Source organism: Ipomoea nil, unplaced genomic scaffold (assembly GCF_001879475.1).
Source record: "Ipomoea nil cultivar Tokyo-kokei standard unplaced genomic scaffold, Asagao_1.1 scaffold3399, whole genome shotgun sequence".
Taxonomy (NCBI): domain Eukaryota; kingdom Viridiplantae; phylum Streptophyta; class Magnoliopsida; order Solanales; family Convolvulaceae; genus Ipomoea; species Ipomoea nil.
The window spans coordinates 179998-252086 of record NW_017619827.1 but is presented as its reverse complement, the minus strand read 5'-3'; the positions used below and the strand labels follow the sequence as shown (position 1 = coordinate 252086).

General features: G+C 36.6%; 1 long non-coding RNA gene across 1 annotated transcript; it reads right to left on the bottom strand.

Annotated features, from left to right (window-relative positions):
- Positions 1-15931: 15931 nt before the first annotated feature.
- Positions 15932-28562, bottom strand: LOC109171170. Its single transcript, XR_002052547.1, has 3 exons — positions 28552-28562; positions 24417-24421; positions 15932-15978 (listed from the first exon to the last, which is right to left on the bottom strand). It is a non-coding gene; the product is annotated as an uncharacterized LOC109171170 (long non-coding RNA).
- Positions 28563-72089: the final 43527 nt, after the last annotated feature.

The following is a 72089-nucleotide window of genomic DNA, read 5'->3' as shown; positions in this document are numbered from 1 at the left end:
TGCCTTGCCGAGGTCCCGACTTCGTACACAGGTCCTGGATGCTACTTACACTTAGACCATTGTTGCATCCACTTCAAGACTTTTTTGACCTGGGTCCCACGCTACTAACTGGTTTTGAGCTTGCTGAAGTCCTCTTCTTAGACCTGCACTCAAAAGACCGGTGGCCCTTCTTACCACAAGCAAAGCACTCAACTGGTTTCCTAAGACAGTCTACGTCGAGGTGATCACTTCCACACTTCAAACGGAGCGCCTTCCCTTAGCCTTGATCTTCCGGATTGGCTGGGGAGCTTTACCCTCTCCTTGAACCATCTCTTTGAAAACTTTTTGATGATTCGGCATCGGTAGCCATCAAACTACTAACCACCGGTGAAACACTTCCTTCAAGCTTCCTCTTATGATTCTCTCCGGATTCCTTTCTGAACTTGCTAAACTCGGTAGGGGTCAGCAGCATAAAGGTAGGCTTCCTTGGCTTGAGCAGGATAGAACCGCTCGCGGTAACTTAACCTTTAGGTCTTCCCAACTGAACTCCGGATCTTGTCTACAAGCCGGCCTTTCAAGCATCCACCACGAGTCCGCTTCTTGCCTAAGGTAGAACGTAGCTAACTCCACCTGGCGATCCTCCGGGCAAACCACAGCTTCGAAGATCTTGTCAAACATCCGGATCCACTCGTCCAGCACAGCAGGATCTTCTTCACCGGCGAAGGTCGGGGGACGGAGACATGCGACATGGCGTACTATGTCTCGATTCTCATTCTGAAGAGGGGTGGTTGATGTTGAGGGTGGGTGATCTGTGTTAGTTGATGAAGGCTTTGGGCTAACTGTTCACTGGTGACTGCTTCTAAAGACCTTGCACGACGTCTCGATGATGCCATCCTCGGACTTCTATAGCAACGGGCACCGATAACGGAGGAAACTTAGGACCCGCACCCTTACCTGGTGCCTTAACTAAAGAGAACCCAAAGCTAAAAAGAAAACAAGCACATAAACACAACAGAAAACAACACAAGAACTCACAACCTAATCGCGCGTCCTAAAGTCCTAAGCTTAAAAACTTAGATTCTTATGGTCACCTTAAGGTCTCAAACCACACTTATCCACTTAGATGTCTAGACTCTATCACCCTAAGGCTCAAACCTATGCTCTGATACCAACTGTAACACCCCCTAATTTTCCAAGCTAATTAAAGCCTTAAATATGCAGATATCTAAACAAAACATCAGACACAGCGGAAGACTAAAAGAGGAATATATATAAACTGGAAGTAAAAGGGGTGCTATGCCAGGCTCATCCAGAGATGAATGCAGAGGCTAACATCTGCATAATTCAACATCTAAAAACCGTACATGTTCAAGTACTAAGTCTAAACTGGGCTCACAGGCCACAAAACACATGAAATGACGTACACTAGCTGGCACTAAACCGCGCCCTCGTCTAAAACATCACCTGAAAGAAACACATAAAAGATGGGACGACGCCCGGTCAGCGAATAATGCTGGTAACCCACCAATACATGTGAAATATCACACATAGATAAAGATAAATGTTTGTAAAGTCATTTGCGAAACGGAATACATATATATAAGTTCAAAACCAAGAGCAAAGGTCAACATAAGACTCAAAGCACTCACAACAAGATAAGGGAACACATCCTAAGACCACAAAGGACAACAACAACTCACAAGGATGGCTCAAGGTATAATCTATCATCACATAATAGATTAAGACCCGACATGCACAACTCAAGAGAATAAGGACACAACCAATGGCAACATATGCCAAGGCAACACATGCCTTTGGTGACAATACCAAGTCCAACCTTTTCCCTCCGAGACCGTCGTCCCCATCCGCCAACGGCCGCCAACAAAACCACCAATTTCATAGTACACGAGGGTACCGATCAGACATGGCAACACATGCCCTGGATAACACATGTTATCCCAGAAATAAACACGTGAACCTTACACAAAGGCCACAAACTCCATAATCACGTCATGGCCACCACGAGGACCACTGCAATACCTTGGTGACTAGTGTCCCATACCACTAATCGTGGCAATCCAGGTAAAGCCACACACACCACACCTCAACAGGAATCAATCAACGGATCAAACCGAAGATATGAAATCATACTCCAATCGAGGAATAGATCACAGTCCAACAACAACGATGATTGACAAAAGTTATCATCAACGATAGAAAAGTACAAACAACACACACGCTAGCACTTAAACACCGAACTGACATGCTTATCAAACGGTAAACCAAACGTAGTTCCGAGGAACACACAAGACTCATCACGGTTCAACGAAACACAATGTTGAACACTTAGCATGATTCAAGACACCAAAACCTACATGGATTCCGACCATATAGTTCTAGGCATACGAAACACCAAGAAGACACTCAAATAGTTCCACAAAAGAACAACGGGAATTCAACAAGACCAAATACCGAGTCAAAAGAATCACGGGGAACAAATCCCCACCAAACCACATTACATACCCCGCGGGTGGGCCCACGGGTAGACCCCTAACCGTGGTTCCCCCCGCTGGTACATACCCACGTCCAACTTGTACCCCGCGGGTGGGCGGCGGATGGACGCCTACCCGCTGTTCCGCCTGCGGGTACGTACCTGTACACCAAATAATCCCTTCGGGGATTTTGAACACCAAGCTCAAATTCAAGTCCAAAACATGCCAAATCTTACCAAATACAACAAAATGACTTGAATCAAAGGAATAGACAAGCAATGGCATACAAGAACCTTAAACACAAGCTCTAGATATGCATTTGCACAAGACAATGCATAAACACTCACATTCCATAGCAAAACACATGTAGAATCCAAGAAATCATCATATAGGTAGGCAAAATAGATTTTTAGAGCATGGTTACCTCTTGTAGACAAAAACCTTCACTTAACACTTCACCAAGCTCCTAATAAGGCTCAACTTCCAAACCCACTTCAAGAACACACCAAAAGATCATAAAGATTCTATCTTTAAGAAAAGACACCTAAGAAAACATTAAAAACACAAGATGAACATAGATCTTACCCTCCTAGATGCCCAAATGTATGAAAGGTAGAATCTTGGAGACAACTCTTGAATATTTGACAAAGCATCAACTTGGCTTGGAAGAAAAGCTATCTACCATTTTATAGAGAAGGTAGAGCTAAAGTTTGGAAAGTGTAAGGAGAGAAATGAGGATTGTCAACTAGGTTAGCTTGCATTACTAACACAAGGTGAAAAGTCATGAATACCCTTACTAACCTAAAGAGGTGTAAAGGAACAAGGGAACTCCCTTGAAAGCTTAAGGTACAACCTTGACTTTGGGGTGAGACTAGTCAATTACTAGTTCCCGACTATTGAATTTTCAGGAATTTAAGGAATTAATTTACCAATTGGTTTAGGATTAATTAGTTAATTAATCCCTTAATTGAATTTGGATTATGAGGTGTCACAGGGAGGGTTGAGATTCTTGTGAGTACCATGTACCTTCTTTTTGGTCATACTTTTGTAAAGATGAGGTAGATAGGATATGCATTTGAAAGTGTGAATATGTTGTTGTTCCTTTTACTTTGCAGTTGTGAAAGTGGTGTTATAGGCTCAATTGGTTGAAAATGTTTGGAAATCACCTCTTACACCGTGTGAGATTTGCATAGGACCCAATTAGGATTTATATCTATTTTTCATGCGTGTTTGAGATTCAATCCCCCAATTCCATAGACCTAGGTAATTGATCTCTCGAAATGGAGTGTATACGGGACTGTTTTGTGAAATGTAAAGTGGTATGACTTGGAATGAATTTTCTCGGTGTGGCTCAAGGCAAAAGGAGAGATTTTTCTTTAGGTGAGATGTGTGATTCCCTACTCCCAATGAAAAAGGCAAGAGGTGTTGAAAAAAAAAAAAAAGAAAGAGTCAATGGAAAAAGCTAAGAAAGACTTTAAACTATCCTTACTTGAGAGGTAAAAACATGAGGTCAGCAATCTCGTAGGATTCGGGTAACCATTGCACAGACTTCAAAAAAAGCGTAGAGCTCTACGTGAAGGCGGTTGACTCGACGAGGTCTCCTAGAGGTGATTAGAAAAAAGAGAGAAACTCACGCTAAGCGAAAACGCGTGGAGCGGCTTGTGTCACACCATCACATTGACTAAATGGGTTTTTGGGGCCAAATGAGGCAAAGTTGGAGAGCCCGTTGATGTTATCACATCTTTGCTTGTTTTTATAGTTATTTTGAATCATCTCAGTATTTAAGTTCTTTAATTTTGCTTATTTAATACATATTTTCCTTGCTATTATCATTTAATTATGGTTCACACTTGTTTTGAATGTTTTACGGTGTTTGTTAGTGTTTTTGAACCATTGTAGGTCAATTCTATGAGCATGGAAAGTTCAAGGATGAGTTTGGAGCAATTTTGGACAAGTTCGGGGACTAGAAGGCTCGACGCGTCGAAAATTTCTAGAATGTTTTGTGATCGAGCGACGCACGAAATTGTGCCAGCTTAATACAGTGAGGGCGCTGATTCAATTCAATTCTCACACCTTCTCTCCATCCAAACCCTTTAGAACAAAAAATCCATTGTATTCCATCATCTTTTCGAGAAAATTTAGAGGGATATTACCGTATGTAATTGCAACTTTCACTTTCAATTTCAGATTTACATTCTACAAATTCAATAAAGTAAGGATTTCTATCTATTTCTTATTTTTGTACATTAGAAATTACTTTTGAAGTCAAATTCATTGTGCATTACTTTAATTGCTTTTAGTTTATCAATTAAATTATGAGTAGTTAAACTAGTTAGGGATTTAGATTGAATTGCTTTGTATAAATGTTAACATGAATTAAATTGGACAACCTAGGGTTTGCAATATCTTTAGAATGAATTTGATTGTGAATTTGGTAAAATGTTTTGACTCTTGCTTGGTTAGGCCCCAACTTTGTAAGGGGATTTTGGATTTGGGGTTTCAGCTATGAGAATGGGGATTCGTCATAGTCAAACCTATCACAGTTATAACTCACTCTTGAGAAAGGAGAGTTGGAAGGGATAGAGCTCACAATGTATTTGATTAATTTCCTCATCTAGTCTATTTTTGCCATGAGATTGGAATTAAAACTTAAGTGATAGCCCATGACCATGAGAATGGCATTGACACTTGCTAAATGCCTTCACTTTCATTATTGATCATTGCTTGGCTTAGAAACATAGAACATTATTCGCATTTATGCAAAGTGATTTTGTCTAAATCCTTTCTTTCAATATTGCCTTTTACTTGATTCATTGCTTTATCATAAACTTGTTCACTATGCAAATAAATATTTCCCTTTGGTTAGCTTTCAAACACTTAATGATCTTGTGTTTAACCCCTCTCTACTCAATTCCCTTATGGCCATTCCTAGAGGACGACACTCACTGAAAAATCACCACTAAAACCAACTTTCAATTCCTCAAATTACTAGTGGATCCAATGTAGAGTATGCACTACTGAAATGGAATACATAACTGGACTCTCATCAAAATCTCTTCTGGATAGTGCATTAGCAGCTCTGTTGTCTACCCCCTTTTTGTATTGGATGGAATAATCCAAGCCCAAAAGTTTAGACAACCCCTTTTGTTGTAGGGCAGTAGTGATCTTCTGTTCTAGGAAGAACTGGAGACTATGAGGGTCAGTTTTGATACTTAAGTGCCTTCCTAACAAGTAGGGTCTCCATCTTTCCACAACATTTATAATTGAAAGGTATTCCTTTTCATAGATAGAAAATCCCAAGTGCTTCTCACCAAAGGCCTTACGAAAAAGGCTATAGGTTTTCCCTCCTTAAGTAGAACAGCCCCCATCCCCATATTGCTTGCATCAGCCTCCACTGTGAAATCTTTCTGAAAATTGGGCAGTGCTAGGACTAGGGATTTACATAATGCCTTTTTCAATTGTTCAAAAGCTTGATCTGCTTCTGTACCCCACTCAAATCCATCCTTCTTTAACATCTCTGCCAAAGGTTTACTCAGCACCCCATAAGCTTTTATAAACCTTCTGTAATACCCTGTAAGGCCTAAGAAACCCCTCAAAGCTTTGACAGTCTTGGGTTTAGGCCAAGCTGCCACAACTTCCAGTTTGGCAGGATCAGTTTGCAACCCCTCACAAGAAATGATATGTCCCAAGTACTCAACTTGAGTTTTTGCAAATGAGCACTTACTTAACTTGGAACGCACTTGGAAATAAACTAGAGATTTTAGGGCTAGGGGTGAGAAATTAGGGTATGGGAAGAGGAAGACAAAGGAAAAGAGGGGAAAATAGACTGGTATTCATTGCATAAAAACTCTTTAACTGTCTACAATACCTTATAGGGCTAAGCAAATGCAAAAGCAAAGCAAAAACTGAATTGAAATTAGCTGGCAAACTGCTTCCTTCATTTTAGGAGCTTGTTCAGCAAAAAGGGGGAAGTAGACGCACAAAACAGTGTCGTCTGATAGCTGCTTCTAACCATATCGAACGGCTACTGCAACGACGTCGTATGGTTTAAGTGCCACGGCTCTCAATGATCTTTCTTCCTACGGCGTCGTTTTGGTCCTTCGACTTTGAGCCTTTGACATCATCACCCTTCATCACTTCATCTATTGATTTCCTTTCTTCCCACCCTTTCTCATCACCATTAATAATACTTTGCAGGGACGTTACAAAAACAAGATCGAACCTCGATTGTCAATGGGTGCTAGTTGTATTCATATATTTATAGTAAAAAGGGGCTAGTTGTATTTATTTATATAATTTTTTTGTTTTTTGAAAACGTGCTAGTTGTATTGTTTATACCTAAATTCAATAGATTATTTTATGCTTTTCAATTTTAATGTTGCAAACTCTTTAAAAAATGTGGAAATAGCGATGGAAAATTCTGTCGCAAGAAAGGAAAAAATCCATTGCTAAAGTGAATAGTGATGGATTCTGTCCGTCTCCAAAAGTGGCTTCCCTAAAGTGTTGCGACAAATTCTAATTCCGTCGCTAAATTTAGCGATGAATTTTTATAACTAAACTTAAAAAATTCGACGCTATTTTCCTCCTCTCGACGATTTGAATGACAAAATTCGCAAGGGACTAGGAACGGAAAATTCCATTGCTAGTTTTCTTCTGTTGTATGCAATGGATACCATTCACCTACAGTTTAGAAACAGAAATACATGTCGGTAAATTTAGCTACGATTTTTGTCGGTCACTAAATTTTAAAAAAAATTCGGCCCACTAATTTTAGAATCCAAGATATCATCATATAGGTAGGCAAAATAGATTTTGTAGAGCATGGGTTACCTCTTGTAGACAAAAACCTTCACTTAACACTTCACCAAGCTCCTAATAAGGCTCAACTTCCAAACCCACTTCAAGAACACACCAAAAGATCATAAAGATTCTATCTTTAAGAAAAGACACCTAAGAAAACACTAAAAACACAAGATGAACATAGATCTTACCCTCCTAGATGCCCAAATGTATGAAAGGTAGAATCTTGGAGACAACTCTTGAATATTTGACAAAGCTTCAACTTGGCTTGGAAGAAAAGCTATCTACCATTTTAGAGAGAAGGTAGAGCTAAAGTTTGGAAAGTGTAAGGAGAGAAATGAGGATTGTCAACTAGGTTAGCTTGCATTACTAACACAAGGTGAAAAGTCATGAATACCCTTACTAACATAAAGAGGTGTAAAGGAACAAGGGAACTCCCTAGAAAGCTTAAGGTACAACCTTGACTTTGGGGTTGACTAGTCAATTACTAGTTCCCGACTATTGAATTTTCAGGAATTTAAGGAATTAATTTACCAATTGGTTTAGGATTAATTAGTTAATTAATCCCTTAATTGAATTTGGATTATGAGGTGTCACAGGGAGGGTTGAGATTCTTGTGAGTACCATGTACCTTCTTTTTGGTCATACTTTTGTAAAGATGAGGTAGATAGGATATGCTTTGAAAGTGTGAATATGTTGTTGTTCCTTTTACTTTGCAGTTGTGAAAGTGGTGTTATAGGCTCAATTTGTTGAAAATGTTTGGAAATCACCTCTTACACCGTGTGAGATTTGCATAGGACCCAATTAGGATTTATATCTATTTTTCATGTGTGTTTGAGATTCAATCCCCCAATTCCATAGACCTAGGTAATTGATCTCTCGAAATGGGAGTGTATACGGGATTGTTTTGTGAAATGTAAGGTGGTATGACTTGGAATGAATTTTCTCGGTGTGGCTCAAGGCAAAAGGAGAGATTTTTCTTTAAGTGAGATGTGTGATTCCCTACTCCCAATGAAAAAGGCAAGAGGTGTTGAAAAAAAAAAAAAAAAGAATGAGTCAATGGAAAAAGCTAAGAAAGACTTTAAACTATCCTTACTTGAGAGGTAAAAACATGAGGTGAGCCATCTCGTAGGATTCGGGTAACCATTGCACAGACTTCATAAAAAGCGTAGAGCTCTACGTGAAGGCGGTTGACTCGACGAGGTCTCCTAGAGGTGATTAGAAAAAAGAGAGAAACTCACGCTAAGCGAAAACGCGTGGAGCGGCTTGTGTCACACCATCACATTGACTAAATGGGTCTTTGGGGCCAAATGAGGCAAAGTTGGAGAGCCCGTTGATGTTATCACATCTTTGCTTGTTTTTATAGTTATTTTGAATCATCTCAGTATTTAAGTTCTTTAATTTTGCTTATTTAATACATATTTTCCTTGCTATTATCATTTAATTATGGTTCACACTTGTTTTGAATGTTTTACGGTGTTTGTTAGTGTTTTTGAACCATTGTAGGTCAATTCTATGAGCAAGGAAAGTTCAAGGATGAGTTTGGAGCAATTTTGGACAAGTTCGGGGACCAGAAGGCTCGACGCGTCGAAAATTTCCAGAATGTTTTGTGATCGAGACCTGCTGGTCTCGACGCGTCGAGCGAGGCACGAAATTGTGCCAGCTTAATACAGTGAGGGCGCTGATTCAATTCAATTCTCACACCCCAATTCCAACTTCAATTTCAAAATTCCAAATTCCAATCCAACTTCAATTTAAAATTAATTAAGGCAATTTCTTTATTTAAATATAGGAATTATAATTTGAGTCCAATTTTGTACAAGATTCCTATTTCATCTCAACTTTGTACCCACTATAAAATCCCTCCTTCCTCAACCCTAACGAAGACCGGGAGATTTTTAGAGTTCTTTGTAGACAAGAAAGAGGGGAATCAAGAGGCTCAAGTTGTCTTTGGAAGCAAGGAGGAAGCCAAGGAGATTTGGGAGAATCGCTTGGTTAATTCTTGTTCTCTTTTGATGATTTGTAATCCTTTATTCATATTTGCTATGTGTAATTTAGCCATGCTCGGCTAAATTCTTTAAGGATTTTTGGGTGAATTTGTTTATAAACCTATGTCCCTAGTTCGTTAATTTCTTAATATATTTATGTTTGGTTTTATGATTTGTGTTGCAATCTTGTTTTAATCTGTTGTTGTTGGTAGTTAAAGGCCTAAATTACTAGCTTCACAGTCATGTTTGTGTCACCAATGGGAGTTGGGGCATAAATTAGGGCACACACGATTGCACCTAATGGTTGGTCCTTGGGAAAGGGGAACTTATTAGGGGAAGTTTATTCTAGATTATTGCTCATCGGGAGATGGTAGTAATTAGGAATAATTGAATGCTGATCTTTGATCTTATTGGGTGTTTAAGCCATGGGAGTGGAAATTCACTAGGAATAGAGATTACGGGAGTAATTCGATTCCACTTTGCATTCCCATACAAATCTTAATTCCAAACCAAATATTACAAACGTTAATTGGCACTAGGTGATTAAACATTGTGACCCCAAGAATCCTATTTTGCTCTATTGTCTACAAAACCTTGCTACTTATTTTATTCTGCTTGTTATTTTATGCAATCAATCCCCCTTCAAGTTTTGTTCGGACTAGTTTCATATGAGTAACCTAGTAGCTAGTGATTAGTACCCCACCTCTCTGTGGTTCGACAACCCGAATACTCCGGGTATTATTTGTTTGCCCCAAATTACAGCAATCAAATTGGCGCCGTTGCCGGGGAGGTGGCGTTACGTACTGACATTAGTGAAAGTCTTACTTTAGGAGTCTAGTTCATTTTATTTATTTATTTATTTATTTATTTTATTTATTTGCTAATCCATAACAAGTTCCTTGTTCTTGAGTGTGATTTTGCTTTGAATCTAAGAACTTGGCTTTTTATGCATACACGATCTCGTGGGAAAGAAGGATTATTACCTTTGAATCTTGAGATTGAGAAAAGAGCCAAGTTTCTTAGGAAACAAACTAGGATGGCACAGGTACAAGAAAACCAAGCTGGAGGGAGATCAATGTCTGACTACCTTGCTCCGGATGTTGAGGAGCATGGTAGCATCAATATTCCAAATGTGGAGGTCAATAACTTTGCGATCAATCCGGCGATACTTAGCATGGCTGCGGCAGATCGATTTGGAGGGATGCCCACGGAAGATCCCAATGCTCACGCCACCAAGTTCATACGACTTTGTGGCACTTTCAAGATAAATGGAGTCACTCAAGATGCCGTCAGACTTAGGCTTTTTCCCTTTACACTGAAGGACAGGGCTGAAGATTGGTTATCCTCACATCCAGATAACCATTTTGACACTTGAGACAAATTACATGGAGAATTTTTGAAGAAGTTCTATCCTATCTCCAAAACTCAAAGGATGAGAAGGGCAATTCAAAAACTTTAAGCAATTGGCAACTGAGTCTTGGGAGAGATTTAAGGAATTGAAGAGGCAATGTCCACACCATGGATTTCAAAGTTGGGATTTGATGATGTCTTTCTATGAAGGATTGCTTGATAATTCTAGGATTTTGGTGGATGCTTCTTCGGGTGGTTCGTTCACGATTCTAGAGCCAACACAAGCCGAGGAACTATTGGAGAAAATTGCTATGAATGGATCTACTTGGTACACGGAGAGGTCTCCACAAAAGCTTGTAGGAGGAATTCATGATGCGGGGCAATTGGCCGATTTGTCAACAAAGTTGGATAATGTGGTCTCGTTGGTTCAAAAACTTGCCCAAATCACCACCCAAAATCACAATGTGAGTCATGTTTCTAACCCTCCTACTCTTGGACGAGTTTTGATGTGTGAACTTTGTGGCGGTGGACACAAGTCAGGGGATTGTATCGACGAGTTAAATTCCCAAACCTCTATGGAGCAAGTTAATATGTTGGGATATAATAGGCCTCATCAACAATTTTTCCAACCTCAAGGGACCTATCATCCCAATAATTCAAGGAACCATCCCGGCTTTACATGGAGCAACCCAGTGGGAGCTGCCAACCCTCAACACTTTGTTAATAGAGGTCCTCTGGGTTATCAAGGTACTCAAGTTCAATCTAAATTTCCCGTTTCAGAGGCCCCACCACAATCGAATACGGAAGTTTTGTTGGAAAAATTGATTAAAGGTCAGTTAGAGATTAGAGAAAGGATGGATAAAATGGAAGCTCGCCAAAATATGGTTAAAAAGCAATTAGCAAATCAACCTTCTATATCAAGTACTAAAGTCACAGGGAAGTTGCCAGCTATGCCTGAAAATCCAAGGGAGCATGTAAATGCAATTGTTACAAGGAGTGGCAAAGTACTTGAAGAGCAACCTCTTCTAATCAAAGCATCAATTCCTAAAAAGACAGTTGAGGAGAAGATTGAAGAGATACTTGATGGTATAGAAGATGAGCCAATTGCTGTGCAAAATAATCCACAAGTTCAAAAGGAAGTAGAGAAACCTGTGAGAACGTATGTACCCCCATTGCCTTTTCCTCAAAATCTTGAAACAACAAAGGAAAGTAGGTGGAAAAAGTTTTTGGAGATTGTTGAGAGTTTGAAAGTTTCAGTTCCCTTACTTGATTTGCTTTCACAAGTTCCCTCTTATGGAAAATTTTTGAAAGAGATTCTAGCTAAGAAAAAGAAATATGGGGAACGAGAGATGGTAGCTGTGGCACAAGAGTATCAAGCGTTGACCCCGGGAATTGGGAGGAATATACCAAAGCATAGAGATCCGGGAAAGTTCACAATTCCTTGTGTGATTGGAGGCCGACCGTTAAAGGGATCCCTTTGTGATTTAGGAGCCAGTGTGAGTGTTATGCCTCTTACTCTTTGTCAAGGGTTAGGGTTGGGAGAGCCAAAACCAATCCAATTCACCCTAGAAATGGCAGATAGATCCATCGTAAAGCCTATTGGAATTCTTGAAGATGTCCCAGTTCGTGTGGACAAGTATTTTGTGCCTTGTGATTTTATTGTGATAGATGTCCGAAGGAACCTAGACGTTCCACTCATTTTGGGGAGACCCTTCCTAGCCACTATTGGAGCAATGATTGATGCAAGGAAAGGGTCCATGATTTTTGACTTTGGGGAGGAAAAGGTGGAATTTAATGTTCTTGATGAGCCAAAAATCATTGAATGCAAGTCAATTTTGCACATCGACCCTACTCTCAAGGTGACCCATGATGAGTATTTGCATTTGAAGACTCTATAGGGTGATGAGATCAAACTCGCGGATCAACCAGGATGAGCACTCCATAACCAGGTTAGGTCAAGCTAGCGACGTTAAACTTAGCGCTTCATGGGAGGCACCCCATGTTATCTTTTATTTCTTTCATATTTATTGATTTCTAGATTCGTTTTATTTAGTTTTATAGTTTTCTAGTTCGTGATTATTTTTGTTTTATAGTTTTTCTCTTTTCTCTTGCACCAGGGACGATGCAAAGGTGTGGGGGGAGGAATCATTAATTTGGGGATATTTATGGGGATATTTCTAAAATTTTAAAAATTTTTGCCTTTGCTTGGATGACTCATATGCTATTTTTGGTGAATAAGTTACTTGTCTTAGCATGCAGTTACAATTACTCTCTCTTATTGGTTTGTGGTTTGTTTTAGTGGTGCTTGCTGCATCTCAATTTGTGATGGATGATTTGAGGTGTAACACATATTTGATCTATTCCCTTGCCAATAGCTTTGTTAACCACTTAATAATTGGATTAATCCTTGATCTTGTGTTTTGCATTGCTAGTGAAGGCTTATGTGAGATTCCGGTCATGGGTGTTTTTGCTAGAACTTGCCTCATTACTCCCTAAGTGATGTCTAAGTTTTGCATGTTTTGAAGTGATTTAGGCCATTATTGTTTAGCCATAGCCTTTAAACCTGTCCCTATATATATATTTTTATCCTTCGTTTCCCCATTGTGCCTTTTGTTTGTTCAAATAAGTGCTAAGCACTTATCCCCTCTTTGTGATTGTTTTTCTTTGATTTACCCCATTATTATAACCCTTAGCCCGTGGCCAAATATTTCCCTTCCACCCTTGAGAGAATGAAACTTTTATCTTCATCTTTTCCGTAAGAAGAGTTTTATGGAGTTGTGCTACGAAAAAAAGCAGCTAGTGTTACAAATGTTCAAGTGTGGAGGTCGTGAAAGTTTGGATTAAAATTATCTTGCTATATCCAAAAGAAGTCCAAAGACAAAGAAAAGAATGAGAAAAAAAAAAAGATTGAAAGTTTTTGAGTTTGGATCCCCACTTTACCAAAGAGTTGCTAAGTTCTTAAAAGAAATTTGCTCCTTGGAATTATGATTATCTCATCTCTTCCAAATTTTGAAAAGTTTAGATAAATTGTGACATTCTCTCTTTTTGATTAATTTTTCCATACCACTTTTTTGTTAGCCATCACCCGTAGCCCCATTACAAGCTAAATAAAGTCCTATTTGATCTTAGCATGAATTCTTAGATTTGATCTAGGGGAGTATGAAGGGCAAGCCTATGGGATCTCATTCATGAGCCGTGTCTTGCATAATCTCAACTGAGTATTTGTCCACACTTGATCCTCACATACTTTAAATTCTTGGTGCTCGGTTATTGGCTTGAAAATGGGTCTCTTATGTGCCAAACTAATTTGATTCTTGAAGCTTGTTGTTTTGTAGCAAGTTGGTCGGTGGTTTGAAAGGTTGTGCAAGAGAGAGCATGAGTAATTTGTATGTTTTGACTTGTGATTTTATTCCTTGGTTTTGCTTGAGGACAAGCAAAAGATCTTTAATTTTGAGGGGGTGATGTTATCACATCTTTGCTTGTTTTTATAGTTATTTTGAATCATCTCAGTATTTAAGTTATTTAATTTTGCTTATTTAATACATATTTTCCTTGCTATTATCATTTAATTATGGTTCACACTTGTTTTGAATGTTTTACGGTGTTTGTTAGTGTTTTTGAACCATTGTAGGTCAATTCTATGAGCAAGGAAAGTTCAAGGATGAGTTTGGAGCAATTTTGGACAAGTTCGGGGACCAGAAAGCTCGACGCGTCGAAAATTTCCAGAATGTTTTGTGATCGAGACCTGCTGGTCTCGACGCGTCGAGCGTCGCACGAAATTGTGCCAGCTTAATACAGTGAGGGCACTGATTCAATTCAATTCTCACACCTCAATTCCAACTTCAATTTCAAAATTCCAAATTCCAATCCAACTTCAATTTTAAATTAATTAAGGCAATTTCTTTATTTAAATATAGGAATTATAATTTGAGTCCAATTTTGTACAAGATTCCTATTTCATCTCAACTTTGTACCCACTATAAAATCCCTCCTTCCTCAACCCTAACGAAGACCGGGAGATTTTTAGAGTTCTTTGTAAACAAGAAAGAGAGGAATCAAGAGGCTCAAGTTGTCTTTGGAAGCAAGGAGGAAGCCAAGGAGATTTGGGAGAATCGCTTGGTTAATTCTTGTTCTCTTTTGATGATTTGTAATCCTTTATTCATATTTGCTATGTGTAATTTAGCCATGCTCGGCTAAATTCTTTAAGGATTTTTGGGTGAATTTGTTTATAAACCTATGTGTCTAGTTCGTTAATTTCTTAATATATTTATGTTTGGTTTTATGATTTGTGTTGCAATCCTGTTTTAATCTGTTGTTGTTGGTAGTTAAAGGCCTAAATTACTAGCTTCACAGTCATTTTTGTGTCACCAATGGGAGTTGGGGCATAAATTAGGGCACACATGATTGCACCTAATGGTTGGTCCTTGGGAAAGGGGAACTTATTAGGGGAAGTTTATTCTAGATTATTGCTCATCGGGAGATGGTAGTAATTAGGAATAATTAAATGCTGATCTTTGATCTTATTGGGTGTTTAAGCCATGGGAGTGGAAATTCACTAGGAATAGAGATTACGGGAGTAATTCGATTCCACTTTGCATTCCCATACAAATCTTAATTCCAAACCAAATATTACAAACGTTAATTGGCACTAGGTGATTAAACATTGTGACCCCAAGAATCCTATTTTGCTCTATTGTCTACAAAACCTTGCTACTTATTTTATTCTGCTTGTTATTTTATGCAATCAATCCACCTTCAAGTTTTGTTCGGACTAGTTTCATATGAGTAACCTAGTAGCTAGTGATTTGTACCCCACCTCTCTGTGGTTCGACAACCCGAATACTCCGGGCATTATTTGTTTGCCCCAAATTACAGCAATCACCCGTGTGCATCGTTCCATTAATGGGCTCGGCTTTTTAGGCCTGTGGAAGTTGAGGGTTGAATCATTTCTGTGCTGGTGAATATGTGTGTTTGAGAGAAATTCCATGTAAAACAATGAGTGAACTTGGGGTTCTGGGGTCCTTACATTTTGATTCAATTGAGAGTATCACATTCACTTCACCACTGTTGCAAAGTAGGAAGAGGAAAAACATATGTATGATTTCTTGGGCATAGCTCATTTACTTATCTTTAGAATTGTGTGATTGCTTTTGATGATGGCTGGTAATTCAATCTGCTTAATTTGGTTGTTTCTTGCTTGAGGGCAAGCAAGGTCTAAATGTGGGGAGATTTGATAAGTGCTGAATCTTAGTACTTTTTTTTGTGCATAATTGATATCAAACTCATATAATTTCATGTTAATTGGAAGCTAAGTATGTTCCTATTTGATTCCTTTGTGTCATTTAGGTATTTGGAGGCATTGGTTGTAACTTCATGTAAATTGGAGCTCAATTGGTTGTGCTTTGAAGTCATCTTGACAGAAAGGCAAGTTCCGGGTGCCATTTGAGGTCAAGAAAATGAAATAAAGCAAGTGGAAATATCATGACATGAACCGAGGACCCAAAGGAACAAAGGAGATGAAGAAATATGCATTTTGAAGTGAAAAACATGGGTCACGCTGGTGGTCACGCCGTGATTGCCAGCGTGACACCATTCTACTTTGTACTTTTTTTTTCTGTCAGGCGAAGTCTCGGTAATTTGAGCAAATCTCGAGCTTGGAGTATCCAAATAGCATGATTAAAGTGGAATTAGAAAGGGAACTCAGAGAGCTACAACTTTCATGCAAACCACAAAGAATAGTTCGGACGTTTACAACATGAAAAATGGTCTAGAAACTAGAGATACTGTGCAGAGTGAGTGGTCATAGTCAACGTCACACCGTGACAGCCACCGTGACCGGCAGAGACCTGCGAGGCTTAGGCCTGGTCACGATGAAGGTCACGCTTTAACCTCCATCATGACCAGGCATTCGGAAAGCAGTTAAAAGTACGCGATTCCAAAAGTATAAAGAGTCTTTAGGCGTTATTTTCATATTATCTTTCAATTTCCAATCTCCCTCTACACCTTCTCTCCATCCAAACCCTTTAGAACAAAAAATCCATTGTATTCCATCATCTTTTCGAGAAAATTTAGAGGGATATTACCGTATGTAATTGCAACTTTCACTTTCAATTTCAGATTTACATTCTACAAATTCAATAAAGTAAGGATTTCTATCTATTTCTTATTTTTGTACATTAGAAATTACTTTTGAAGTCAAATTCATTGTGCATTACTTTAATTGCTTTTAGTTTATCAATTAAATTATGAGTAGTTAAACTAGTTAGGGATTTAGATTGAATTGCTTTGTATAAATGTTAACATGAATTAAATTGGACAACCTAGGGTTTGCAATATCTTTAGAATGAATTTGATTGTGAATTTGGTAAAATGTTTTTACTCTTGCTTGGTTATGGCCCAACTTTGTATGGGGATTTTGGATTTGGTATTTCACCTATGAGAATGGGGATTCATCATAGTCAAACCTATCATAGTTCTAACTCACTCTTGAGAAAGGAGAGTTGGAAGGGATAGAGCACACAATGTATTTGATTAATTTCCTCATCTAGTCTATTTGCCATGAGATTGGAATTAAAACTTAAGTGATAGCCCAATGACCATGAGAATGGCATTGACACTTGCTAAATGCCTTCACTTTCATTATTGATCATTGCTTGGCTTAGAAACATAGAACATTATTCGCATTTATGCAAAGTGATTTTGTCTAAATCCTTTCTTTCAATATTGCCTTTTACTTGATTCATTGCTTTATCATAAACTTGTTCACTATGCAAATAAATATTTCCCTTTGGTTAGCTTTCAAACACTTAATGATCTTGTGTTTAACCCCTCTCTACTCAATTCCCTTATGGCCATTCCTAGAGGATGACACTCACTGAAAAATCACCACTAAAACCAACTTTCAATTCCTCAAATTACTAGTGGATCCAATGTAGAGTATGCACTACTGAAATGGAATACATAACTGGACTCTCATCAAAATCTCTTCTGGATAGTGCATCAGCAGCTCTGTTGTCTACCCCCTTTTTGTATTGGATGGAATAATCCAAGCCCAAAAGTTTAGACACAACCCTTTTGTTGTAGGGCAGTAGTCATCTTCTGTTCTAGGATGAACTAGAGACTATGAGGGTCAGTTTTGATACTTAAGTGCCTTCCTAACAAGCAGCATTTATAATTGAAAGGTATTCCTTTTCATAGATAGAAAATCCCAAGTGCTTCTCACCAAAGGCCTTACGAAAAAGGCTATAGGTTTTCCCTCCTGAAGTAGAACAGCCCCCATCCCCATATTGCTTGCATCAGCCTCCACTGTGAAATCTTTCTGAAAATTGGGCAGTGCTAGGACTAGGGATTTACATAATGCCTTTTTCAATTGTTCAAAAGCTTGATCTGCTTCTGGACCCCACTCAAATCCATCCTTCTTTAACATCTCTGCCAAAGGTTTACTCAGCACCCCATAAGCTTTTATAAACCTTCTGTAATACCCTGTAAGGCCTAAGAAACCCCTCAAAGCTTTGACAGTCTAGGGTTTAGGCCAAGCTGCCACAACTTCCAGTTTGGCAGGATCAGTTTGCAACCCCTCACAAGAAATGATATGTCCCAAGTACTCAACTTCAGTTTTTGCAAATGAGCACTTACTTAACTTGGAACGCACTTGGAAATAAACCAGAGATTTTAGGGCTAGGGGTGAGAAATTAGGGTATGGGAAGAGGAAGACAAAGGAAAAGAGGGGAAAATAGACTGGTATTCATTGCATAAAAACTCTTTAACTGTCTACAATGCCTTATAGGGCTAAGCAAATGCAAAAGCAAAGCAAAAACTGAATTGAAATTAGCTGGCAAACTGCTTCCTTCATTTTAGGAGCTTGTTCAGCAAAAAGGGGGACGTAGACGCACAAAACAGTGTCGTCTGATAGCTGCTTCTAACCATATCGAACGGCTACTGCAACGATGTCGTATGGTTTAAGTGCAACGGCTCTCAATGATCTTTCTTCCTACGGCGTCGTTTTGGTCCTTCGACTTTGAGCCTTTGACATCATCACCCTTCATCACTTCATCTATTGATTTCCTTTCTTCCCACCCTTTCTCATCACCATTAATAATACTTTGCAGGGACGTTACAAAAACAAGATCGAACCTCGATTGTCAATGGGTGCTAGTTGTATTCATTTATTTATAGTAAAAAGGGGCTAGTTGTATTTATTTATATAATTGTTTTCTTTTTTGAAAACGTGCTAGTTGTATTGTTTATCCCTAAATTCAATAGATTATTTTATGCTTTTCAATTTTAATGTTGCAAACTCTTTAAAAAATGTGGAAATAGCGATGGAAAATTCTGTCGCAAGAAAGGAAAAAATCCATTGCTAAAGTGAATAGCGATGGATTCTGTCCGTCTCCAAAAGTGGCTTCGCTAAAGTGTTGCGACAAATTCTAATTCCGTCGCTAAATTTAGCGATGAATTTTTATGACTAAACTTAAAAAATTCGACGCTATTTTCCTCCTCTCGACGATTTGAATGACAAAATTTGCAAGGGACTAGGAACGGAAAATTCCGTTGCTAGTTTTCTTCTGTTGTATGCAATGGATGCCATTCACCTACAGTTTAGAAACAGAAATACATGTCGGTAATTTTAGCTACGAATTTGCTACGATTTTTGTCGGTCACTAAATTTTAAAAAAAATTCTGCCCACTAATTAATATTCGGCAAATCATATCGTGCACCAGGGCGCACAATGCATTGTGCGTCCTGGCCCAAAACGACGACGTTTTTATCTGTTTTTTTGTATAGAAATTTTGTTTCCTGTTTCTGTCGTTAACTACTAAAACAAATCCATGTTTCTTATGTACATAATTTTATAGTAGAATACACATAAAGTCTTAACATAATACATACACATAATCTAAAATTTAACATAATACACATAAACTCTTAACATAATACACAAAAACTCTTAACGTAACACACATAAACTCTTAACATAATACATATAAACTCTTAACAGAATACACATAAACACAAGTGTTAAAAAAAAAAAAAAAAAAGAATGGACGGAACGGTGTCCGTCACGTCAACTCCCCACCAACTTATAAAAACGACCTAGTGCACGATATAACGATCCTTAATATCCCATACCTTTATTTAACCTATAATATAATACTTCAATAATATAATTGCAAAATATATTATATTAAGAAATTCAAACTCAATAACAATAATAACAAAAGTATATAGAATTGTAAAAGTTTGAATATCAAGTGTAAAAATGAAAGTGGTCATTATATCTTCAAATTACAACAAAATATAAGTTATGATTGCTTTATCGTATTGCAGTGTGGCAGTAATTGATATTTACATATCTGTGAAATGCAGATTGATAAAGAGAATCAAACCCACTACATTTGCAACCAAATTTGCATGGGTAAACACAACTCCCTACAATATTGCAGAAAAAAAGACAGAATTGGTTGGTATGTTTAGGCAATCAATTCAATTACGATATAAGACTAAGTAATATGTTATACCTTCGGTGTTCTAGTAGTACTACTTGTGTAGCATATAGTAGCAACATCATTAGGGTTCGGGGAGTCATCGAAGCCGCCCTGGAGTTCTCAAAAAGCCATTTGAGGGTTAAGCTTGGCCTTTGGTGCCAAACGTACTTGATTGTCTGTCTTTTGGATTTCTTGCAGGCATGTTTGTTACTCTTTTTTACTCAATTTTTGATTCTTATTATTTCTCATTACAGTTTCCCAGGCACCATTAGCCTCCAAATATTTTTCCAACCACCATCCTGAAAGTCAAGGCCGTCTGCATTACTATGATTATAGACAGAGCTAACTTTGAACTTACCTGAGGTTGTCATGCTCCAGAAGCTTTCATCCTTCACATTGGGGTCGTCCTCGAGAGTAAAAAGCTCTAACTTGTCATGGATATCCCGGCTCAGGAGGTCATCTAGTTTGAACAATGAGGATTGAGTATGGTAGATCCATTGATTGCCCAGCTGAATGCTGCTGGTGATCTTCGTGATTGGATACGATGGCTTACCCTTACTCATCTGAGTGTTTTTGCCCTATTGTTCTTTGGATTCTTTCATCAACTGGGAAATATTGTAGAAGATAGGTGTCATCATCATGGGAGAAAGACGAAAAGCAGCGGCCATTATAAGAGATAAAGCTAAATTGACGCAATTGCCCTCCTTTTAGATGAGCATTTAACAGAATTACTTACGGAGGACCAAAAATGTCCTCGTCACAATAAGTCTGTCCATAAAATGACAAAAATTTTTATAGAGGACCAAAATTGTGCGTGTCACTATAATTCTAAAACAAAAGAATGTCTTTTACTCTAATTTGTTAAAATATACATACATGGGCCAAATAATTTGTTCAATTTGGCACTCATATAGCACGTGTGATGCACAAAATTTTCTACTCACTTTTTGTTTATGTTGTTCCTCACTACTGGCTCAGATTCGTGAGAGATCTTTCTTTCATAAATTTTGTAAAACTACAATTTTTCTTCTAATTTTTTTTTTTTCCAAAATATATACATTTATGTTCTACCTGCCACCTACCACCTTGAAAAACATCATCATTTAATTAATGGAATTTCTAAATTTGCAATTTATTTGAATTTAAGACATTTAATATTTAACCTTTATTAGAGATAATATTATATGAACAATTTGAATTCAATTAAGAATCTAGGGCCACATGATCTCTGTTCAAATTAACTAAATTTTGTTCAAAGTATTGTCATAACATAATACCTCTAGTATTGTTCACATATATTTATTCACAACAATCTCCCATGGATATTACTTTCTCATGCTCACGCCTCGTTAAAAAGCACACTAGAAAACCCCGGTGAGAAAAATCTTGTTGGGGAGAAGAGAACTTGAAATATGTGTGTTAAATTGTTAATGAGTTGTCTCGTTAAAGTCTTTAATTTAAAAAATTATATCAAACCTCAATCAAAGGAAAAACATTTCATCGGTTCGTCCCACTTCATGATTGATCTAAGCAAATGTCCTTCCCACTGGAGATGAAGATAAATCTTCAAACGTACATGCTTTAGTCTACATACCACGAACATGAAGCAGTAACATAGTTTGAAGCCATTGATGTAAGTTATCGATCTAAACTCACATGAAGAAGAAGAAGAACAAAGGACCATCATATCATTCCAAGGTATAATGTTTTTGATGAAGTATATAATGCAATGGTGCAGCGCAGCAACAGAATGGAGACAAGAAGACGTGTTTGGTAGACGTCTTTGGTAGACGCCTTCGCCTTTGGCAGTAGACACTTTTGGCAGTTATAACTGCTTCTTTCTTATCTCTGTATATAAGCTCATGTTGAGTTTCCCTTTTCAATGTTAATCAATTCCCTTTATTCTCTGCTTAGACTCTAATATACTTTGCTCAACAATATGGTTGATTCTCATGCATGACCTAAGATAATTCATCATGGTATCAGCGCACCGCAGTTACGCAGCGGTGGTGATGTCAGAAAATCAGAACAATAACGACGGAGGCTCGACAGAACAAGCCGGAGCCGGAGCTTCTTCAAGTCAGATTCCGATGAACGTCGATCATGCACAGGAATTCGACGATCCTTGGTATCTCCATATCACGGAGAATCCTAAATTGATTCTCGTCTCTCCGCCTCTGTCCGAAGTAAACTATGCGTCATGGAGTCGATAAATAAAAATTTCTCTTGAGGTGAAGAACAAATATGGATTTGTTAATGGATCCATCACTAGGCCTGAGGAAACTGATCGGAGATTCTCTGTTTGGAGGAGGTGCAACAACATTGTTTGCTCGTGGATCCTCAAGTCTCTTAGCTCCACGATTGTAGAAGGAGTCTTGTACTTGAGACTGGATCATATGCGTGGAACACTCTAAAGAAGAGATATTCTCAGATAGATTCACACAGGATTGCTGAACTGCGAAATGAGATCTATCGACGCTCACAAGGTAATCTCTCAATCAACGAGTATTTTACTAAAAGCAATGGTTTATGGATGCAAATGAATGCTGTGAGGCCAATTCCTGCTTGTGAATGTGTTCCTAAGTGTACCTGCTCCCTAGTAAGCAAAATCCAAAAGGAAAAGGAAGAGGATCAAATCATTAGGTTTTTGGAAGGCTTAAGTGAAGAGTATGAGAGTATTAAATCTGCAATTCTTGTTATGGAACATATTCCTGCCATTGAGAAAGTGTTGTGTATGGATTTAAAAATGGAAAGGAAAATTAAAAACTCTTTCAATCAAAGGAACAATGATACAATTCAAGCAAATGTTCTACAAAACAATCAAGATCAGTATGAAGAAAAACAGCCTCTAGTGACCGTCTCAGCCCTAAACAGTAAGAAAAGAATACAATAATGGCAGTGGAAATGCGAATGGATCAGGAAAGAGTATGCCTAAGTGTACTTTCTGTGGGAGACTTGGTCACACCATTAACAAATGCTACAAGAAACATGGTTTTCCCCCTGGCTGGATCCCAGGATATAAGTCTAAAACTAGACAAACTCAGGACTCACAACAAGCTCCTAATTCCCTTGTGAATCAGGTTGGTGATGTAGGTCTCACATCTGAACAATTTCAGAAATTGCTGTCTCTATTACAGAATTAGAACCTGGGGAATCAAGCATCAACTAGTGCAGCTGTGACTGTTAGTAAAAATGGTCTTAAGCCAGATTTCAAAAACTCTACTGAAGGCAGGTTCATCTCTAATCTCCATATTAACAATGCCTTATTTTCATCAAGTGTATGGATTCTTGATTCTGGTGCCACAGATCACATTACATGTTCTTTGGATTTTTTTGAGACATGCCATGTCATTCATGAAGTTTCTGTTAAGTTGCCTAATGGGGTAATGATGAGTGTCTCACACATAGGACAAGTCAGGCTAGACATGAACATATTGTTGCAAAATGTTTTGTACACACAATCCTTCAATTTGAACATTATATCTGCAACAAAATTGATAAGGTGACTCTTGTAAACTTCAGGGACCTCTTGGGATAGTGGATGGTTTTGCTAAAGAAAGAAATGGGTTATATCTGATAAACAACCCTCCTGTCAAGAAGAAGACTGGTAGTTCAGATGAAGTTTCTAGATCATGTAACAGTTTCTCTTTATAGCTGTGGCATGACAGATTAGGCCATTTTCCTGTAAATAAGATACAATTGTTAAAAGGAATAAAACTTGCATCTTCTCTGAAATGTCCTAATTTTGTTTGTGATGTTTGTCACTTTGCAAGACACAAGAAATCAAGATTTCCTGTCACTGTTAATAGAGCTCAAGCATGTTTTGATTTATTGCATATGGATGTTTGGGGCCCCTTTACTGTTGCATCCCTCAAAGGGAAACATTTCTTCTTGACTATGGTAGATGATCATAGCAGGTTTACCTGGTCACATCTAATGAGGCACAAATCAGAAGTGAAGCCTATTTTCCAGAATTTTTATAATATGGTTTGCACTCAATTCCTAGCCAAGATCAAGGTTGTTAGAACAAATAATGGTGGTGAATTTATGATGAATGATTTTTTTGGTGAGAAGGGAATTCTACATCACAAATCTTGTGCATACACGCCCCAACAGAATGGGGTGGCAGAGAGGAAACATCAGCATATTTTGAACATGGCAAGGGCTCTAAAATTTCAATCTGGACTGCCTCACAAATTCTGGGGTCATTGTGTTCTACACTCTTCTTACCTGCTCACCAGGCTACCTACTGATGTTCTAGATGGATCCACTCCCTACCAAGTTTTATTTGGCCCAGACATAGACTATGGTCAGCTCAGACCTTTTCTTTGTTTATGCTTTGCTGCCATAATTGCACAAGGCAGAAACAAAATGGAATCAAGAGCTAAGAAATGTGTTTTTTCTGAGATTTGCTGCCAATGTAAAGTGCTATTTACCGTATGATATTGCTAACAAAGTTACCTTTATCTCTATGGAATTTAGGTTCTATGAGCAGACCTATCCCTTTAAACAAGGCAATCTACAGAATACTACATCAGAATTATTCAATCCCACTTTACCTCTTATTTCCATCTCAGTTGAAGTTGATGCTACTGCCTTGGATTCAACACAAGTCATTCCTACAGACACTTCCCCAAGTAGAGGAATTCATGATGTTAATACTAGTCCTGGTGACACAGCCTATGATGCACCTCCACTAATTCCTCATGACTTATCACTGGATATTCATATAGAACTCCCACAGCTTGGTTCTGATTCACCAGAACAGAATACTGAACAGATGGAGCCTCCACCTACTGATGACATTGATCCTCCACAGCCAAGAAGGTCAGCTAGGATAAAAACCATCCCTTCCAGATTCCAGGATTACCATTGTCAGTCTGCTATTAGAACTTCACCTCATCCATTGAGCAAGTTTATTTCCTATGACAATTTGCCTTCCAGTCTGAGGATCTGTGCCTCTTGTAACACCCCCTAAAAACAAGCTATTTAAAAGCCTTAAACATGCAGATAACTGAACTAAACCACAAACATAGCGGAAGACTGAAAGGTAACTAGATAAACTTAAATCCAAAACATGGGGTGTTATGCCACGTTCACCAAAAAGGATGAACGCTACGGCAACATCTGCAATGTTTACATCTAATCCATAGTCTCAAAGCGCTACATCTAAACTGGCACACAGGCCACAAAACAAAGAGGGAGAAGCTATACTACCAAGCACTAGACCTCGCACACGTCTAGACATCACCTGAAAGAACACAATAAAACATGGGACGACGCCCGGTCAACGAATAATGCTGGTAACCCACCAATACATGTGAAATAACATACATAGATAAGATATAAGTTGTAAAGCCATTTTCGAAACTGAATACATAAGTATATAAGTTCAAAACCAAGAGCAATAGTCAACACAAGACTCAACACTCTCAACAAGGATACGGGAACACATCCCAAAACCATAAAGGATAACCACAACACAAAGGATAAAGACAAGACCAATGGCAACACATGCCTTTGTGACTACACACATCACAAGAAGAGAACTCACAACCATGGCTACACAAGCCCTCGTGACATCACTCATGACGAGTTGATATGCCTTCCTTATGCCCAGTTCCAACCTTATGGCTACCCTCAACCTTATATCTAGTTACAACCTTTACCTCTAGGACCCCTGTACACCAAGTCCAACCTTATTCCCCCGGGAACTGTCATTCCCCCTCCAACAGTCCCTCCAACAAAACCACCGATTTCATAGTACACGAGGGTACCGATCACACATGGCAACACATGCCCTGGATAACACATGTTATCCCAGAAATAAACACGTGAACCTTACACAAAGGCCACAAACTCCATAATCGCGTCACGGCCACCACGAGGACCGCTGCAATACCTTGGTGACTAGTGTCCCATACCACTAATCGTGCAATCCAGGTAAAGCCACACACACATCACATCACAACAGGAATCAATCAACAGATCACAATGAAGATATGAAACCATACTCAATCAAGGAATGGATCACAGTCCAAAAACAACAACAATGAATAACACAAGTTATCATCAACCAATCGGAAGGTACAAACAACACACATGCTAGCATTTAACACCGAACTAGCATGCTCATCAAATGGGTAAACCAAAGGTAGTTCCGAAGAACACACAAGACTCATCACGGTTCAACAAAACACAATGTTGAACACTTAGCACGATTCAAGACACCAAAACCTACATGGATACCTACCATATAGTTCTAGACATACAAAACATCAAGAAGACACTCAAATAGTTCCACAAAAGAACAATAGGAAGTCAAAAGACCAAATACTGAGTCAAAAGAATCACGGGGAATAAATCGCCCAACAACCAACATAGTGTACCCGCGGGTGGGACCACGGGTAGGCGTCTACCCGCGGCTCCGCCCGCAGGTACAGGCTGCCCGACCAATGTACCCCGCGGGTGGGCGGCAGGTTGGACGCCTACCCGCCGTTCCGCCCGCGGGTACATCCCTGTACCACAATACAACACTTCACGGATTTTCATCTCCAAACTCAAATTCAAGTCCAAAACATGCCAAATCTCACCAAATACAACAAAATGACTTGAATAAAAGGAAGTGCCAAGCAATGGCACAAATGAACCCTAAACACAAGCTCTAGATATGCGTTTTCACAAGACAATGCATAAACACTCACATTTCATAGCAAAAACACATGTAGAATCCAAGAAATCACATATAGGTAAGCAAAATAGGTTTTGTAGAGCATGGGCTACCTCTTGTAGACTAAAGACTTCACTTTACACCTCAACAAGCTCCTCACAAGGCTCACCATCCAAACCCACTTCAAGAACATACCAAAAGATCATAAAGATCCTATCTTTAAGAAAAGCCACCTTAGATAAAACCAAAAACACAAGATGAACTTAGATCTTACCCTCCTAGATGCCCAAATATAAGAAAGGTTGAATCTTGGAAGCAACTCTTGAAGTTTTGGCAAGGTTCCAACTTCGCTTGGAAGAAAAGCTATTCACCTTTTTAGAGAGAAGGTGGAGCTAGATTTTTAGAAAAGTGTAAGGAGAGAATGAAGGTGGTCTACTAGGTTAGGTTACAATACCAACAACAAGTGAAAGGTCAAGAATACCCTTACTAACATAAGCAAGTGTAAGGAACAAGGGAACTCCTTACAAAGCTCAATGTACAACTTTGACTTTAGGGTTGACTAGTCAATTACTAGTCCCCAACTATTAAATTTCAGGAATTTAAGAGATTAAATTACAAATTGAAATAGGATTAATTACTCAATTAACCCCTTAGTTGAATTTGGATTTCGGGGTGTCACGCCTCTTCTATCACTGAAGTACATGAGCCCCAAACTTATAATGAGGAAGTGAAACATGAGCAATGGAGAAATGCAATGCAGAATGAGATACAGGCACTGATCCAGAATGACACTTGGATTTTAACAGATTTGTCACCTGGAAAAACCACAATTGGATGTAGATGGGTGTACAAGGTCAAATACAAGTCAGATGGTTCCATTGAAAGATACAAAGCTAGGTTGGTTGAGGATATACTCAGCAGCTTGGAGTTGTTTACATTGAGACTTTTTCTCCTGTGGCTAGGATGACAACAATTAAAACCTTTCTTACTGTTGTTGTTGCTAAAGGTTGGGACATTCAACAACTTGACATTAATAATGCTTTCTTACATGGTGATTTGCAAGAAGAAGTATATATGGTTTTACCTCCAGGTTTTCAAAGTGATAATCCTAATCAAGTGTGCAGATTGGTGAGATCCCTGTATGGTTTGACGCAAGCTAGTAGGCAGTGGAATGCCAAGCTAACTAGAGCTTTGCTAACAATGGTTTCCAACAGTCATCTGCAGATCCATCACTGTTTAGAAAGTGTCTTAATGATTCCTTTATTGCATTATTGGTATATGTTGATGACATTTTAGTTGCAGGCAACAATCCAGTCCAGATTAATCAATTGAAGCAGTTTCTGGACAGATCTTTCAAGATCAAAGATCTTGGCCAATTGAATTTTTTTCTTGGCATTAAGGCTTTTAGAAATTCCAAGGGGCTTAACATTTGTCAGAGAAAATATACTCTTGAGATCTTAGAAGAGAATGGATTCCTGGAATCCAAGCCTGCAAATACTTCTTTCACTACAGGTCTAAGGCTCACTAATTTGGAAGGAGATCTACTTGATAACCCTGAAATCTATAGAAGATTGGTTGGAAAATTGCTATATTTAACCAACACTAGACTTGATATTTCCTATGTTGTGCAACAATTGAGCCAATTTGTTGATAAGCCAAGACATACTCACTTAACAGCAGCTCATAGAGTGCTGAGATACTTGAAAGGATCTCCTGGAAAGGGCCTATTTTATTCATCAAATTCTGATATCAAAGTGCAAGGCTTTTCTGATTTTGATTGGGCAACATGTGCAGAAAGTAGAAAGTCCATAACTGGCTATTGCATTTACATTGGAAAGTTTCTAGTCTCATGGAGAACCAAGAAACAAGCCACCATTTCCAGGTCATCCTCTGAGGCTGAATATAGAGCTTTAGCATCAACTGTTTGTGAGATCCAATGGTTGATATATTTGTTGGCAGATTTGAAGATACACATTGACAACCCTGTGGCCTTGTTTTGTGATAATAGATCTGCCATTGCTATAGGGGAAAACTTTCTGTTCCATGAGAGAACCAAACATATAGAAATCAATTGCATGTAGTAAGACAAAAGATTCATGAAGGGGTTATCAAGCTACTGGCAATATCTTCACACAATCAGAATGCTGACGGTTTCACTAAGGCTTTGCGTAAGCCATCTTTTGAATTTTTCAACTCTAAGCTAGGCCTTCAAGATCTTCATGCTCCAGCTTAAGGGGGGGTGATGAAGTATATAGTGCAATGGTGCAGTGCAGCAACAGAATGGAGACAAGAAGACGTCTTTGGTAGACGCCTTTGGTAGACGCGTTTGCTAGACGTCTTTGGTAGACGCCTTTGGTAGACGCCTTTGGTAGACGTCTTTGGTAGACGCCTTCACCTTTGGCAGTAGACACTTTTGGCAGTTATAACTGCTTCTTTCTTATCTCTATATATAAGCTCATGATGAGCTTCCTTTTCAATGTTAATCAATTCCCTTTCTTCTCTGCTTAGACTCTAGTATACTTTGCTCAACAATATAGTTGATTCTCATGCATGACCTGAGATAATTCATCAGTTTTCTTATAGTAAAGGGCATCGATAACTACCTTGGAGTTATTTAAAAGCCATTTGAGGGTTAAGCTTGGCCTTTGTTGATCGAGCAACTTCTTCAGTTCACAGATTTTTTTTAGCACACTCATTATGGATTCAATTTTGCACTGATATAGCGTGTTTGATGCACTTAATGAATTTTAGAGGAAAAATAATCGTATTTCATAGGCAAAGGAATATGACATAATATATCTTGTGTGTGATTGTGGGTTAATAAGAAAGTATCTAATTAAAAAAATAGCGCATTACTGGGTGATAGAGAACGATATTTGTTGAGTTTTCTAGCTTTCTAAAAATTAATAGAACGAGACGAAATTTATAAATTTAAAAGAATCAATAGATAAATAGTATAATTGTTCTTATATTTTTTTTTTCAAAATACATACATTTATGTTTTACTCACCACCTACCTACCCTCAAAACCATCATCATTTTATTAATAGATTTCCCATTATATTTATTACTTAAACAATTATTTGACATGATCTCTTAGCTCATAGATAATTTAAATGCAATTAAGAATCCACGATCATGTGATCTCACTCTGATATTGATGTATTGAATTCAGATTGACTAAGTTTTTTTACAAAAGTGAATTTAAAAAAAAAAAAAGCTAAAGCTAAAAATGATTTGGGCATTTGCAAGATTGCATAAATTGTAATCTTGCAAATTTCTTTTCAATGGCTCCGTTACTCTATCTTTTATAAATAAAAAATTCATAAATGTCTAATGTGACAACAACTTCAATTTTGTTGTTGTTTTTTATTTTTATTTATTTTATTTTATTTTTATAAATAATATATAACATGAAAGAAGATCGACGTAGATATGAATGTAGATTGGAATTATATGAATGCAAGAAATAGTATATTGGAAATGTAGTCATTTAATTGCTTTTTTTTTTTTTTTTGTGGTGCCATTTAAGCTGTTTCAATGAAGTTTTATTTATTTATTTTTTAAATAATTATTTAAAAGTTCAATTTCACTATTTGGCCACAATCAAGGGTTGATTTGACCCTTATCTCTTGAATATTGTAATTTTTGTTTTCGTGTTAAATATTGCGACTAGGTAATATTTCAGTATGATTTTGTTTGAGTGACTGACTTATCACTGTCTTAGACTAGTTAATAGATCAGTGTAAGAACTTGGTGCGAAAATTAAACCAAACAAAAGTAAAAGACACAAAATATTGTTTGTAGCCATGTTCACTAGTACAAAAAAACATTAATAAAATCGAATAATTCGCGTCCAAAGTTTGAAGTTTGGATGCCTATTTAGTTAGAATTGCATTTATTTATTTCATTTTTTGATGGTGACAATTATTTTTTGAAAATTGATCCAACATATGATCCCTTTAATAATACATATCATCATGACATGGAGGGGCAATGGTATAATATGTTCAGCTGTGGACATTCTTCCAACAGAGTTTGCAAAGGAGGTGAAGTGACATGATCTTGTAGCATTAACTGATCTTTTTATTTCCATAACCAAGAATACGAAGTACTGCTTCATTTCCCATATCTTTTGCATTCTTTTATGTAGGCTTCAATATATTGCCCTTCCAATCTTTTCATGCTCAAATTGTAGTTCATTCTTTTCATGACTTGGTTAATTATATCATACTGTGTATTTGGTTTCTATTGTCATTATATCAAATTTCTAACTTGAGAATTTGAGTTTTGAATAAATGCATGCCGGCAGCACTTGTAAATCATAACCTGTAAGATTGTTACTTTTGTTTGACATTGTCAATGGAAAACCATAAATATTCTGGTTCAGAAGTGGATCTTAAGATTTTTCCATGTTTAGATTATCTCTTTAAATTTAAATATATTATGCACCTATAAGTTCAATGCCGCAAAAGATGACAATTTATTATTTATCATATTATGTATTAGTGCTAATTTCAGTTTTTTTTTTTTATCTTAAATATCAAAAAAAGATATATATATATATATATATATATATATATATATACATATATATATATATATATATATATATATATAATACGCATACAAAGTTCATGAACTTTGTACGCGTATAGTATTTTTTTTTTAAACACAAACACTATACGCGTCCAAAGTTCTTCAACTTTGGACGCGAATTATCATTTTTCGCGTCCAAAGTTACTTTGGACGGTAATTGTATATACAATTAGCGTCTCCTACATCCGCTTCCAAGCAACTTTGGACGCCTTTTAGCCTTAACTTTGGACGCGAATGACTGTTTTTGTACTAGTGAACCTTCACATTCATAACACTGGATTCCATTGCTTGAACTCTTACCATTACTCAATGAAGAGTTTTTAGAGTGTCTAGTGCGAGAAGATTGACTTTGTCCGCGACGTTTGAATCCCTTCATAAACTTCTTGAAATTCTCAGTCAACAAGACTCGAGATTCATCATCTATGTCCACATCGTCAGAATCTTGATCAGCATCTGAGATGAATGCCACAGATTTGCCTTCTCTGACTGAACTAGGGTTGTCATCAGACATCACTTGAAGTTCGTAAGTGCGTAGACTACCCATTAGTTCACTAACACTCTTCCTCTCCCCGCCTATTGATTATCTTGAATTGTTGTAACCTTCATACGAAACCTCTTGGGCAGTGAGCGAAGAACTTTCTTGACCACCCTTTCTTTAGAGAATGGTTCACCAAGAACGGATGCCCTATTCATCAAATCATGTACCTGACTATGGAAATCTGAGATATTCACGTCTTCATTCATCTTCAGGGCATCGAATTCTGAAAGAACCATTTGTAATTTTGATTGCTTTACATCATCGATTCCTTCGTATCGAGTTTGCAAGATCTCCCACGCCTTCTTGGATTCTTTCACACCAGTGACTAGGGTGAATACAGACTCATATAATTATCCCACAATTGAATTTAACGCCTTGCTATTGTAATCTGAGAGAGTTAATTCATCATTTGACCATTCCTCTTCTGGTTTACGGACTGTCGTACCCTTTGGTCTGTCTTTTGTAGGAGGTGTCCAAGCAGTAATAACAGAACGCCACACCCTAGCTCCTTGGGTTTGAAGATAGATTTCCATTCTGGCTTTCCAGAATGAGTACCATCCAACAGAGGTGGCCTATCCATCTGTCACAAATGACTCACACAGCAATTTGTCCGCCAGAAATGTAAAAACACACGAAAGTACAAAAATATAGTTCCCTTTCGGATCAAGCTGGTCATTATATAGATTTAAAAGCTCCGATACCAATTGTAGATTTTGTTTTCATGTTAAACATTGCGACTAAACAATATTTCAGTATGATTTTGTTTGAGTAACTGACTTAGCACTGTCTTAGACTAGTTAATAGATCAGTGAAAGAACTTGGTGTGGAAATTCAACCAAACAGAAGTAAAAGACACAAAATATTGTTTACACAGTTTGATACAACAGTATCTACGTCTGGGGAGACCACCATCAGTGAGTCCAATCCACTATCTCAATAGCAAATCAAACAGACGGTAAGAGAAAACCTTCTCACCCATTGTGTGTTACACACCACAAGGTAATGCCCAATCTTTTGAAAGCTACAGAGGATATCCGTGCTTCAGCGTCCAAAATCCCTTTGGAGAACCGTGCTATCGCTGTCCGTCTCGCTGATCCACTCACCACTGCACCACAGTTGTAAGGAATACGATCCATTGATTTAAGATTTGTAGAACTTCTTCCCAAGAGTCTTATTAAACACAGATCATCAATGGTGTCTTGAGAAGATAAATACGGTTCACTGATTTACGATGTTTATTAGTCGTTTTGAACCATTGTCGGTCATGAGCAAAGACAAAGGAAGTGCTAGGATAAATTTGGAGTCAAGTGGACCAAAAGACACAAATGTAGCTAGTTCAATGCGTCTAAAAATTCCAGAAGCCAAGTTCATGACGCATACAGGGGTCTCGACGCGTCGAGCGATCGTTCCAGCCTTCAGAAAAACGACGTCAATCTTTGACGTGTCGAGCGAGCCGCTCGACGCTTCGAAATATTCCAGAACGCATCCAAGAATTTGAAGACCCGGGCTCGACGCGTCGAGTCCGACAGGTTTGCTAGGCTGATTCGTAAGCCCAAGACGCGGTTTTGGCCTGTTTTCGCACAGAATTCTCCTATTTCCTCCAGGATTGGTTCTAACTATAAAATCCCACCTTCTCCATCCCTAATATTAAAGCAGAGCTCTTTGGAGACAAGAAAGGGCGAAATCAAGAGCCACAAGTTGTCTTGGGAAGCAAGACGAAAGATAGGGAGATTTGGGAAAATCACCAAGTGCATTCTCGTACTCTTTTATATAAATTGTAATTTCTTTATTGTACTTTTCTATGTATAATTTATCCATGCATGGTTAAATTCTATTAGAGATTCTTTGGTAAAAGTGTTTATGAACCTATGTGCCTTTGCTCTCAGATTCATTAATATATTATTATTTGGGTTTTAAACTTGTGTTGCAATTGAGTTTATTATTATTGTTGTTGCTAGTAGTTTAGGGCCCGGATTACTTGTTTCATTGCTTCTTTTTTTTTTTAATTTTTTATGTCATAACAGGAGTTAGGCATAATTGAGAGTACACACAATTGCACTTGACTTTTGCACCTTGGGGGATGACATAAATGTTAGGGAGTTTAATTCTTGATTATTGCACATCGGGAAATGATAATAGTTAGGTATTAATTAATAATGCTTGCTCTTATTATTATTTGGTGTTTATACCACGAGAGTGAATATTCACTAGGGTTAGAGCATACGGGAGTAACTTTATACTATATTTGCATTCTCACACTATTTTAAACCCATATTTAATATTGCACTTAAGATTGACACTAGGAGATTAAACACTTAAGTCCCACGGATCTCATTCTCTCTCTATTGTTTTCAAAACCCCGATATTTGTGCATTATTTATTTATTGCAAATCGTCCATCATAATCATTAGGATTAGCTTCATAATAATTGGTTAGTAGCTAGTGCTTAATCCCCCACTTCCCTGTGGGTCGATTACTCGATATTTCGGGTATTATTTGTTTGAAAATATACTACAATTCAATTAACAAACTCGATCTTCTTTTTCTCTTAATATGATTTTTCTTTTGTCTAGATATTAAAGATCTTTTTTTGGGATGTCAATTTTGCCCCTAAAATATAAAATTCGGCAACATTGCACCGTCAATTTGGCCGAAAGGACTAAAACTGATAAAAATAATAAATTTAGGCATTAAAATTGAAAAAAATTAAAATTGTGCACCAAAAGTGATAAGACCTTAAAAGTCAGTGGACCAAAAATGAAATTAATTCGATAGTTAATATGAGTGTTTGATTAATCAATTTTTTGTAATAGCTTATTGCTCCAAAATGATAAAATTCAAAGCTTTTTCGATCAACATTTGGAGAAAAATAAATTATATCTTTAAAGGTCATTTTACATGTAATCAGCTATCAACTAACAGCTAATTTACCAAACATCTTTCTACAACAAGCTAATTTATAAAATCTAATCAGATGGTTCATATTACTTAATTAGAAGGAAATAACAAAATAATGTTTAGTGTGCTAAAAATGAATATTAATGATGCATGAGGTGTAAGACTTTCCCGTATAATATATATTATATATTATGGGTCTTACTTATGTGGTGCAAGTGGACTAGGCCCATTAAGTAATTGGTTGGGTCGGACCTTTAGGTTTAAGTCTTATATCCACCAATGTGCCTATATAAAGTTTGTATTGATGGGATACAAAATACATGAATATTATATGGTACTCATACAGCTCAGAAAATATCAGTACACCATCTAGGGTTCTGAGTCAAGTATGAGACAAAACGGCTAACCCTATTCTGCAGATCTACCGTTCAAGAGGCAACAAAACATGATATCAACCCTGGCTGGAGATCTACAATGCTTCCGCTTCCGCTATTACGAGTTAAGTTTCTCGTAGGTTATGCTCTTTATAGTTAGATCATGTTTAGATCTCACATTTAGTATCAGAGCCTTTATCAATCTCTGCCTGATTGATTGTTTTGTCTAAAACAATATTAATTTTTTCATATACATTAAGATTTTATATATGATTTTTTGGACTATTGAAAATTCCTTTTTCGGCATTATTAAACATGATTTTAACATTTGGATTGCTGAATATATATTTTTTGGCATTAAGTGTGGAATTTGTATGTCGTTAAAAAAAAAAAAAAAGGAGGCTTATTGTCTTCATTCGCACTAATTTATTTGCTGTTGACGACGAGGTCCGCCGGAGTGGTAAGCTGTGACGTAGAGGTTACATCAGGCATGGTTGCCACCGTGTCCTCTGTTTCTGGAAATAATGGTGGCAGAGATAGACGGCGCGGGGAGATGTAAAGTGCGACCTCGGTCGTCTTTGTATCGCGCAGGGGATTCACTACTGTAAATTTCACTTGTGTTTCCGGTCGGGCGGCGGAGAAGTGGATAGAGGAGAACAGATGCATAAGGCATTGACGTTAGCTGTTCTCACCGCTGCGCTGCTGTTCGATCTAAGGCAAGACAGCATGAGGCTGTTCGTCGGATTTGGGTGCCGGTTACGGTATCCATTTTTACGGCGAGCTCTAGGAGTCGACGGAGCGACGACTTGGAGTTGCCGGCGGCAGGTGACAGGCGTTTGGTGTTGCAGTGACTATATGAAAGGCTATGGGGTAAGAGTATATGAAAGGCTAAGGAATCTTTTCAGAAATACGCATGAAGGACGGTGATGACCTAACTTAATGCATTTCCTTAATTATTTGCCTTTTATTCAACATGCAATTTGCCTCTAATTTACCATATATCTTATTTGCCCTTATTTAATTTATTATAAATATTAATTTTGGTATGGTAATTATATTAGGTTTAATATTGCCATATTAATATTTACCTTAATTAATATTCTAAATTATTAAGTAATTGCTTGTTTTGAAATAATAATAATGCCCTTTAGTTGCTCTTAATTTTGGCATTAAATTCATAATTAAATTATTATTCAATTTTGAACAAATATTAAGTTTTAAATTTGTTATTTGAATTTTAATTAATATTGAGATGTATTAATTAAATTGTCTGAAGTATTGCAATTTATTTAGAATTTATGGGTTAATATATATTAATATGTAAAAATCCATGCATGCTATGTATATTCATAAATTATTTTATTATAATTGTATATTCATAAAAGCATGCATTAAAGTTGGATTAACATATTATTAACTCATAGTCTAAATATTAAATATCATTCAACCTTGGATCCTTAGGTCAATTTTAGAAATTATGACCTACTAAGGTAGCTTGTTTGGGTTCCCATTTAATTTGGGTATACTTTAGTCCTATCTTTTACATTGGATTTTAAAACCTATTTTGAACAAGTTATTTGGGACCTATCTTGGGTCATTAAGTTTGGATCCCACCATTATTAATTGATATTTTAATAATAATTATAGCTATTTTATTTTGACTTGTAACATGTTTATTATGGTAATAATATTGATTATTATGCATAATATGTTCACTAAGTCTTAATTATTACTAACTACCATATTATGTTAATGGTATTCTAGGTTGGTAATAATATTAATTATTAAGTTTGGATATATTTCAGTATTAGACCATTTTATTTTCATGTCACAGCTCACTTGGACCATTGAGTTTATGGGTCTTTTGAGTGATTAAGTGCTATAATTATTATCTTGGATCTATTTATGAGCCATTAAGAATTTAAGGATTATAATTGTTATTTTGGCCATTAAGAATTGCAACTATTGTTTAAGTTGATTATATATTTTTTAATCTATCAATAGTTTTTAGGGCCTTAATAATAATATTAATTCCTTTAATGATATAGTAAGGAATATAGTTGGTATATTGCCTTTACATGGTAATTTGATTATTACCATAACTTCAGTGTCCCTAAAAGAAGTTATAGTCTTGATTAATTATTATGTGGTAATATGAGATTGGCATTTAGTATCCCCTTAATTATAGTTTTGCCATTTGTTAAGTTAAATTTGGCATTATTAATTACTATTATTAAGTTTAGGGGCTAATCTCGTTTATTACATTTTGATAATAATTATTATTTCTACGTAATCTATTATGTTTGGAAAGATTACCTATTTGGTGGTTATTGTTACGTGACGTTGCATTGAGGTTACTGACGATGAAGATGGGAGAACTATAGCACTGTGGGAGATGCAGTTTGCATCATTAAGGTTAGTCATTAAATTCTATTATTATTTATTTTTTGTAATTAGTGCTATAGTTATAGTTTGACTGCTATAATTTTGAAATTGCCACATTTTATTTCTTTAAGAAAAATGGAAACATTAAAGAAGGTATATTACCATACTTTGGTTGTTATTACCAAATATTAATGGTGATTATAAGGTTATTTATTACCATTAATATTTTAATGATAACATTATTATTATGGTTTATTTATGAATCCTAAATTGTTTCCAATTATGTTTATGTGGCAATGCTTCAGATAAGAAATTTTTTTAGGCAACTGACTATTGCCATTATTGTACATTTATTCTATAATTCATTTAGTCTTTGAATTATGATTAATGTTATTGCCCATATTTGGTTATGTATGATTCATACTCTTTTAATAGTCGTTTTATGCATTTGATCATATTAAGTGCATAATATTAAGTTTAATTATGCAATTAAGTTTTGTGAGATTTTGATTTACAAATGACAACATATCATTTTTGTTTGATATTGTTAGAATTTCTAAATTCAGTTATTTCTCATAAATTTGATCTTTATGCGTTAAACATTTTGTCATGGGCTTATAGTTTAAAATTTCAAAGTTTTTTTTGAAATCTTATATTGTAAATTGCTTTTAATTTATGCAATTTGTTTGGAATATATGAGTTTAATGTTTAATTTTATGCATATTTGTCCTAAGCATAATATTCTGTTTTAAATTATGCAAAATTTTTTTATTATGCCTTTAGCAATGCATAAATTTAGGATGGAATTATATTAGTTCCTATTTAAGTTGGACTAATGCATAAACTTTAATTGCGGTAGTGCCTGAATTTAAGCACGTTTAGTCCGTTAACTTAATTCATCAATTTAAAGCCTTAATCGTAGGTGAATCTACAATCTTTAGATCTTCCAAACGATTTTACTTCAAACATGAGAACACATAACTTAGGGAAGTTACTTGGGGAGGAATACTAGTTCTATGGCCCTGGCTTAAAAGCCTTGTTGCTACTAGTCCCCTTGCGACGCTACTCTGTCTAAGGAGTTGGTATTTAACTGAGCTTCGTCTCGACCAACTTTCATGGGAGTATACCTAACAATTGTCTATCATGTGTTGGTTTAATTTGTTTGTTAGGCTTTAAATTCCCCTTTTGCCAAGTGATTACAATTTTAGATTAATTAAAGAGCAGCCACATGCAGCATCTTTAATTTACTAAAAAAATTGACTATGGCTTAAATTACATAAAGATTGGCAATGATAATTGTCTAGTGATCTTATAATTTTAATGAGTTGGGGAGTAGCCACAACATCCTTAATTAGTTAAAATTATATATTAAGTAGTTTATCTTGATCACATACAGTTTTGGACATATCATTTGTGATTAATTGTATGTAATATGATGGAATTTAGCCCACAGGCAATTTCGTTTTATTTGTATAGTTAATCAGGATGAAATACTAGACTACGGTCATAATTTAGCCCACAGGCAATTATGTATCGGAATGTAGTTTAGTAGTTTTATCAGTGATGATAGAAATAAATCAATTTTATTTACTTTATGATTATTTGTAAATAATTCCCATCTCTATCATAAAGTTTAATTTTATGATGTAAATTTTTAAATCATATTTCTTAATTTACCCACAGGGATTAAGGAAATGAACATGATTCCTTAAGTATTTATCATAATAGTTGTAATTAATCTTATTGAGTAAAACTTTAGCCTACAGGCAAGTTTTATGTCGCTTGATTCTTCAACTTATTTGATAATGTTTCATCATAAAATTTCAATTGGATCTAATTGAGTAAAACTTTAGCCCACAGGCAAGTTTTATGTCACTAGATTCTTGTGTCCATTTAGCAATTGAGATAAAATATTATCATAAGGGTTTTAGTTGGATTTAATAGAATTAAAACTTTAGCCCACAGGCAAGTTTTATGTCAATAAATCCTTTAACCCATTAGGTAATAATTTTATCACAATTTCTTAGAATTTATAAATTTAGTTCAATTATAATTCTAAGTTTCATGGTTTGCATTGGCAAAACATGTATTCAGTTCCCAAAATTTAGCCACCTTTATTAATTGCTTCACGAACTTACTTGGTTATTTGGATCAACTATAGTAAGTTATGTGATGTGATATACCTCTTTTGGATTCCAAGACTAAAATGTACCTTTTGAGCCAAATTCTAACTTGGTTTTGGAAGGCGTGTTTTATTATTTTAGTATGTCCAACTAATGGTGGGAAATTAATATCTTCATTATTTAGTTGGACTTTAATTGGAACCAAAAATTGATTATTTAGTATGTCCAACTAATGGTGGGGAATTATGTCTTCATTTGTTAGTTGGTCAAATCAATTACGAGTACGTATATCATTAATTTTGCTAAATAATATCTTAATCAGTGGGAGTGATCATTTAGAAAAAGATCATTAAGATACTCCATTAAAGATTTTGGATTTAATTCGCTTCATACATCCCATATTGGATTGTATGTCAAACAATAAGTCCAAAAGATTCCACAAGTATTAATATTGTATTTGTTCATATAAATTCATATTGGTTTAGCAACATATTTATGAAAAATGTTGTAACAATATTGAGGAGTTTATTAGAACAAAACATATAACTTGTGGTGCACTGTTAAGTAATAAATTCCTCAGCATTTAATAGTCTTTAGTTTCTTCAAAATTGATCCTGGTCCATTTTGGTTTGTAAGGCTTAAGACAATTTTGAGAAACATAAAAGTAAGACTCATAATGTTCAGTTCATTTTGAGGTGGACCTTAAGATTATTTGGGAAGTTATGGTGTATGTTTAAGATTCCAAATTTATGTACTTAGAGTTTTGGTTTATTGTCTAAGTTATTGGAATGCTTCTGTGACTTGACTATCTTTTGGCTATTTTTATGAGTGGGAGTGACAGACATGTCAACTCCAAGCTATTAGTCGTTAGAGGTAGTACTTATGTTAACTTATAAAGAAGTTATGGAATATATAGTTAGCATTATGCTAATTAAGAGATCTCTACTTAAGGCATGCTTTTAAGGATATTAGAGATCATACAGTGTACTCTTTTGTACAATTTGGATGGTTTTCTCTCTTAAGTTGCGCATATATATTTTATTTTGAGAAACATCCCTTAAGGTACCAAGAATAAACATTGGCTTTGTTCATAAAGGATTCAAGTTGGGGAATCAAATATGCATGTGATCATAGGAGATATTACTCACTTATTCAGTAGAGGACATATTACTATGATTCGTGTGTTTTGTTCTTTAATGCGAATTGTGCAATTACTTGCACCAAGTGGGAGACTGTAAGACTTTCCCGTATAATATATATTATATATTATGGGTCTTACTTATGTGCTGCAAGTGGACTAGGCCAATTAAGTAATTGGTTGGGTTGGACCTTTAGGTTTAAGTCTTATATCCACCAATGTGCCTATATAAAGCTTGTATTGATGGGATACAAGATACATGAATATTATATGGTACTCATACTACTGAGAAAATACCAGTACACCATCTAGGGTTCTGAGTCAAGTATGAGACAAAACGGCTAACCCTATTCTGCAGATCTACCATTCAAGAGGCAACACAACATGATATCAACCATGGCTGGAGATCTACAATGCTTCCGCTTCCGCTGTTACGAGTTAAGTTTCTCGTAGGTTATGCTCTGTATAGTTAGATCATGTTTAGATCTCACATGAGGTTCTCAGTCTAAGAATCTAGCATGGATAGATTTGAATACGCAATCAACCACTCTATTTCAACCCACAAACTGATACATGAACATGCTATCCTTCGTCACTCTGAAAAGACTTTAAACTAAGCCAGTAATCTCACATTATATAACGTCTGTGGCATACAAAATATGGCCTTTATAGCTGCGTGCAGTGATTGGTAATATATTTTGCAGTTTCTGGACTTGCAATAATGTAATGCTAAGACTTTCAGGAAACTATTTCCATATTTATAAGTTCTCTAGGTTCAAGAAAGACCAACCAAGGTTATCATCCAGGGGAACTGAAACATTTGAGGGTTAAGCTTGGCCTTTGGTTCCCAAACAACTTCTTAAGTTCAAAGAATTTCTTACTACACTCAACAGGGAGTCAGATTTTCCTACCATAATCTCTTCAACTTGATCGCCTGCCTTTGGAATTTTTGCAGGCATGGCATGTTGGTTACTCTTTTTACTCATTTTTTGATTTCTATTATTTCTCATTACACCTTCAAGTTCATGAGAGATGTTTCTTTTATATAATTTGTTAACATATATATGGGCCACATAATTTGTTCAATTTAGCCCTCAAATAGCACGTATGATGCACAAAATAGATATAGAGAAAGGAAATACAACAAATATAATAGATATTGTGTGTGACTGTGGGTTAATAAAAAATTTAGTATCCAATAAATAAAATAAAATAAAGAAGATGGGACAAGCACATCATTCTCATGATTAATTGCTTTCTTAGAGCGAAGATCCTCGATTGTCGCTTGGGTTTTCTACTCATATTTTTTTTCTGTTATTCCTCACTACTAACTCAGATTCGTGAGAGATGTTTCTTTCATAAATTTTGTAAAACTAGAATTTTTCTTAATTTTTTTTAACCATATACGTTTATGTTCTACCCGCCACCTACCACTTTGAAAAACATCATTATTTAATTAATGGAATTTCTAAATTTTCAATTTATTTGAATTTAAGACATTTAATATTTAACCTTTATTAAATATTTCAATTGACCTTGCAATACAAAATAAGATGCAGTATCTCAAAGTGTCATGCGATATTCCTAGTTCTGACCTTGGAATCAACCCAATTCAAAGCGTTCAAGCAACTCCTAGTCCAACACAAGCACATAAAGAAATAAGTAATTTTGATGAGGTTGCATAGACTGCTTCTCACTATAGTACTGAAGAGGAGCAAGATGAAGTTGATGAACATCTTCTAGTGCTAGATGGTGATAAACGGGCTGCTAAGAAAGAGATTGAGATAGGTGAGGCTGTTGACAACGAAGAGCGTGTTGATGTTGAAGAAACTCTTACAGTTCCAGAAGTTGAGCAAGATGTAGTTGCAGATCAACTTTCAGTGCTACATGGTGATGAACAGGCTGATGAGAATGAGAGTGAGATAGGTGAGACTGTTGACAACGAAGTGCATGTTGAAATTGAAGACAATCTTACAATTCCAGAAGTTGAGCAACATCCGGATGAAAGTAGACCGGAACCAGATATTGAAGTAGCTGCCCTTCCCCTTGATATGATGTCTTCTGGCGCCGAAGCAACATTGTAATCTGTGATAGATTAGAAAAAGCAGCATCCCCAGTAGCACAATAGTCTGCTGATGTGCAACAAGTGGATGTTTCAAGTACACCACATGCAGCCATATTACAGGAGTCTACTGATGTTGCTGAACAAACAAATCCTCAAATGTGTAACGAAGTAGAAGTAGCAGCAGCTTCCAAAAAGGCTGGAAAAGCTATAGTACAACCTACTGAAGAGAAACCACAAAAAGAACGGAGAACAAGAAAATGGGCCCAGGCATTGATATCTCCATTATTTATAAAACAATTGAAATTGACATCACCATACACTTCCGCTGAGAAGGTGTTTAACAATTGGTTTCAAAAGCAAGATGATGAGACTTCATAAGTTATACCTAACATGCCTATTTTGTTGTATATAAATTGTACCTGCTAAGTGAACCTTTTTTTTTTTCCTTTTTAATTTTCTTTATGTTAAATAGTTTTATATAAATATTTGTCGGTGTAATGAAGTGTTTAGATGTGGGGAGAAAGTTTTATTTATGTTGCAGCTGAGGTCATTGCGAAAGAATGAGTATGTCGAATCTGGGGTGTTGGATACTTGGGCTCTAATTCTAAATTTCTTGGACGCCTACAGTTTTGGAGAATCTGTTAAGAGGTTCTTTTTTACAACAAATCCGGTATGTTATTTTATGAACAAGTTATAGTTTCATGCACATTAAGGAACATTTTGAAGCAGAGATAGCATTGCTGTTGTAATTATCAACTTGTTCATTTAGAAAAGCACACATTAAATATAGTTTCACACACTTTAAGTGAAAATAAAATAGCTTGAATTATTAATGAAATGTATAGTTAATATCTAATGATCATACTTGTGTAGACGTACTGTATTGTGAATAAACAACCTGGACTCAACGTCGATGAATTGTACAAAAAGTTTCAAGAGTTTCTTGATATAGAGGTTGATGCTTTTGAAGATGCTATGAGCCGGCATTTGGTAAATTATATTGTAAATGCTTACATAAAATTCGTATTTATCATTTCTTTGTGCTAACCCATAAAACAATTTCTAAAATGCAGTTTTTTATCCAGTTATTGCATTTGATAACATATATGTAATATTGTTCGATTTGAGGAACGGATATACACGGATTGATATAATTGACAATTCCTCTATTGGTGGTGCTACAACTGACAAATATGACAATATACCTGATACATTGGTAAGTACTGAATCACACGTTTTAAGTCATTATATGAACTTTAACTTTTTGTTTTTTTTTTTTATAATTTTCTATTTATTTGGAGAAAGAGTACTTTGCACAGTATTTGCGTAGGAAGATGTTATTCTCTCTTGAACAAGCGGTTAAAAATGTTGTCCCAATAAGAATGCAGATGAAATGGAGGGATTCTACAAACAAGACTGATTGTGGCGTATTTACAATGCGCCGCATGGAAACATATATGGGGACTAGGGCGACTGGTTAGGACTGTGGCATCCGTAAAGGAAAGAAAACAGATCTTGATCGTCTCAGGGTGAAGTGCATATTAACTACTAAAAATAATGAGTTGTCAGATGGGAACAAGAAAATGGTTGGTCTTGGCGAGGAACAATGATTTTTTTTTTTTAATCTTAGTGTTTGTTGATGTAATTAACACACTTTGTAATATGTTGGTTGTGCTATAAAATTCTCTGATCTGCAGTTGAGAATCTTAATACGTTTGTAAAAAAGAGTTAATGTGCGTTGGTTTGATATATAACTTGTGTGAAATAACAGAGTTAACGAAGAAAAATAATATCTATATTTATATTACATATATCTTCTAGAATATTTTATATATGTATTCATAATTATTTCCATATTCTTAGGATCATAGTTTAGGTAAATTCCTAGATGATTGGTTCTCTTACCTTTCTCACTTTTCCTACCGTTAGCTTAGTTGTATATATATACACACATTGTATTCTTCTTTCACACACAACTTATATGCAATATATATTTTCCATCTTTCTCTGCAACAATGCTTGCAGTTTATTCTCAATTCCTTACATGGTATCAGTAGAATTTTTTTTCCCTATTAATTTGTTTTTGTGCTGCTCTCTTTTGGCCTCATCACTTCACGCCAATGACCACTCCTTCAGATTCTTCAAATCAACACACAAATCCCATCACCACCATTAATACCCATGAAGACTCAACCTCTGCTAAGCAATCACAACACCATGTTGTTCCTTTTGATGCGGAGAATCCCTATTATCTACATTCTTTTGATGGTACAGGCGCCACTCTCGTTGGAAACATTCTTACCGGCATTGAAAACTACAATCCATGGGCTCGGGCAATCACGATGGCATTGAAAGGCCGCAATAAATTCTGTTTTGTTGATGGCTCCCTTCCCATGCCAGACTCTACCCATCCCGATCATGCTCGTTGGCACCGCGTAAACAATATGGTGATGTCTTGGCTCCTTAATTCTATACATCCATCCCTTTCACACACAGTTTTATATGCCCCAGATGCTGCCTCAGTTTGGACAGATTTAAAAGATCGTTTCTTTACATCAAATGGACCTCGTATCTAAGATATTGAGAAACGCATTGCAACTTGTTACCAAAAAGATGAGTCCATTGCAGATTACCACAATCAGTTGAGTGCCCTGTGGGATGAATTAAATCTGTTAGATCCTCCTCCTAATTGTTCATGCTCTGCTCGACATGACTACATTGCACAAATTGAACGCCGCCGGTTGATGCAGTTTCTCATGGGACTTCGAGAAACTTTTGCTCAACCACGGAGTCAATTGCTGCTCAACAACACTCTTCCCACTGTGAAAAATGCATACAACTTACTGCTACAGGATGAATCCCAACGTATACAAAGTGGTAATGGTGGACATTCTACAGAACATTCTGCTCTTCAAGCTACATACACACAACATCCACAATTTGTTGCTGCTACCAACCTATCATCTGCGAGCAATATCCATACATCTGCTTCCACTTCTCGTTCTAACAACAATCGATCTCGGACAAAGTGTGCACACTGTGGGATCCCTGGCCATACACAACAATCTTGTTACAAGCTGCATGGATATCCCCCTGGACACAAATTTTACAAAAAAGGTAATACAAATAGCCAACCTATGGGGACACCATCAACTTCGTCAGAGATCTCTTCCGATTCCATTCAGCAATTACCTCGACTTTTACGAGAGGTAAAAGAGCCTAAAACAAACCTTGTTGGTAAGTCTATTGCTCTAACTTCTATTTTTAATTTTTCCAATGAATGGGTCATTGACACAGGTGCTACTGATCATGTCTGTTTTAACCCATCTATTTTAAATAATTTATCTATGCCTAATAATATGGTGACTAATATATCTATTCCAAATGGTGTTACTATTCTGGTCCATGGTGTTGGTAATGATCGCCTATCTTCGACTGTTGTTTTACTTGATGTTTTATATGTCCCGACTTTTAAATTTAACTTATTATTTGTACAAAAATTGGCTAAAGATTCCAATTGTACCGTTATTTTTTTCCCTAATTATTGTGTGTTTCAGGACCTTTCCACGAAGACGGAGATTGGTCGGGGCCATGAACGCAATGGTTTATACTTTTTTAGTTCTCCACCACACCCCGCTGCATTACTCACCATTACACCTAATACATGGCATGCTAGATTTGGTCATCCGTCACATTCTGTTTTTAAACACTTAATTTCTATTTTGGGTTGTTCTGATTTTCAAGACCCTCGTGATGTTTGTCACATTTCCAAACAGACACGTTTATCTTTTCCTATTAGTCATACTTCTACTTCTGCTTGCTTTGATTTGATTCATGTTGATATTTGGGGTAAATATTCTACTCAAACTCGTACTGGACATCATTATTTCTTAATTATCGTTGATGATTTTTCTAGGGAAACATGGATATTTTTAATGAAATATAAATCTGATGCTTTCTTATTACTTGTTCGTTTTTTATCATATGTAAAAAACCATTTCCACACATGTGGTAAAACTTTTCGTTGTGACAATGGCTCTGAATTTACACAAACTGATTTTCAAAACATCTTACTTCAAAATGGTATTTTACAACAACTTAGTTGTCCTGGGACACCTCAACAAAATGGGGTTGTCGAGCGCAAGCATCGCCATCTCCTTAATGTGGCACGTGCTTTACGCTTCCAAGCGGGCCTACCCCTCAAATTTTGGGGTGATTGTGTTTTAACCGCTACTTACATTATCAACCGTACCCCTACCCCAAACTTACAAAATAAAACTCCTTTTGAAATTCTTTTTGGTTGTTCTCCTGATTTCACCATTTTATGTACTTTTGGTTGCTTGTGTTATGCTTCTACTATACAATATCATCCTAATAAGTTAAATCCTAGGGCCAAGCGTTGCATTTTTCTTGGCTACCCTCAAGGTCAAAAAGCTTACAGGTTATATGATCTTGACTCTCAGAAAATTTTGGTAAGTCGCGATGTTGTCTTCTATGAAACTATTTTTCATTTTAAAAATGATCCTAATTTATTTGATCAATCAACACTCACCCCTATATTTCCATTACCCATACCATCCATTGAAACACATAATACCCCAATTACCAAACCTCTTCCTGAAAACCCCAAACCACCCATTGAAGCACATGGTACTCTAACTACTTCACCTATTCCTAAGAATTCTAATGCCACTCCTCACATACCTACCTTACCAGAAAATCCTCCACCAGAGGTTAATTCTCCTATGCTTAACCCACCCATCCCCACGCAAGTGCAACCTATCCAACAACGATCTCAAAGGCTACGAAAGCCTCCTAGTTACCTCTCTGACTACCAATGCAACATGACCACATCCACAAAATATCCCATCTCCAACTTTCTCAACTTTAAATCATACACTGAAGACCACATCTGCTTCATAAACAACATTTCTAAAGAAATAGAACCCTCTTCCTTCTCAGCTGCACAAAAAGATCTTAAATGGCAACAAGCCATGGAAGAAGAAATTCGTGCTCTAGAAGCCAATCACACTTGGTCTTTAACCACTCTACCACCTAGTAAGTCTGCTATTGGTTGTCGATGGGTTTACCATATTAAATATAACCCTGATGGTTCTGTAGAGCGATACAAAGCTCGCCTAGTCGCCAAAGGATACTCTCGACTTGAAGGGTTGGACTTCACTGATGTCTTTGCCCCTGTCACTAAGCTTGTCACCGTCCGTACAGTTCTAAGCATCGCAGCTGCACAAAGATGGGCTACCCATCATCTTGATGTCTCAAATGCCTTTCTTCATGGCACTCTTCATGAAGAAGTCTATATGCAGGTCCCTCCTGGTTTTGGGCGAAAGGGGGAGAATCGCGTTTGTCGTCTCCACAAATCTCTTTATGGGCTTAAACAAGCATCCCGATCTTGGTTCACAACTTTCTCCACATCCCTCACTAATGCTGGCTTCACAGAATCTAAAGCAGATTATTCCATGTTCATTTATAGACGAGGTCATTTTCTAACCATATTGCTTGTTTATATTGATGATATTGTAATTACAGGGAATGATCCGGCTATCATTACTATCCTCAAATGTTACCTTGCACAACAATTCCAGCTCAAAGACTTGGGTCCATTAAAATACTTCCTTGGAATAGAAGTTGCACGATCCTCTCTTGGAATCTTCCTAAATCAACGGAAGTATACTCTTGAGATTCTCTCCGATACTGGGCTATTAGCTTGCAAACCCGCCTCAACTCCGATAGAGGTTAACCACCAACTCACTCCTGATACTGGTGAACCTCTTACTGGCCCCTCCATATATAGAAGATTGATTGGTCGTCTGCTCTACCTTACGGTCACTCGACCAGATATCACTTATGCAGTCCGCACCACGTGATACACATTGGCACGCTGCTCTTCGAGTTGTGCGTTATCTCAAAATGTCTCCTGCTCGTGGTATCATATTATCCACGAATAACTCCTTAAAATTACATGCATATTGTGATGCTGACTGGGCCTCTTGTCCAACCACACGACGCTCAACTACAGGATATTGTACTTTCCTAGGAACAAGTCCGCTATCCTGGCGAACAAAGAAGCAAACCACAGTTTCTCGATCCTCTGCTGAAGCTGAATATCGTGCCATGGCAAGTGCAGCAAGTGAAATTACATGGCTCCAACTACTCTTATCCGAACTAGATATACCAGCTCATCCTGCACATTTATATTGTGACAATCAAGCATCTCTCCACATTGCCAACAATCCCGTCTTCCATGAACGAACCAAGCATGTCGAAATTGATTGTCATTTCGTTCGAGAAAAGATTACTTCTGGTACACTACGCACCACTTTCGTTCCATCTAATCAACAACTCGCCGACATCTTCACAAAGGGCCTCCTCCCTCAATCATTCAACGCCATTACTTCCAAGCTCATGTACCACCCTTGAGCTTGAAGGGGGGTGAAGAAAAATAATATCTATATTTATATTACATATATCTTCTAGAATATTTTATATATGTATTCATAATTATTTCCATATTCTTAGGATCATAGTTTAGGTAAATTCCTAGATGATTGGTTCTGTTACCTTTCTCACTTTTCCTACCGTTAGCTTAGTTGTGTATATATACACACATTGTATTCTTCTTTCACACACAACTTATATGCAATATATATTTTCCATCTTTCTCTGCAACAATGCTTGAAGTTTATTCTCAATTCCTTACAGTTAATGTGCGTCGATATACACTTAACATGCGTGTTAGGGTGCCTGAAAGCAAGCCTAAGTAATATGTCCCTACAATATTACAGAAAAAGGACAGAATTAGTTGGTATGTTTAGGCAATAATCAATTACCATATAAGACTAAGTAATATGTTATACCTTCGGTACGGTGTTCCAGTAGTACTACTTGTGTAGCATATAGTAGCAACATCATTAGGCTTCGGGGTGTCATCGATAGCTGCCCTGGAGTTCCAAAAATGCATAAAGAGTGAATTTTGATTCGGAACTATTAGCTGCAAATCTAGAATAACGGGGTAGTAACGGGGCCGGCCAAGCCTGTCGTCTTCCAAAGCACTGATGATTCCCTCCGGTGGTCTGCTGAGGTTGATAAAGCCATCACCATTCGTCCTTGCCATATTAGCAAGGTCATCTGCAACACAGTTTTGCTCTCTGAGAAAATGGCACACCGTAATATTCCAATCCTTTGATTTCCAAAAATTGCATCGTGACACAGTGGCCCTCAAATATCCTAAAGGAATGAATTTTCTATTAAGCCAATCAACTGCTTCAAGGGAGTCACTTTGTATAACCAAGTTTTTAACTCCTCTGTGCCACGCCCACTCCAGGCCATACAAGATAGCAATAATTGATCTCAGCTTCGGTTGCATGGGAGACAGGCGTGGTGTGCATGAAGCCTCCAATCCAACTGCCAGTGTGGTTTTGCATTACACCTCCACACCCTGCAGCATTGCCATCAACATTGAGACACATAGTACCTTCCTCCGGTTTCTTCCATTTCAGGATTCTGTTACCACTGGAACCTTGTCTCATAGCATGAGCCTGATTAAAAGCTCTGTCAACCTCAGTACTTAAGTCAGTAATTCGACTCAGCTTGTGGCCATCCTCGAGTTCCACATTGATGAAGACCAAGTCATTGCGCCACCTCCAGATCCACCAGCAGGCTACGCTAAAAACCACCGGCCATCTGTCACCATACGCTGTTCTGACGTTTCCTTTGACGTTATCATCCAGCCATCTTCGAAACGGCATGGTTTCCATTCGACGCGCCTCCTCGCCGCCCATGAGCTTTTTCCAGATTCCTTTGCAGAATATGGTCCGTCGTCTCCTCTTCATGAGGGCAGAGAGTGCAGCTCCCCATTGTTGTAATGTGGCGGCGGGCTCTTTCAGCATTCCCTGCGAGCCTCTCCTGTCTAGCTAGCCATAGGAAAGCTCTCAGTTTCCCAGGCACCATTAGCCTCCAAATATTTTTCCAACCACCAACCTGAAAGTCAAGGCCGTCTTCATTACTATGATTATAGACAGAGCAAACTTTGAACTTACCTAAGGTTGTCATGCTCCAGAAGCTTTCATCCTTCACATTGGGCTCGTCCTCCAGAGAAAAAAACTCTAACTTGTCACGGATATCCCGGCTCAGGAGGTCATCTAGTTTGAACAATGAGGATTGAGTATGGTAGATCCATTGATTGCCCAGCTGAATGCTGCTGTTGATCTTCGTGATTGGAAACGATGGCTTACCCTTACTCATCTGAGTGTTTTTGCCTATTGTTCTTTGGATTCTTTCATCAACTGGGAAATATTGTAGAAGAAAGGTGTCATCATCATGGGAGAAAGACCAAAAGCAGTCGCCATTATAGGAGATAAAGCTGAATTGACGCAATTGCCCTAGCTCCTTTATAGATGACCATTTAACAGAATTACTTACAGACGACCAAAAATATCATCGTCACAATAAGTGTGTTCAAAAAATGACAAAATTTTTTATAGAAAGACCAAAATTGTCCGTGTATAAGTCTAAGACCAAAAATGTCTTTACTCTAATTTGTTAACATATACATGGGCCAAATAATTTGTTCAATTTGGCACTCAAATAGCACCTATGATGCACAAAATTTTCTACTCTTTTTTTGTTTATGTTGTTCCTCACTAGTGACTCAGATTCCAAAGATGGTTCTTTCATAAATTTTGTAAAACTAAAATTTTTCTTATAAGTTTTTTTTTTTTTTTTCTCTTCAAAATATATACATTTATGTTCTACCTGCCACCTACCACCTTGAAAAACATCATCATTTAATTAATGGAATTTCTAAATTCGCAATTTATTTGAATTTAAGACATTTAATATTTATCCTTTATTAGAGATAATCTTATATGAACAATTTGAATTCAATTAAAAATCTAGGGCCACATGACCTCAGTTCAAATTTGATTCAAAGTATTGTCATAATATAATACCTCTAGTATTGTTCACATATATTTATTCACAAAATTTATTGGAGGATGACAACTCATCAGAGCAAAACGAGTGAGGGGTGAAATAGACATTGTATTGGAGAAGTTTGTTATAACTTCTCTTTCCGCCATAGACGTGTATATAAGCAGATGATCTCTGCTGTTCTCCCCTGTAACAGATTAGATTCTTTTTCCTTCCTCTTCATTCAGTTGCTACTCTTCCTGTCATGAATAATACTTTACCTTTCCACCATTTTCCTTGTATGTGAGGCTCTCTCATCAACATTTTCCCTAGGACATTAATATCTCATGTTCACTCCTCGTTAAAAAGCACACTAAAAAACCCTAATGGGAAAAACAAAATCTAGTTAGGGAAAAGAGAACATGAAATATGTGTGTTAAATTGTTAATGAACTGTCTCGTTAAAAATCTTTAATTAAAAAAATAATATCAAAGCTCAATCAAATGAAAAACATTATATCGATTGGTTTTCAAAATCCATTCTTCAGGATTGATCTAAGCAAATGTCCATCCCAATGGAAATGAAGATAAATCTTCAAACCTACATGCTTTAGTCTACATACTACGAACATGAGGCAGTAACATAGTTTGAAGCCTTTGATGAAAGTCATTAATCTAAACTCACAAGAAGAAGAAGAAAGGACGATCATATCATTCCTAGGGTACAATGCTTTCTTAGAGTGAAGGGCATTGATAGCTACCTTGGAGTTTTTTAAATGCCATTTGAGGGTTAAGCGTGACCTTTGGTGCAGTGGTCGAGCAACTTCTTCAGTTCAAAGAATTTTTTTAGCACACTCAACAGGGATTCAGATTATCCTATCACGATCTTTTCTGCTTGATCGTCTGTCCTTTAATTATTACAAGTATGTTGTTTGTTTTTTCAACTCATTTTTTGATTTCTTTTATTTCTCATTATATATTCAATTTTGCACTGATATAACACGTTTGATGCACATAATAAATTTTAGAGGAAAAATAATCATATTTCATAGGCAAAGGAATATGACATAATATATCTTGTGTGTGATTGTGGGTTAATAATAAAGTATCCAATTAAAAAAAAATGGCACATTACTGGGTGACAAAGAGCGAAATTGTTGAGTTCTCTAGCTTTCTAAAAATTAATAGAACGGGTCTAAATTTATAAATTAAAAAGAATCGATAGATAAATAGTATAATTGTTCTTATATATTTTATGTCTAAATACATACATTTATGTTTTACTCACCACCTACCCACCCTCAAAACCATCATCATTTTATTAATAGATTTCCCATTATATTTATTTTTTGATTACTCTTTTTACTAATTTTTTGATTTCTATTATTTCTCAATACACACTCAAGTTCATGAGAGATGTTTCTTTTATATAATTTGGTAACATATATATGGGCCACATAATTTGTTCAATTTGGCATTCAAATAGCACGTATGATGCACAAAATAGATATAGAGAAAGGAAATGCAACAAATAGATATTGTGTGTGACAGTGGGTTAACAAAAAATTTAGTATCCATAAAAAAAAATAAATAAATAAAGAAGATGGGACAAGCACATCATTCTCATGGTTAACTACTTTCTTAGAGCGAAGATCCTCGATTACCGCCTTGGATTTTCTACTCATTTTTTGTTTTTGTTGTTCCTCACTACTAACTCAGATTCGTGAGAGATGTTTCTCTCATAAATTTTGTAAAACTAAAATTTTTCTTAATTTTTTTTAAACATATATATTTATGTTTTACCCGCCACCTACCACCTTGAAAAACATCATTATTTAATTAATGGAATTTTTAAATTTGCAATTTATTTGAATTTAAGACATTTAATATTTAACCTTTATTAGAGATAATCTTATATGAACAATTTGAATTTAATTAAGAATCTATGGGCCACATGATCTCAGTTCGAATTTACTAAATTTGGTTGAAAGTATTGTCGTAATATAATACCTCTAGTATTGTCCACATATATTTATTCGCAACACTCTCCCTTGGACATTACTATCTCATGCTCACGCCTCGTTAAAAAAACACACTAGAAAATCTCGGTGGGAAAAATTTAGTTGGGGAAAGGAGAACATGAAATATGTGTGTTAAATTGTTAATGAGTTGTCTACTTAAAAATCTTTAATTAAAAAAATAATATCAAACCTCAATCAAAGGAATAGCATTACATCGGTTCGTCCCACTTCAGGATTGATCTAAGCAAATGTCCTACCCACTAGAGATAAAAATCTTCAAACCTACACGCTTTAGTCTACATACCACGAACATGAGGCAGTAACATAGTTTGAAGCCATTGATTTAAGTTATCGATCTAATCTCACAAGAAGAAGAAGAAGAAGAAGAAGAAGAAGAAGAAGAAGAAGAAGAAGTCATCGATAATTACCTTGGAGTTCTTTAAAAGTCATTTGAGGGTTAAGTTTGGCGTTTGCTGATTGAGCATCTTCTTCAGTTCAAAGTCATTTGAGGGTTAAGCTTGGCCTTTGCTGATCGTGCAACTTTTTCAGTTCAAAGATTTTTTTTAGCACACTCATTATGGATTCAATTTTGAACTGATATAGCGCGTTTGATGCAGATAATGAATTTTAGTGCAAAAATAATCATATTTCATAGGCAAAGGAATATGACATAATATATCTTGTGTGTGATTGTGGGTTAATAAGAAAGTATCTAATTAAAAAAACAATGGCGCAGATAAATAGTATAATTGTTCTTATATTTTTTTTTTTCAAAATACGTACATTTATGTTTTACTCACCACCTACCTACCCTCAAAACCATCACCATTTTATTAATAGATTTCCCGTTATATTTATTACTAAAAACAATTATTTGACATGCTCTCTCATAGATAATTTAAATGCAATTAAGAATTCACAGTCATGTGATCTCACTCAGATTTTGAAGTATTGAATTCAGATTTACTAAATTTTCTTCAAAAGTGAATTTTTTTTTAAACAAAAAAAAAAAAAAAGATAAACCTAAAAATGATTTGGCATTTGCAAGATTGCATAAATTGTAATCTTGCAAATTTCTTTTCAATGGCTCTGTTACTTTATTTTTAAAAAAATTCATAAATGTCTAATGTGACAACAACTTTAATTTTGTTGTTGTTTTTATTTTTTTTTATTTTTTTTATTTTTTTATAAATAATTTATAACATGAAAGAAGATCCATGTAGATATGAATGTAGATTGGAATTATATGAATGCAAGAAATAGTAAATTGGAAATGTAGTCATTTAATTACTTTTTTTTTTTTATTTTGTGATGCCATTTAAGGTGTTTCAAAGAAGTTTTATTTAATTATTTTTTATATTATTATTTAAAAGTTCAATTTCACTATTTGGGTACAATCAAGGGTTAATTTGACCCTTGTATCTTGATTATTGTAATTTCTGTTTTCGTACGTGTTAAATATTGCTACTAGATAATATTTGAGTATGAATTTGTTTGAGTGATTGACTTATTACTGTCTTAGACTAGTTAATAGATTAGTGAAAGAACTTGGTGCGAAAATTAAACAAAACAAAACTAAAAGACACAAAATATTGTTTGTAGCCATAACCTTCACATTCATAACACTGGATTCCTTTGCTTGAAGTCTTACCATTACTCAATGAAGAATTTTTAGAGTGTCTAGTGCGAGAAGATTGACTTTGTCTGTGACGTTTGAATCCCTTCAGAAACATCTTCAAATTCTCAGTCAGCAAGGCTCGAGATTCATCATCTAAGTCCACAGCATCATAATCTTGATCAACATCTGTGATGAATGCCACAGATTTACCTTTTCTGACTGAACTAGAGATGTCATCAGAGAGCTCTTGAAGTTCGTAAGTGTGTAGACTACCCATTAGTTTACCAACACTCTTCTTCTCCCAGCCTCTTGATTCTCTTGAATTGCTGTAACCGTCATACGAAACCTCTTGGGCAGTGACCGAAGAAATTTCTTGACCACCCTTTCTTCAGAGAATGGTTCACCAAGAACGGATGCCCTATTCATCAAATCTTGTACCCGACTATGGAAATCTGAGATATTCTCGTCTTCATTCATCTTCAGGGCTTCGAATTCCGAAAGAAACATTTGTAATTTTGATTGCTTTACATCATCGAGTTTGCAAGATCTCCCACGCCTTCTTGGCTTCTTTCACAGCAGTGACTAGGGTGAATATAGACTCATATAATGATCCCATAATTGAATTCAATCCCTTGCTGTTGTAATCTGAGAGAGTTAATTCATCATTTGACCATTCCTCTTCTGGTTTACGGACTATCGTACCCTTTGGTCCGTCTTTTGTACGAGGTGTCCAAGCAGTAATCATAGAACGCCACACCCTAGCTCCTCGGGCATGAAGATAGATTTCCATTCTGGCTCTCCAGAATGAGTAATTAGTACCATCCAACAGAGGTGGCCTACCCATCTGTCACAAATGACTCACACAGCGATTTGTCCGCCATAAATGTAAAAACACACGAAAGTACAGAAATATAGTTCCCTTACGGATCAAGCTAGTCATTATGTAAACTTAAAAGCTCTAATACCAATTGTAATTTCTGTTTTCGTGTTAAACACTGCGACTATATAATATTTCAGTATGATTTTGTTTGAGTGACTGAATTAGCACTGTCTTAGACTAGTTAATAGAACAGTGAATGAACTTGGTGCGGAAATTAAACCAAACAGAAGTAAAAGACAAAAAATATTGTTTACCCAGTTTGATACAACCGTATTTACGTCTGGGGGACCACCATCAGTGAGTACGATCCACTATCTCAACAGCAAATCAAACATACGGTAAGAGAAAACCATCTCACCCATTGTGTGTTACGCACCACAAGGTAATACCAAATCTTTTGAAAGCTATAGAGGATTGTCGAGCTCGTAGATCCGTGCTTCAGCGTCCAAAATCCCTTTGGTGATCTGTGCTTTCGCTGTCCGTCTCGCTGATCCACTCACCACTGCACCACAGTTGTATGGAATACGGTCCACTGATTTAAGCTTTGTAGAACTTCTTCCCATGAATCTTATTAAACTCAGATCATCAATGGTGTCTTGAAAAGATGATAACTCAAAGTATTTTCTTTGTAATTTGTGGAGAGAGTTTCTTTATATTTAAATCTTGAAGAATATTTATTGTAAAGCACCTCTCGTTTTCTCTCTTTCTTTATTTCCCATGTAAACAAGCAGTATATATAATACTTTGAGTCTTGGATGACAAGTAATCTTCCAGGCATTTCTTGTAGACAAAGATTAATTGCCATTATTCTTTTTTGGCAATTCTGACTTCAACAAGAATGGTTTCTAAAACCATCAATGTGGTACTGCATTGCTGGTCATAAAGGTTGCGAAATCAACTGCTAATTTCCAAAACCCGACTGGCGTAGTGATTGTTCCGCAAAATCATCACTCAGTGACTGTGTAACAAGCACAACTTGACCTATCTAGTTTTGCCATAGTAATTTGCCAATTACAAGCTGGGGTTTACAAAATTTAAACACTAACAAACTCCCCCTTTAGCTATTATTTGACAAAACAACACGATAAAGAATACTACAATTAAACAACCAAAAAACTTAAGCAAAAAGCAGTTACAATCATAAAGGTAAAACCCCTTCAAAACCAACCAACTGTCTTTAAAGAAATCTAAAAAATTTATCAAACTCCCCCTCAACGTATACTAAAACTCCCCCTCCTTGTATACTACTCTCTCTTTTTGTCAAAATAATAGACAAAGCCATTTGAGGGTTAAGCTTGGCCTTTGGTGATCGAGCAACTTTTTCAATTCAAAGATTGTTTTTAGCACACTCATTATGGATTCAATTTTGCACTAATATAGCGTGTTTGATGCAGATAATGAATTTTAGAGGACAAATAATCGTATTTCATAGGCAAAGGAATATGACATAATATATCTTGTGTGTGATTGTCGGTTAATAAGAAAGTATCTAATTAAAAAAAATGCCGCATTACTAGGGGACAGAGAACGATAATTGTTGAGTTCTCTAGTAGAGCGTTCTAAAAATTAATATAGATAAATAGTATAATTGTTCTTATATATTTTATTTAAAAAATACGTACATTTATGTTTTACTCACCACCTACCTACCCTCAAAACCATCATTCTTTTATTAATAGATTTCCCATTATATTTATTACTAAAAACAATTACTTGACATGATCTCTCATAGATAATTTAAATGCAATTAAGAATTCACAGTCATGTGATCTCACTAAGATTTTGATGTATTGAATTCAGATTGACTAAATTTTCTTCAAGAGTGAATTCTTTTAAAGAAAAAAAAAAAAAGAAAAAAAGAAAAACCTAAAAATGATTTGGCATTTGCAAGATTGCATAAATTGTAATCTTGCAAATTTCTTTTCAATGGCTCTGTTACTTTATTTTTAAAAAAATTCATAAATGTCTAATGTGACAACAACTTTAATTTTGTTGTTGTTTTTTATATTTATTTTTTTATTCTTATTTTTTTATAAATAATATATAACATGAAAGAAGATCCACGTAGATATGAATGTAGATTGGAATTATAAGAATGCAAGAAATAGTAAATTGTAAATGTTATCATTTAATTCCTTTTTTTTTTGGTGGTGCCATTTAAGGTGTTTCAATGAAGTTTTATTTATTTATTTTTTAAATTATTATTTAAAAGTTCAATTTCACTATTTGGCCACAATCAAGGGTTAATTTGACCCTTATCTCTTGAATATTGTAATTTTTGTTTTCATTTTAAATATTGCGATTAGATAATATTTCAGTATGATTTTGTTTGAGTGACTGACTTATCACTGTCTTAGACTAGTTAATAGATCAGTGAAAGAACTTGGTGTGGAAAGTAAACCAAACAAAAGTTAAAGACAGAAAATATTATTTGTAGCCATAAACTTCACATTCATAACACTGGATTCATTTGCTTGAACTCTTACCTTCTTGGCTGATCCATTCCAGTGGAAGTCACTGTTTCTGGATCCAATTCCTCCACCTCAGGCTCCTGCATTGGGCTTTATCTGGACTGCCTCCTGGTTCCTCAGGAACCTGACCCTTGACCGAAGATTGCCCAGGTGAGTGTCCCATAATGGGAGGAGCAGGTTTGTTCAGTCTCAGAAAATTCATCAATTCATTTCTTAGTGATCCAAACTGAGCATTCATCTGAGTTGAAAGCTCAGTGATAGAGTCCTGTGTTGCTTGAAATCTGGAATCTATCTCACTGTTAAGCTCAATAATGGTAGTTTCTAGCTTTCGAATTAAGTGCTCCATCGAGAACTCTGATACCACTTGGAACACACTTGGAAATAAACTAGAGATTTTAGGGCTAGGGGGTGAGAAATTAGGGTTTGGGAAGAAGAAGACGAAGGAAAAGAAGGGAAAATAGACTGGTATTTATTGCATAAAAACTCTTTAACTGTCTACAATGCCTTATAAGGCCAAGCAAATGCAAAAGCAAAGCAAAAACTGAATAGAAATTAGCTGGCAAACTGCTTCCGTCATTCCAGGAGCTTGTTCAGCAAAAAAGGGGGAAGTAGACGGACAAAACGACGTCGTCTGATAGCTCCTTCTAACCATATCTAACGGCTACTGCAACGACGTCGTATGGTTTAAGTACAACGACTCTCAATGATCTCTCTTCCTACGGCGTCATTTTGGTCCTTCGACTTTCAGCCTTTGCCATCATCAACCTTCATCACTTCATCTGCTGATTTCCTTTCTTCCCATTAATACAACCTTGCAGGGTCGTTACAAAAACAAGATCAAACCTTGATTGTCAATGGGTGCAAATGGCTATTTGCCTATTAGGCTTTTATTTATTCATTTATTTATAGTAAAAAGGGGCTAGTTGTATTTATTTATTTAATTTTTTTTGAAAACATGTTAGTTGTATTGTTTATCCCTAAATTCAATAGATTATTTTATACTTTTCAATTTTAATGTTGCAAACTCTTAAAAAAATGTGGAAATAGCGACGGAAAATTCCGTCCCAAGAAAGGGAAACATCCATTGCTAAAGTGAATAGCGATGGATTCTGTCCATCTCTAAAAGTGGCGTCGCTAAAGTGTTGCGACAAATTCTAATTTGGTCGCTAAATTTAGCGATGAATTTTTATCACTAAACTTAAAAAATTCGTCGCTATACTCCTACTAAGTTGGGAGTAATTGCGTCATTTCATGTTATGTCCTCTATATTTCATCCAAGCCAATTTTGTTCGGAATCTGAGTAGATTTAGCAGCATGAGCTGGACGACCACGACAACGACCAATTCGAAACCCACCATGCTGTCCTATAATGCTATCAGTACCACCCTCCTCAATCTCCCCATCCAAAATTGAACCTGCGCCAAAATCGTCTTAAAAATCCTGGCAATAATCGAAGCTGATGGGTAGCGAATCTGAGTTAATTTCCCAGCCGGCGAGCAATTTGCAGGGGAGAGTAGCAGGGTTCTAAGGTCGCCAGGCGGCGGCGTGCTTCGTCGGCTTTGGTTAAAAAGGCAAGCATGCGAAACCACAAAATGCAACTCTTAGATTTCCAGAAGCGAAACCACAAAATGCAGAAGCGAAGAATCGAAAATTGAGAATTATAGTAGTTATATAATAGGGAAAATATAATTACGAAACATGGGAAAGTATAATATATATATATATATATATATATATATATATATATATATATATATATATGCTACGTGAGGGACAAAGAAAGAAGAAGAATGAATTCAAATGTTGAATTGATGTGATTACAAATGCAAAGAAACTAATCTATTTATACATTGGAATGAAGAGACAAATGCGGCAACTAAGGAACGAACGTGCAGACATGCTACGTGGGTGAGGATGAGTTGCATGCTGAGTGGCTTCTAAAACAAATTTGAGCCACACATATTCTATTTTCTAACAATCTCCACCTTGGATCAAATCCACGTTAAGAATTAACAACTGGAACTGTCGACTAAACTCAAGCACTGCTTGAACTTAGCAATAGGAAGAACCTTAGAATAGTAGGATGGATCACCATCAACCTCCTGTGTGACTGAAAGAGCATAAGCAACCATACTGGTTTCATCGTCACTAGCTTACCTAGCAGGTTTTTTTTATTTTATTTTATTTATTTATTTATTTTTTTAATTTTCCTCTTATGACGATCCGTAGCAATGGAATACTCTCGTTGTAGCTCGACGAGAGGTGCGGAGCTAGTAGATGCATCATCTTTAGTATTACCGTCAACTGTAGTAATACTATCAGTAGGTCTGAACTCAAACTCCACCTTCTCACTAGTACTCTGTGTCTCATCTGTACTGGGAACTTTTCCAGAAGAAAGTAGTGCATTTTCGTCAAAAGTGATATCTCGACTCAGAATGATTTTCTGAGAATCAGGAGACCATAGACGATACCCTTTTAACTCAGAAGCATAACCAAGGAAAATGCATTTGACAGCTCTCGGGTTTAATTTACCTGTACTAGAATGAGCATAAGCAGGACATCCAAAAACTCTTAAGATAGAGTAGTCAACAGGATTACCTGACTAAACTTCTTCTGGAATTTTGAAATCAAGTGATGAATGTGGAGATCTATTTACCAAATAGCAAGCAGTAGAAACGGCCTCGGCCCAAAAATCACGCCGTTTCCCTAACCCAACATTAGAGGCCATACAACGAGCTCTTTCTAATAGAGTCATGTTCATACGTTCGGCAACACCATTCTGCTGGGGTTTACCAGGCAAGGTCTTGTGCCTGGCTATTCCATTTGCTGCACAAAAGTCATTGAAATCTGACTCACAGAACTCCAAGCCGTTGTCTGTCCTGAGCTTCTTGACTTTTTTGCCTGTCTGAGTCTCAACAAGTATTTTCCAGTTTTTGAAAATAGAAAATGCCTGAATTTTGTGTTTCAGGAAATAGACCCAGACTTTACGAGAAAAGTCATTAATAATAGACATAAAATATCTACAGCCTCCCCTAGACTGGAATTTAGTTGGTCTCCATAAATCGGAATGTATGTATTCCAATACATCTTTGGTACGGTGTGTAGCAGTAGAGAAACTCATCCTCTTTTGTTTCCCAAAAACACAATGCTTACAGAATTGTAATTTACCCATACCTGAACCACCAAGGAGGTCTTTCTTGCTCAGGATATGCATGCCTTTCTCACTCATATGCCCCAGACGCATATGCCATAACTGAGTGAGATCCGCATCAGACATCGATGAGGATATCGCTACTGAAGTTGTCACAGTACTGCCATGCAAGACGTATAAGCTTCCAGAACAAGAAGCTTTCATGAGAATAAGAGAGCCTTTTATGACCATCAGAACTCCACCTTCAACTATGTACTTGCACCCCAGAGATTCTAAGGTGCCCAAGGATATCAGATTGCGTTTCAAATTAGGAATATACCCAACATTGATAAGAGTCCTGATAATGTTATCATGAGTTTTAATCTGCACACTTCCAATTTCACTAACCTTGCATTGGATATCATTACCAAGCAAGACAACTTCACCATCCACCGGTTCCATAGAGACGAACCAGTCTTTGTGAGGACACATGTGTAATGTACAACCAGAGTCCAAAATCCACTCGGTTTCGCTCCGTTTGCAACCGGAGCTGACAGATAACATAACACCGCCTTCTGCATCAATTTCAACAACACTAGCTTCAACGGACTTCTTTTCTCTCTTTGCTTGTTTTTCAACTTGAAGCATTCAGTCACATCGTGACCCTGCTTCTTGCAGTACTTACAGGATTTGTTGGACTTACGTCCTTTGGACTTGGATCTAGAATTTTTATTGCTACTCCCTGATTCAAGTGAACGACCCCTAACATTCAAGCCTTCACCTTTGTACTCAGACTTAATTTCAAAGTCAAACTTTTCTTTGGACAATAGGTTTGACTTAACACTGTCGAAAATAAGGGTATCACTACTATTACCATACAGCATAATTTCTTTGAAATGCTTATATGATTTAGGGAGAGAGACAAGCAATAAAACGGCACGATCCTCATCTTCAGTTATGACATCAATATTTTCCAAGTCCAATAAAATAGAATTGAATTTATCCAAGTGAGATTTAATAGAAGTACCTTCCGTCATACGGATTGTGTACAGACGCTCCTTCAGACGTAGCATGTTCGCCAGAGTTTTGGCCATGTAAAGCGTATCCAGCTTGGACCATAAATCTACCGCAGTCGTCTCACTTACTAGCTCACGTAGAACCTCTTTAGACTGGCACAAAATAATGGTTGAACGTGCCTTGTCATCCAAATCTTCCCAATCTTCATCTGTCATTGTAGCCGGTTTCTTCTTCTTCCCAGCTAGTGCTTTCTTCAAACCGTTCTGGGTTAGAACGGCTTCCATCTGAACCTTCCAGATAGAGAAGCTAATTTTCCCGTCGAACTTCTCGATATCGAACTTGGTAACCGTCGACATCTTTGAAAATAACTCTTAATTAAATAGCTCTGATACCACTTGTTAGGAATATAGCGGAATAACGCGGAAGCGAAGAATCAAAATTGAGAATTATAGCAGTTAAATGATAGGGAAAATATAAAATGACAAAATATAATTACTAAACATGGGAAAGTATAAGATATATATATATCTATATATATATATATATATATATATATATATATATATATATATATATATATATATATATATATATGGAAGGGATCAGGTGCATTTGTTGCTTCCCGTGCGGATGTGCGGTGGATTAATGTGCGTGAGGTTTATACTTAATGTGCGTGAGATTTGTACTCAATGTGCCTGAGATTTGTACTTAATGTGCGTCATGTTAATATGTGTGAGTTTTGTACTTAATGTGCCTGAGTATTGTGTTTAATGTGCGTGAGATTTGTGCTTAATGTGCGTGCGTATTTCAGAATTACGAGCTCAGAAGGAAGCAGAACAGAAACTTACGGACATTAACGCCCAAGCTTCTTGTTACTTCTTCCTTCAATTTGGCCATGGATTCTGGATTATCAGCTACGTTCCGTGCAATTGAATGTTTATATAAATGACTCACGTACAGTAAAATTTGCACAACAGGTAAGTGTGGATTTCTGTTGTATTATTCCCATAATTTTTAACCACCATAGCTCGCCTCCGCATCATCATCATCAGGGAGTGGGCAAATGGCTACTGGGATGGGGAAGGAGCTGACATCAATATTTTCTGCTGCATTTTACACATTCACGCACATTAAGTACAAATCTCAGGCACATTAAGCACAACACTCACGCACATTGAGTACAAATGTCACGCACATTAATCCACCGCACATCCGCACGGGAAGCATTCACCGCACGGGAACCTTTCACTATATATATATATATATATATGCTACGTGAGGGACACAGAAAGAAGAAGAATAAATTCAAATGTTGAATTGATGTGATTACAAATGCAAAGAAACTAATCTATTTATACATTTGAATGAAGAGACAAATGCGGCAACTAAGGGACGAACGTGCAGACATGCTACGTGGGTGAGGATGAGCGGCATGCTTAGTGGCTTCTAAAACAAATTTGAGCCACACATATTTTATTTTCTAACAGCTGCAAATCTAGAATAACGGGGTAGTAGTAGAGCCGGCCGAGCCTGTCGTCTTCCAAAGCACTGATGATTCTCTCCAGTGGTCTGCTGATGTTAATAAAGCGATCACCATTCGTCCTTGCCATATTAGCAAGGGCATCTGCAACACAGTTTTGCTCTTTGAGAATATGGCACACCGTAATATTCCAATCCTTTATTTTCCAATAATTGCCTCGTGACACAGTGGCTCTCAAATATCCTACTGGAATGAATTTTCTATTAAGCTAATCAACTGCTTCAAGGCCACAGTCACTTTGTATAACCAAGTTTTTAACTCCTCTGTTCCACGCCCACTCCAGGCCATACAAGATAGCAATTGAGCTCAGCTTCCGTTGCGTGGGAGACAAGCATGGTGTGCATGAAGCCTCCTACCCAACTGCCAGTGTGGTTTCGCATTGCACCTCCACGCCCTGCAGCATTGTCATCAATGAAACTACCATCAACATTGAGACACATAGTACCTTCTTTCGGTTTCTTCCATTTCAGGATTCTGTTACCATTGGAACCTTGTCTCATAGCATGAGCCTGATTAAAAGCTCTGTCAACCCCAGTACTTCAGTCAGTAAATTTGTTTATGTTGTTCCTCACTACTGACTACCATCAATGAAACTACCATCAACATTGAGACACATAGTACATTTTTTGTTTATGTTGTTCCTCACAACTCACTCAGATTCGTGAGAGATGTTTCTTTCATAAATTTTGTAAAACTACAATTTTTCTTATTAGTTTTTTACAAAATATATACATTTATGTTCTACCTGCCACTTACCACCTTGATAAACATCTGTTGGTCCCGATAGGGTGATAGAAAGTGTAAAGAGGGGGGGGGGGGGAGGTGAATAGACTTTCTAAGCTTTTTCAAAATTAAATAACTCTTTGGTAACTTCAACTCTAGGTAACAAGTAAAAAGAGAAGTGTTTAACTTGAACTACACAGCGGAATAAATATTTGTAAAGAGTTATGCCCAATCAGTAAATTTACAGGCACATGTAAGATAAGCTCAGATGATGTGAATATCTTGAATATTTAAAGGAGATGGTGCATGTTGGTCCCAAAAGAGGTAAGGTGAAAGTCTAGAGGGGGGGGGGGGGTGAATAGACTTTCAAACTTTTTAGCACAGTACCACAATTGCTATGCCAGAGATAAACCAAAACTCTTAACTAGATTGTTAGAGTATGGTGCACAGCAAAAATTAATAAACGATACGGTGAGTGTGTAGATTGTGTCAAGATTATTCTCGTGAGAAGCAAGCAAGAGCAGTAAGTAAAGAAAGCAGTAAAGAACACAAGGCAATTTATAGTGGTTCGCGAGGTGGTGTAATCCTCCTACTCCACTTGCTCTTATCTCCAAGAGCAATTCACTATATCCACCACTTCTTGATTCCAAGATACAATGAATTCCGTGATCTAGTGCTTTGATCACCAAGCCCACACTAATCACGGCCAGTGCCACCAACACTGCTGCTTCGGGTTTCACGTCGCCGCGTTACTTTCCCAGGATTTCACGACTCCGCGTTACTTTCCGCCCGTCTTCTACGATCCGGTAGAAACTTATCTTCCGTGACCTAGTGCTTTGATCACAAAACCCGCACTAATCACGCCCAATGTCCTCCGACACTGCTGCTTCGGATCTCACAACTCTGTGTGACAATCCAGGATTTCACAACTCCGTGTTACTTTCCTCATTTCCCTTGTTTTGCTCAAAAACAAGTTTTGCCTTAATTCCAACTTTGAGACTCTATAGATGATCTTCAATGGTGCGCTGAGTCTCTTGAAGTTGATGAAGATTCTAACGCTCTTGGATATTTCTTTTCTAAGCTCTGTATCACTCTGAGTGTTTATCTCGCAAAGAATATATCAATTTAAGCTCTTGAGATTGAAAGCTTTCTTTGAATTTTGTATGCTCTGTTTAGCTCTGTTCTTTTCGCTTCTTGCTTATTTGCTTCTGCTTTCCACAGCTTCAATCTTCATCCATTTATAGCCGGTAATGAGAATATTTCTGTTGGAGAGAAACGTTCTCATTTTTGAATTTCATCCAGCTGTATAGCCTTTTCAGAGGATAAGATAACGTTGCAGATATGTCAGAGATTTCTCTGCAAGTTGAGCTAGAAGTTCTCGCAAAAATGGCGTCCCATAAATCTCCATCTGGTGTAGATCACGCCTCTTGGGATTTTTATCTTCAAAATATAATTTCCAATATAATCCCTTACTAGTTAGACTAGTATTTTTGCTTCTGCAACTTCTTCTTATATTTTCTTCTGTACTTCATGTCTGGGTCTTGTATACTGCTTCCAGACTTCATCTCTTCAATTGACTTGGGAAATCTCTTCCCTTGTGAAACTTCATCCCTTGCTATTTTGGGAAATGAAATCTCTATCCCTTGCTAGATTTGTCAATTGAAATCTCATCCCTTACTTGATTTGGACTTGCAATCTCATCCCTTGCTATTTATATCTCCAATTTGAATTGAGACCCTTGTAAATCTCATCCCTTCACTTGTGAAACTTCATCCCTTGCTATTTTGGGAAATGAAATCTCTATCCCTTGCTAAATTTGTCAATTGAAATCTCATCCCTTACTTGATTTGGACTTGCAATCTCATCCCTTGCTATTTATATCTCCAATTTGAATTGAGACCCTTGTAAATCTCATCCCTTCAATTTGAAATTGCTTTCCCTGTATCAATTTTGAGATATCAATTTTGAACTTCAACTCTTCAGATGAAATTGCATCCCTATATCAATTTCGGGATATCAATTTATAAGAAACATCATCCTTTCACTTGTAAATCTCATCCATTAGTCAATTTGGAATTGCATCCCTATATCAATTTCGGGATATCAATTTATAAGAAACTTCATCCTTTCACTTGTAAATCTCATCCATTAGTCAATTTGGAAATCTCATCCTCTTTGACTTTGCAAATTGCAAAATCTCATCCCATTGACTTTGACTTTGCAAATTGCTTCCCTATCTCATCCCTTCGACCTAGTCAATAGGAAAATCTCATCCCATTGACTTTGCAAATTGCTTCCCTATCTCATCCTTTCAATAATGGCATCCCTATAATTTATGAGAAACTTCATTCCTTCACTTGTAAATCTCATCCCATCGACTTTGCAAATTGCATCCCTTCGGCCAAACCATCGCTCATACTTTATCAGATGGAATTTAAACTTGGCTTCTTTAAAATATGTGGGATGTGAGATTTGAACCTATAACCTTACATATAATAATTCAAGCTTCTACCAACTCATCCATACAACTTTTTAGTTATCTTTTTGTTTCACTTGGTGTACTCCTTTCTTTCCATAGATGCTTGATCTTCAAGATAGCTTCATGCAAACTTTAAGTCACGTTCTTTCTTCTTCGGGATTTCTTGAGGGATTTCTTCTTGAATATTATACGCATACATCTTCCTCTTTTCTTTGCCATTTTCTCTAGGCAAATTCTTGATTTTTGGCTTTATCTCTTCTTCATCCATTTCCTCAACTAATGAATTTATTTTTCCCTTTCTTGGTCTATGACTCGACTTAGTCTAACCAAAAATAAAATTGGGGATCTACGATTTACAATATGGCATATCAAAATCTATTACAATTTATTCCTAACAATTTCCCCCCTTTTGATAATGCCATAACCTATACTCAAACATTGGCTTTAAGTCTTTGAAAAATATTTTCATTTTTGCTCAATTTTATTTTGACAAAGCCAAGATGAGTTTGACAAAAATAATTCTAGGGAAAACGAAAACACTTGTGAATCAATTCAGACAAGTCCTATACGCATCCTTGATTCATTTTTAATCAATTTTTATCTTTTCAAATTTTTGCATGCGTTTGACAATTCTTGTCTTTTAATTCACAAACTAATACATGATAGCCAAAATAAATCAAAACAGACTTAGATCAGACCATGGGAAATATTTATTCATATTAGTCGATTAGAGGAAATATTATTATAGCCAAAATCATTCCAAAATATAGATATTCAAAACATCATATTTTTGTGGAGTTCATATCTGATTACCTTCTGGGTTTCTTGACTCCCATGTCAGCTTTCAATATATCCTTGATATGTTCTCTCATCTTGCAGATATCATTTTTGAAATTCTCACATTCAAATCTTTTAGTCACATTTCCAGCCATGTAATGTCCAAAGGCCTCTTTAATATTGGTGCCCGGAAGAGCTCCGGCATCCCACCAAATTATGCATTCTTCAAAGCTTCTTTGGAATCCCAAACTTTCACCATTATTGTTGGTATAATCTCTAAGCTCATACCACATCTCGGTTTGCTTCCTTTTTGCTTCTTCTTCCTTATTCTTCTCAGATATCCATTGAGCTTGATCAGCTTTGAGCCATCTTTTCACCATACTTGGCACATTCTCAGATGTCCAGAGTTTTTGTGGTGTTATGGTTCATTTTGAGCATTCTAACCATCCTCGAGTTTCAGCAACTTTCGATGAGCTTGATCCAAGACTCGGATTTGTAAATTGAGCGAAACCAACTTGGGATTGTTGACCACGTCCTCGTCCACGGCCGTTTGTTGGTGCGGCGGTCAAAATTGGCTGTTGCGGTTGACTTCCAAGGATGAATTCTTGTTGTTGTAAAGCCAGATGATTGAGAATTTCTTCCCCCCTTATGGCATTATCAATCAAAAAGCCAAGGGATTTGGAATCTTGTTCTTGATTGGCTTTAACAAGCTTAACACCATCATGTGTTTTGAGAGAAACATCCTGCAAATCAGATATTTTGTTAGCCATAGAGGATAATTCTACCTCAAGGTGATTTATCCTTGTCTCCGGGTCTTGTATGGCCTTTATTTGTCTTATGTGTATTTCATTGTTGATCTTCTCGGTAGCTTCTCGTTCCTTCTTCATGAGTTGGATTATCTCCAATAATCCTTCGGTGAGATCTCCTTTCAGATGTCTTTCGGCTCTGTCTATCTTTGTCTGTAGAGCATTTTGATGTTCCAAAAGCTCCTTCAAATTTGTTCGTGTTTCCTCAAAGTGTTGTAACGAGAGATGTCCTTTCTCGGTAAGAGTAGTTCCAATCTTTTGACACACAACATCACTTGATTCTGTGACTTTTGCAAATAGTGATGTTAACAAATCTTCTTCATCTTCTTCTCGGGTTCGGCTTCTACTCATGTTCAGAGAGTGTAGACTTTTGAACAAATTCCTTTGTGGATCACCAAGAACTGGATTTTCAACAAGCTGCAAATTTTCTTCTGGTGATTCGGCTTCTTCAAGATGATTTTCAATTTCTTCTTCAACAACCTCTGTTCTTGAAATAATCTCTGTATTTAAATTGACTTCTTCCAGAGAGTTATTTTGAGGAGACATCACAGAGGTGTTATTGTGCACTGGCGCTTCATATAAGTATTCCCCCCCCCCCCAATTGAGGGTCTAATTTTACCATCAATTTGATCCCTTACTTCATCCCTTGTAGGGTCCATTGCATTTATATCAATATTGGTGGGGGTCACTTTTGATATCGAAAGTTTAGCACAGTGAACTATAACAGGAATAGACTCATGCGTTTCAGAAGCTGAAATTGGTACCTCTACAAGTGTACTTCCTTCATTCGCCCTTTCTCCAAAATTTTCAAGAAAATCATTGGCTATATTAATTGAAGTATCACCTGGATGTCGATGAGTGTCAGTCAACGATCTGTGTAGAGCAATCTGTAGCCTCATTTCATTCTCTTTTTCAATACCATTTGGAGAGACTTGATTGGCATCTTCTTGAGTTGCTGCGGCCACTCGTTTTCCCCTACTGTTCTTTTCTTGAAGCTTCAGCCTATAAACTTGATTTGCATCCATGTTTAGTGCTTTAAGCATTGAGTTAGTTCCTAGCGATTCAAAGGCTAATTCTTCACTTTGTATCAACTCTGAATCAAATTTCAATTAATCACCAAAAATAAACATACATATATACGGTAGATTCTAAAACACACATCTAATCAAATAATCAAATATTTAGAAACTAGCCAATTAATTAAAATAACTAATTAAAAACACTTAGCATGGAAATTTTCACATAAGCAATTATACATAACACACGTATTATGCCATAGCTAAAAACATTTAGTCATGCAATTAAATCAAATAAACACAGATTTTTGAAAATGAATTGCATGACACATATTTTCACGTTAAATTTCACATACAATTTTACAAATAGATACTAAACACATTGAACTAATTTATTCATGCAATTTTCGAACAAATATATGAACGTACATATCAAATAAAATATATGAGCATAAGTATCAAATTTAAATCATGAGATTAAGTCCAGTGATACTTAGCTCATTTCAAGCATTCCCAATTCATGCCTTAAAGTAGAAAATCTCGGTTCGCATAAAGGCTTCGTGAGAATATCTGCAACTTGGTTCTCCGTAGGGATATACTCGATTTTTAGATCTTTCTTTTCAACATGATCCCTTATGAAATGATGTCGTATGTCGATATGTTTGGTTCTTGAGTGAAGCACTGGATTGTGGGTGATAGCGATTGCACTTGTATCGTCACAAAATATGCTAACATCGTCGCAATTTACTCCATAATCCTTCAATTTTTGCTTCATCCACAAAATTTGAGCACAAGAACTTCCTGCAGCAATATATTCGGCCTCGGCGGTATTAGTTGCGATGGAATTTTGCTTTTTGCTGAACCAAGAAACAAGCCTTCCCCCCAAGAACTGGAATGTCCCGGAAGTGCTTTTTCTGTCTATTTTGCAACCTGCAAAATCCGCATCTGAAAAACCATTTAGAGTAAAATCTGTACCTTTAGGATACCACAATCCAACATTGATTGTGCCCTTCAAGTATCTTATGATTTTCTTTGTTGCGGTGAGGTGGTTTTCTTTTGGATTTGCTTGGAATTTTGCACACACTCCCACAGCATAAGAAATGTCCGGCCTGCTTGCAGTCAGGTATAGTAGTGAACCAATCATTCCTCTATACTTTGTTTGGTCGACATCTTTTCCATCTTCGTCTTTGTCTAGCCTTATATATGTACTCATTGGAATTTTAATCGATGATTTTCCATCAAGGCCAAACTTCTTTATTAAGTCGCGGGTGTACTTTGCTTGATTGATGAATATTCCTTCCTTCAATTGTTTGACTTGTAAGCCCAAGAAATAATTCAATTCACCCATCATGCTCATTTCGAATTTATTCTACATAAGCTTTGAAAATTTCTCACACAAAGAATTGTTAGTGCTTCCAAAAATAATATCATCAACATATATTTGCATTAATAAAATACGATCACCATCTTGAATTCTAAATAAAGTTTTGTCAACAAGGCCTTTGGTGAATCCACAGCTTATCAAGAACATTGACAAGGTGTCATACCAAGCTCTAGGTGCTTGTTTCAACCCATAAAATGCCTTTTTAAGTTTGTAGATTTTATCACCTTCGCCTTTTGCCTCAAAACCTGGGGGTTGTTTGACATAAACTTTTTCTTCGAGTAGTCCATTCAAGAATGCGCTTTTCACGTCCATTTGATAAATAGTCTTGCTACCGGTGCAAAGGTTTCATCAAAATCTATTCCTTCTTCTTGAGAGTATCCTTTTGCAACGAGCCTTGCTTTATTCCTAACAATCA